This window comes from Danio rerio, chromosome 18 (assembly GCF_049306965.1).
Source record: "Danio rerio strain Tuebingen ecotype United States chromosome 18, GRCz12tu, whole genome shotgun sequence".
NCBI lineage: Eukaryota > Metazoa > Chordata > Actinopteri > Cypriniformes > Danionidae > Danio > Danio rerio.
Window position 1 is genome coordinate 34,777,644 of NC_133193.1, and position 72,089 is coordinate 34,849,732.

At 37.7% G+C, this 72,089-nt stretch overlaps 2 protein-coding genes across 4 annotated transcripts; both read right to left on the reverse strand.

Moving 5' to 3' along the window:
• Positions 1-7,538: 7,538 nt before the first annotated feature.
• olfcs2 (olfactory receptor C family, s2) lies at positions 7,539-41,446 on the reverse strand. 3 transcript variants are annotated; one of them, XM_073929493.1, is made up of 7 exons: positions 41,204-41,446; positions 39,193-39,278; positions 10,757-11,048; positions 9,386-10,204; positions 9,059-9,289; positions 8,570-8,673; positions 7,572-8,437 (listed from the first exon to the last, which is right to left on the reverse strand). In XM_073929493.1, the coding sequence occupies exons 2-6, from the start codon at positions 39,198-39,200 to the stop codon at positions 8,611-8,613; spliced, it is 1,413 nt and encodes a 470-aa protein (XP_073785594.1). In that variant the 5' UTR covers positions 39,201-39,278; positions 41,204-41,446; the 3' UTR covers positions 7,572-8,437; positions 8,570-8,610. The 3 variants fall into 3 exon arrangements, with proteins under 3 accessions (NP_001094425.1, XP_073785596.1, XP_073785594.1); NM_001100955.1 differs by lacking the exons at positions 39,193-39,278; positions 41,204-41,446 and adding an exon at positions 11,345-11,625 and having other exon boundaries at positions 7,539-8,437; positions 8,570-8,693; XM_073929495.1 differs by lacking the exons at positions 39,193-39,278; positions 41,204-41,446 and adding an exon at positions 11,345-11,619 and having other exon boundaries at positions 7,545-8,437.
• Positions 41,447-60,270: 18,824 nt separating this feature from the next.
• On the reverse strand, positions 60,271-64,941 carry olfcs1 (olfactory receptor C family, s1). Its single transcript, NM_001045045.1, has 6 exons — positions 64,769-64,941; positions 64,243-64,534; positions 63,344-64,162; positions 62,963-63,193; positions 61,313-61,436; positions 60,271-61,166 (listed from the first exon to the last, which is right to left on the reverse strand). The coding sequence occupies exons 1-6, from the start codon at positions 64,939-64,941 to the stop codon at positions 60,271-60,273; spliced, it is 2,535 nt and encodes an 844-aa protein (NP_001038510.1).
• Between the last annotated feature and the right edge of the window lie 7,148 nt (positions 64,942-72,089).

The following is a 72,089-nucleotide window of genomic DNA, read 5'->3' on the forward strand; positions in this document are numbered from 1 at the left end:
CTGCTGCTTGTACTTCACCATCCATAGTTTGATTAAAGTCACCTCCAAGTATAACATGTCCTTGCAAATTTGTTAGTATCCTCTTTACTGAGTAAAAGAATTCAGGCTCTTCCTTATTTGGCGCATATATATTACACAGCACTACTTAAACATCATTGAGTTTGGTTTCTAAACAAAGCACGCAACCTTCCTTGTCTTTATATTGATTCACTATTACAAAATTTATTCTCTTCCTTACTAAGATGGCAACTCCAATAATTTTACTAGATACTGAATTGTGAAAAACCTGTCCAACCCAATCTTGCTTCAGTTTCAAAGCTTCTTTTTCATCTCTAAAATGTGTTTGTTGCACAAAGGCAATGTCGGCTTTTCTCATCTTAAAATATGTTAGTATTTTTTTACTTTTAATAGGTGATCCACATCCATTTGCATTCCAAGTTACAATATTTATTGATTATCTATCCATCAAACATTTTGTGCTCCCATTAAATTTCTTTATTATGCTCCAAAAAATAGAAAAGAGGAACCATAGGAGACCTTCGACATGTAAAGTTGTACTGTATCACAAATACTTTCTAAAAAAAACAGTAATCTAATTTCGAACATTCTTTTTTTATTCATTATTGAATAATACCCTTTCAGAACCCAAATATAAGAAGACCAAAAACATTTCTGAACAGGGACAAAAACAAAAAACAAAAAACAGTAGAAAAAAGAAAAAATAAGGTGGAAAAAACTTAAAGCACTGCCCAAAAGAGGCAGCGATCCCACCTCTGGGTCATACAGGTCCGTGATTTTTGCAGTCAGCATGCACTTGACAGACACCAAAGCATCATTCACAGATAGTCATTATAACGCTTCGACTTATAAATTCTCATGAGTTACCCATTTCTATTTATTTCTATTAATTTATCATTCTTAGGTCCGAGATTAAGGTGACTCTGTTCAATTTCAAACTCCGGTCCTGTAAACCTGAATCCCACTGATAGAATCTTTATTACGTACTCGTTCATTTTGCAACCTGCTTCTTTCCCTTCTTTGAGGCCGATTCATCTACTTTATTCCAAAGGTCGTTCACATGTTACACGTTCACTGACGGCTGGGGGTCGTTAGCTTCGGGGCTAGTTATTTTCAGGTGTGTTTGTACTCCTCAAAATAGTTGCTTGGAAGTTGCCATACTGTCGATTTAGGTTTTCTTCGAGTTTAAAATAAGTCAAAGTTTGGTTAAGTTTGCGAAGCATATATGTTAAATGTTAAAAATCCAATTATTGGTGGTTATCAGGAGACACTCTCTAGTATGCTGCCATTCCCTCGCTTACCATCACGTGACTCCCATAGTTTATCTTTTTAACAGTAAACTAATTTAATTTGACCACTTCATAATTAACCAAATAGTTTTATTTTTATTTTTATTTGCTTTCTTTAAAAACACAAGAAATATTGTATTCCAAATTATGTTGTTACTTTCTTTTCATTATATCCTGAGCAAACATTCCATTATATGTAATTTATTTTATCATTATTCAGTGAGTTTTCATTTGAAATACCATGACATAAATTTTTCACATATAAACCTTATAACATATGCCAGTTTTGCAGATATGTTTTTCTTCTCATTGTCACGCTATGGTCATACTTTTGATGTTCTTTCACCATTTTTACATTGTCAATAAATGCCTCTTCCAGTTTTCAGGGCTTGCTATCCCCTGCAAGTCATTTCCATGCATGGAGGTAAAGGCAGCTTCAGCATGGAACGCAAACAGCAGAGAGTTGCTGATGCCCCCACAAGATAGAACAAATCTCACAGATAACAGAGATTACTTGCCAGAGACAGACGTAAAATGGACAATAGAATCCAGACAAGGCAATCTTGACAAATCTCCCCATGTGATTATCTGACTATGTCTACACCTAACAGGAGCAGGTGTTCTGTGTACATGTCACTGACTCGGTCCCAGTCATTCCCCTCGCTGGCCAGCAGAGGCCGCCATCTCCGGACTTCTAGCATTACATCATCCACTTACACTGATTGTGCACACCTGAATCACATTCCAGATAACGACCCACGTACCCTTTATAAGCCGCACTCAAACACTCAGTCAGTGCGAAGTCTTGTTCAGCCCCGGCCAGCATTACTGAGCGTTATATCATGCCTGATCTCCTGTGTACTACTCCAGCCCGTTTCTGACTCTGCTTTGCCTTCTGCCTGCCCACTACCCAAGCTTGATACACGGACTCTGATACTCGCTGCCTGCCCTCGACCCAAGCCTGATACACGGACTCTGAATCATGCCGCCTGCCTTTGACCCATGCCTGGTAAATCACTCTGTGTCTGTCTGCCGCCAGCCTTAAGACCATTACTACTACTGTTGATGTGTGTTTGCACCTTTGTGCATATTGTGTGTTTGAGTAAGAGTGTGATTTAATAAATACTGCATAATGGATCCCTCCGTGTCAGTCTCCTCATTACAGAAGACTTCGCCCAACACGGATCCCGCAGCCATACAGGTTTTGTCTCACGAGATCACAACTCAAGCTCAGGTATTAACCACACATCAGCAACAGTTAACGCAGCTAACTCAGTTGACAGATGAACTGGTGAAATCACTGCAAAACCTGCAAGCTGCTCCCACAGCGCAACTCACCGCCAACTACTCTACTAGTCAACCCTTTGTGGCACAGACCCAGAATGTTTCCGGAGTTTGTTTGGCATTCCCTGACAAGTTTTCAGGTAACCCAGCTAAATGCAAAGGCTTTTTACTGCAGTGCAAACTGTTTATCGCCCAACAGCCCCATTTGTTTAAGGATGAGAATGGGAAAATTGCTTTTGTATGTTCACTGCTCACAGGAAAAGCTTTAGACTGGGCTACTGCAGTTTGGCCAGACAGCACCCTGATATTCCCCTCATTCAATGACTTTCTCAAACGATTTTGCACTGTGTTTGATCATCCTGAGGGTGGTCGTAATGCTGGTGAGGAGCTTTTGTGTGTGCAACAGGGAGATCGACGCGCAGCTGAATTTGCTCTGCATTTCCGCACACTGGCAGCGCAAACAGGCTGGGCTGATGATCCGCTCACTACACTCTACAGAAAAGCTCTGAGACCTGAACTACAAAAGGAGATGGCATGTCGAGATGAGGGGAAGACACTGGACCAGCTCATCGAACTTTCAATCAGGTTAGACACTTTGCTTCGCACCCGTAACCCTTTATGCTCTGTCACTTCCAGTCTTGTATCCCCTGAACCTCCCACGGAACCTATGCAACTGGGCAGAACCCGTTTGACCCCCGAATAACGTGAAGGGAGGCGGAGGAACCACCTATGCCTATATTGCGGACTTTCAGGTCACACGAAGATCCTGTGTCCCAACAAACTTCCACCTAAGGCTCTTCCTTTGAGTGCCACCACCGTATTCACGACTACTAATGACATTATGAGCGTGCCTGTCTGTCTAAAATATGAGGAAATTGAGATCTCGACTTTGGCCATGGTCGATTCAGGAGCCGCTGGCAACTTTATTGACTACACGTTTGCTAAACTCATTCCATTCCTCTAACCTCCTGTAATTCCTCTCTAGCCATCACTGCTATAGACGGGCGCCCCCTGGGGGAAGGACACAAAGTTCCGAACTATGCCAATATTTCTTCAAACAGGCTCTCTCCATGTAGAAAAAATTTCCCTCCTTGCGATTGACTCTCCTCGACACACCATTATCCTTGGACTCCCTTGGTTACAACTTCATGACCCTCAAGTTTCCTGGAGAACTGGTGAGATTATTAGATGGAGCGATAAATGCTTTACCCAGTGTCTACATTCTGTTTCCCCTGTCCAGATCAACACTATAACCAGTATTGAAGACTCCGAAATCTGTCAGATTCCCGAGGCTTATCATGATCTACTCGAAGCTTTTAACAAGCAAAAAGCCACTAAGCTTCCGCCTCATCGTGAGTATGATTGTGCCATTGAACTATTGCCAGGCACCACGCCCCCTCATGGTCAAATTTTCCCTCTCTCTCAGCCAGAAACCGAAGCCATGAACATGTATATCTCTGAGGAGCTGGAAAAGGGCTTCATAAGACCATCCACATCACCTGCTTCAGCCGGGTTTTTCTTCGTCAAGAAGAAGGACGGCAGTTTACGCCCCTGCATCGACTACAGAGGACTGAACGAAATCACAGTCAAGTATCGTTACCCTTTACCACTAGTTCCAGCAGCCCTTGAACAACTTCGCTCAGCCCAATACTTCACGAAGTTGGATCTCCGCAGTGCTTACAATCTCATCCGCATTCGACAGGGAGATGAGTGGAAAACCGGGTTCTCTACCATTAATGGCCACTACGAGTACCTCGTTATGCCCTTCGGCCTAGCTAGCAGTCCTTCCGTGTTCCAGGCTTTCATCAACAAGATATTTAGAGATATGCTCAACCAGTGGGTCATTGTGTACATTGACGACATCCTTATTTACTCCAACTCCTTACCGGAACACATCCAGCACGTCAGAGCGGTATTAAAACGCCTTATCCAAAATCAGTTATATGCCAAGATTTCTAAATGTGAGTTCCATCAGACCTGCATCACATTCCTGGGCTATATTATCAGTCCCGAGGGAGTCGCCATGGACCAACAGAAAGTCGACTCCGTCACACAATGGCCTCAACCTGAAACCATCCGGCAGCTACAACGTGTCCTGGGATTCGCCAACTTCTACAGACGGTTCATCATGAACTTCAGGGCAGTAGCTGCTCCCCTTACAGCCATTGTTAAAGCCAACAACGCCCGTCTAAAGTGGAACTCGCCAATTGTGCATATTGTGTGTTTGAGTAAGAGTGTGATTAATAAATACTGCATAATGGATCTCTCCGTGTCAGTCTCCTCGTTACAGTACATATCTTCTGAGCAACTTTGACAACGATCATCATCAGTCTGCAGTACTCTACCAAAAGAGACACATCTTTACTCTGCTCAGCTTTAATTTGAGGTCACATGTGTACCTCTTATAATTCCTGAGGTCCAATAAACCTGAGAGGGGACTGTAAGCTGAGAAAATATTATATACTATTTATTCTATGCTAATGAAGGACTACTGGCACATTCCAATCAAAGGAGTTCATAACTGCTCCAATACACATCTCTGCCATTTGCTTACAGTAACCAGGCTTTTCAACATACACAATTCATCTGCTAGTGATCTTTCATATATTTTACCATGTTTGATGTTATTTGACAGTTTATGACTTTAGCATTGTCGTGATGAAATAAACAGAGTTATTGATGCATTATTATATAAGCTAATTACAATTGTTGAGTCATGGGGCTCTATTTTGACGGTCCATGTGCAGAGCGCAAAAAGCAGGGCGCAAACGCTTTCAGGGCGTGTCAGGACGCGTTTTTGCTAATTTAAGGACGGGAAATCTGCCTTGCGCCGTGGCGCATGTTCTAAAAGGGTTGTTTATTTTCTTAATGAGTTATAGGTGTGTTTTGAGAATAAACCAATTAGAGTCTCATCTCTTATTCCCTTTAAGAGTCAGCTGCGTCGCGGCAAGATCGCATTCGCAATTTACAGGACATAAAGTAAGTCTAAGTGGAAAAAATAACATTTCACAAGCAAACAGTTAACAGTTTTTTAACAGAAAACTGTTAAACAGAGCATCTACTGCATGAGAATGAGAGATAATGGAACTACTCTCACATTCGCTCTTGGATAGGGAAACCTTTACGCAAAGACATCAATTAGTCTCTAAATAAATACTTTTGTTTGTTAAGCGCAAATATTCGTTTCAAATTCAGTTCTAATTTCCAGCAAATAAATAAATTAATAATAATAACAAAATGTGCTCAAAAACCCGAGTTATATCCTAAAACACATTCTGTGCCCCATATGGTCTAAAACCTGACAGGTGGGCAAATCTAAGCTTGTTTTTAATAAAACAAATATAAATATAGATATGATAAATAATAATGCTAATAATAATAACATTATACAAAAGCAAATTGTATGAATGAACTGAAAAAGCCTTCTGAAGAAGACATAAAAGCAGTGATTTTTTATATTTATTTAGGCTAGAAAATAATATGTTTTGCAATATTTTAATCCTTTATATTTATATCCTATATCTATTCTTATTATATCCTATATATTTACATTTTTTCATATGTAAAGATATTTGCCTATTGCTCTCTTGTGCGTATTAAGCAGTGCGTAAGCAAGGCGCAACTCTGCGCCGGAGTTTAGACCGGGTTGGTTTTGGTCTGATGAAAAATCTATTATAGTTTCTCAAAATAGCAATGCGCCAGCGGTCCGCCTCAAAACGCCTTCCTTTTTAGACCAGAACGCCTATGGGCGCACAAATGAGCACTAATGCATTTGCTATTTAAACAGCGTAGCGCAACGCCTCAAAACGACTCTTGCGCCAAGCTGAAATTACCAAAAGACTATTGCGTCTTGCGCCACACTGCGCCGGGTGTATGATAGGGCCCATGGTCTTTGCATTCATTATTAGCTGGTTTTGGGGGTCATTTTTTGTTCATGTGTGACAATGCTTTGCTCAGGGTATGAGAAGAAATAGTAAGTGTTGATCTTGGAGAATGGCTTTTACTTTGCGTCTCCCACACACCAGTGCATAGCCACATATGCTAACAAAGGCAGTTTCACTGTCTTTGTTGCTCAGCAGTGTATATGTAACAGTTCCTCTATACAGCAGGTTTGTTTTATTCTACTCTCTGTATATTTAAACATGTAACTTAATAAACAACTTTGCCACCTTTAAGGCGTTGAGATTCTTTCTCTTCATCGATAGTAACAACTCTGAGTCATATTAATTATAATGGAGTCAGATAAATAGTTGATTTAAACACACCATCCATCAACTGCTTTGTGTTTTCGATAATTGGTTCAGAATAGCAGCATAAGCATTTACAGTTGAAGTCAGAATTTTTAGCCCCCCTGAATTATTAACCTATTTTTTCCCAATTTCTGTTTATCGGAGAAAAGATTTTTTTCAACACATTTATAAATCTAATAGTTTTAATAACTCATTTCTAATAACTAATTTATTTTATCTTTGCAGGATGACAGTAATTAATATTTTAATAGATATTTTAAAACACTTCTATACAGATTAAAGTAACATTTAAAGGCTTAACTAGGTTAACTAGGCAGGTTAGGGTAGTTAGGCAAATTATTACACAATGATGGTTTGTTCTATAGACTATCAAAAAAAATTAGCTTAATGGGGCTAATAATTTTGACCTTAAAAATGCTTTCAAAAAATGTAACAGTTTTATTCTAGCTGAATTAAAACAAAGAAGACTTTCTCCAGAAGAAAAAAATTTATTAGACATACTGTGAAAATTTCCTTAACATAATTTGAGAAATTCTGACTTCAACTGTATGTGTGTGTGTGTGTGTGTGTGTGTGATGAATTCAATTAATAAATGTAATTGTAATTGTAAAACTTTATAATAATACCTCAAACAATAAATAGGAGGTTCATACAAATCAATGAATAATAAAATGTTCTACTCTTTTGTCTTTTCATTTTATTTGGCCATCATGTTCTTTTTTGTATTTTTCTCAGGTTTAAGCAGAATAATGTAACATTTTGGGGTGAATATACAGAGGAGCAGACCATAGCTGGAAGCTAAAATGGCAAAAATTTCCACAGCCACTGTGTACTTTCCTGGTGAACTGACATATGCTGGCACAAACACAATCCACACAGTACAGAAAATCAGCATGCTGAATGTAATAAATTTAGCTTCATTAAAACTGTCTGGAAGCTTTCTAGCAAAAAAAGCAAGTAGAAAGCAGACCACTGCCAACAAACCAATGTATCCCAACACTAATGCAAACCCTACAACGGATCCCACTGTGCACTGCAGGATCACCCGAGCACCAAACTCTCCTCCTGCTCTCTCTGTGGGCAGAGGGGGAGCCAGCAGCAGCCACAGCAAACATATGACAACCTGAACCATTGTGCAAACGAGTATGCCTGCCCTTTGCTGGATTGGTCCAAAGTACTGCATCAAGTTAGATCCAGGCAGAGTGGCTTGAAAAGCTACCAGCACCACCACAGTCTTACTGAGGATGCAGGCAATGCAGATAACAAAACTCACTCCAAACAAAGTGTGACGTAACATGCAATTCCATGTTGCAGGCCGACCAATAAAAACTAGAGCACAAAGGAAACAGAGAGTGAGCGACACCAACAACATGAAGCTCAGCTCTGAGTTGTTGGCTCGCACAAGAGGTGTGTCACGATGATGGAAAAACGTTGCCAGAACAGTTGTAGTCAGTGTAGCCCCAGTGACAGATAAGACTGTCAGTACAATCCCCATGGTATCTTGTAAGGACAGAAATTCCACAATCTTTGGGACACACTTTGTTCTTTCAACATTTGACCAGAACTTCTCTGGACATCTTATACACTTTGTAGAGTCTAAAGAATGTTGTGACATATAATCAGGGTTAGTTAAATCTTTTATTTTGTAAACAGAGATTGTGTAATATCTAACAGCTCAACCAAATAATTACAAATCAGTGCATTAATTGCATTAAATATATGAAATACCTGTCAAGTTACTGATTTCCCCTGCTGCACAAGGGAGGCAGTCAAAACAGCAGATGGCTTTTCCTTTTTGTACAGACTTTCTTGTGCCTGGAAGGCAGCTTACACTGCACACAGACACAGGAACCTGAATGGAATATGAAAAACCTCCTAAGACTGACAGCAATCTTCTAATGACAAAATATCTGTCAGCACTAAAAACTCTTAAAAAAAATTAACTTAAAAAATAATCAAATAAAATGGTTTCTTCGTGTTATTTCTTTACGAAAAAAAAACTATTCTTGTATACAAAATCACTTTCACACCCATGGCACACCTCTCCCATCTTATCAAGGGTAAGAAAGGTTAGCTATTGTACACATTCGAGTGCTCACTTAATTTTACTGTTCATTTAACGCACAAGCAAATATTCACAAATATGTCCATTCACATTAGAAAAGTTAGAAAATAGATTTAAAATTAAAAATTACAGCCAGATTACTAGGATCTTACTTGGTCAGACCAGCCCCCTCCCCAAACCACTTTCTTAATGTTTATGTTCAGCTCCTGGCCTGGTCCGTTGGCTGCATCGAACTGTCCCACCTGGACAAAATTCACTGCTCCACTTTCATCCACATGCCAGTTCATAATGTCATAAGAGGCAGATGGCTCACCATTATCTTCAAAATAAACCAGCTCACCCACTGGTGTTGTAAAGTTTACTGCATTTAGGTAGTGGAGAAGCTATGAAAGGAAATGTATTGTGTATTATCATATAGAATAATTATAAAATAGATTTTCAAAGATAACAATCACGAAATAAAAACTGACACACTATACCTGTCTAGGCTTTATTTGGTTCACATCAGGACATTGTCCATTTTCAAATGGGCCTCTTCCAGGCTGGCAAGCAATCATGTTGTGAATAGCATAAGCAATGGCATACACAGCCTTATACACATTGTAAGTGACTCTTAACTGTGAAACATCTGTGTAGATGCCGCCATGAATTTCCACATTCTCTGACCCTGTGCACTTTGGCCTTTTGAAAGAAGGCTGCCAATCCTGTGCTAACGAGCACCCAAAAATTTCTTCCCATACATCTTTTACAAATGGTTCATTTGACTGTTTTGCAGGGTTCAGCTGTGAAAGATAAGCACCAAGACCCTCAATATCAGCTCTGTGCAGGGCAAATCCAAGTGTACCAGCTAAGAGAGGAATGCTTGCTGGGTCAAGGAACTGAACAGAGGTGCTCCAGGCCTCTGTGGCTATCCACTGCCTATTGGTCACATTCTGCACCACCACTTCCTTGAATAAAACTTCTATATCAGGGGCAATGGCGAATGTCACCACAACATGAGCTGTGGAACTCTGTATTGTCTCTACAGTTCGTCTGATTCTTCTCTGTGAGTGGGATTTTGGAATGAATTCAAGGTAGTCCACACAAACCCCTACATGTTCCAGTTCTTTCAAAAGCAGCTGCACACCACTTTTACCATATTCATCATCCCCTGCGACCACCCCCACCCATGTCCAGTCTAGCAGGTGAAGCAGACGGGCCATGGCCTTGGCCTGGAAGGCATCACTGGGAACAGTGCGTAGGAAAGTATGAAATCTGTGATTGTCACCGAGACAAGCACAGGATGCAAAATAACTCACCTGGACAGACAAAATATAAACAATTGAGAGGAAAAAGGTGAGTGCAAATACTTTAAATCTAATAAATATAAACTAAGATTGAAACATTTTGTTTCACATCAAGAAATTCCATCAAACTTTGCAACAACATTACAATTTTTGCTGGTATTCATACAGCTGAACATATTCAGTATATAATAATAAATTTGAACTAAAAGATTTTTCAGTGTAGTCTGCTGAACTTAAGGAGTGCATAAAATAGTCTCAATATAACTCTACGATCTCTAGATTACCAGGAGACTTTTATAAAAGTAATTTAATATCTTACAGGCAGTCAGTGATGTATAATAAATTTAGTTTAAATAAGTTTATGAAGGTACAACATGATGAAAATACTATGTTAGAATCTGTATAATATTTTTGTATTCATCACCTTTAAAACAAAACATGCATATAGTAAATATAAGTTTACAACAAAAAAAAAAAAAAAAAAAAAATATATATATATATATATATATATATATATATATATATATATATATAATGTGGGAAAAATGTATTAATTCATAATACCATGGGGATATCAAATACTCCCAGTGTGTCAGCCACCCCTATTGAGGCTGAGGAACGAGCATCACCGACAATCACAGGTACCCTAGGTGCCACAATGCACTCTGTGTCTGACACTGTCTCCTCCTGCCCTGTCATTATTGCTAAAGCAGCACTCAATGTTGTGCTCTCAGCTAAGCATGTGTCAGCTACCAGGTACCCCAAAATAATGTTCGGAAGCAGAAAGGGGTCTCGATTAATCTCCTCCACTGTGAAAAGCATGGTTTTAAGCCAGCGGTATGAACGAAGGTCAACACTGAAATAGAGCATAAAATATAAGTTAAGCAAGAAAAAATAACATGAAACAGTAATGTTTGTTCTAATTTTATCATCTAAATATAGTAAAAGTTACAATAAAAGTTTGTAAGATAACCTAAAAAATATGCAGAAAATTAGTTTACTAAAAATCTAAATCAAGCTGTTTAATCAGTAAACTGTCGTTGTCTTTCCTTTTATATTGAACTGAAGCAAGTAAAACCCATTTTGGAACTTTGAATATATGAAAAGTTGCTGTACAACTGGCCGTTATAGACTAATTCACAATACACTCACCCCTGACAGCGAGATCTATTCTGTATTTGAGTAAAAGCATGGTTAGGTACTGGTGCCTCATTATAAACTGGAAACAGACCACCAATTATCACATCTCCTTCTTTATATAGACTCTCTGAAATAACTCTGCCTTGCAGACCACAAGACTGCTCTGTACTACAAAGCCTGATTATTTCACCAATTAATCCCACAATCCACAACTGCATAATCAATCTTTACACTAAGATAGATTTAGAGAAACTGAATACAAATGTGAAGGCTTAGACTTGTCCTGCAAAGAAAAAAAAATTGGACGATAACTCTCCTTTTGTACATCTTAATTTGCCTGTGGCAAAAAAAAAAAAAACACAAAACAGCAAACTAGTCAATATGGTGACTGGAGAAGCCCAGAAAAAACAACATCAGCAGGAATCACAACAAAACAAAAATGTCACTTGAGAAATTACAAGTCAGGGCAGGCCCAACATGTAGTGTGCTAATTCTAGTCACTTCTAGCCACACAATGTACAATATACTGTACAGTGTGAAACAGATTAGACAGCCAATTGTTTGTATTATTTACCAAATGTGTCCTGCAATAAAACAATAAAAACTTTTGAGTATAAAGAAGAGGACATGTAAGAAAAGGCCCAGGATAGATTCATCATGTAGTTTAAAAATTTAAAACGAACGGACACTCTAGTCTTTCTCTTTCTCAAGAACTTTACAAAAACAGATGCCATGCAATAGAACAATACTCTTTTTAGTCTGACTAGCAGATCTGCAAGGAAGCAAGTTGTTCAACTGTTTCATTTACCCAATATATATTCAACCAGAGCTCAGGTCACTGACACTATACACAGAATCAGCCCACCACCTGCAAGGGGGTGTAAGCCGTAAGGGGCCAGTGCCTTGTGGAACAAGTGGTGGTCGAAGGTTAGGACCACGACAACAAGATTGCTGAGCACAGAAATTGGCTCTTGGGACATGGAATGTCACTTCACTGGGAGGGAAGGAGCCCAAGCTTGTGACTAGAGATAGTTGGGCTCAACTTCACACACAGCTTGGGCATTGGAATAGGGATGTATCGATACAACGTTTTAACTTCCGATACGATACCCAAATTGCAACCTTCAGTACAAACCGATATTGATACAATAATTAGCACAAATCATGAATACTTTACTTTTACCAATTTCGTTGAGTGAAATGTATGAACGGCTAGATCAAACTGAGAACAAAAGTCAGCAACAGTAAGTATGGAAAAACCGACCAATTTATTAACTTTATCGGTTGCATAAATATGAACCTTTTACATAAGAATACATAAAAAAGAATTAAATAATAAATATTAAGTCCCTGAAAAATATCTTAATTACATAAACAGAAATTTATTTTTTAAAGTGCAAAATACTAAGTAAAGGTCCCTTCAGTTATTTATTTTTTACCATCAGCAAATGGTATAAACAGCTGCAAGCAGGAACAAACAAAAAGAATTTTTGATCCAGTTTCGAGCTGAAAAATATGTCACACTGGGCAGCAGAAATAGGGATTTATTGTTATAAGTTATTTTTAAGTAAATAAATATGCGCAGTATGGTTAGTTCAAACATTTACATAATCACATAATCTATTTAATCTGTGTTTGTATCATAAGAAGATTATGGCTGCGTCAATGCTCCCAAACAAAACATTATTATTTTATATTATATATTGCACATATTATCTTTAACATAAATATACTAGCAGTGGCTGGATGGAAACACACCCTTTCTCCACAGCACATTAAAAAATGTGACTTTTAAGAATAATTTTATTTATCAAAATTTACTTTATTTGCATAATATATTGCACAGATTCCAAATGGGAAAAGTATGACAATGTAAAGAAAGACAGAACTGCAAACTTATGTGCAAAGCTGAAACTGTTTATCAGAGCACTTTATCTTTCTGGGCTTTTTAAAGAAGAGTTAAATATAGGAATATCTAATTAAATTTTCCTTCTGCCCGAGAGTAATAACATACTTTCTTTTAAACTGTAATAATGGCCCTCAGAATGATTTCTTATTTAACAGACAATTAAAGCAACAAAAATGTTCAGCACTTAAAACCTTTTACATGACAGCTATAGAAAACAAAAGCAGAATCCGGGACATGTTAGGCGATTTAGATATCATGGCTGAATGCATTTTCTAAGTCCCAAATAGAGGACATGTCTGGGAAAAAGAGAATGCATTGTCACCCTAAAAAATGAGCTGGATCAGTCTATTCAGTAAAAGGCTTTTCTTTTCTGCGTGTCCTCGCGCTTCTCACAAATCTATTACCAAAGTCAGAACAGATGTCCAGCACCTCTCTGTGGGTCTGCAGCAGCAGAGCATCTGAGTCTGTGGAGTTTCTCACGCACACAGAACAGGGCCACTGAGGTAAAGTCTTATGTGTGGGAAGCGCTGTTGTGGATTTGGGTATCACACTGGATGAACCATGATATGCCATGACCGAATTGTGAACGTTTTAAGTGAGGCTCGCACAATGTAAGCTATGTCGCCATTTAGTGCCTTGCGTTGCTTAGCAGTGTATACAAAAAAATGTAAGGATTTATATTTTTTGCATTTGTTGATAGCGTCAGCGTGTGCTACCGTCACAATAGATTTATATCGTAATACACCATAAATTAGTGTGAAGAGCATGTTAAATCTTAAAGGGACTTTGCTAGAAAGCAGTGTTGTGAAGTATATGGGCTTTGCACGCTGGCTGTGGACGCTGCTGGATAGAATAGCTGTAACAGGTTTAGAGCGCATCAGACAGCTTGTATCAGAGATTTTTAACGCAGTCCGATATAGTTTTTTGGATTGATTTCAAACCTTTTTTCGACATCAATATCGTATCGAGACATCCCTACTCTGGAACTTAACTTTTTGAGAAGGACTGGGCAAAACACCAGTGCAGAGACTTCAACACCCATGAGGGTAATGACAGTTATACCAGAGGCATGATTAGGAGAAATGGTCTCCCTGATCTGAATCCGAGTGTTGTTCTGTTATTGGACATCTGTGGTAATCACAGTGGCGTGTGAGATACACCCTGTGCATCTCAGGATATTGTGGGGTTGTCTTGGCTGGCACATCTCTACAATATTGCATAGAGGTCAGGGGCAGTACCTATGGACTGGGCAACTGGGTTCCTATTTTTAAGACGGGGGTCCGAAGGGTGTGTTCCAACTATAGGGGGATCGCATTCCTCAGCCTCCCTGGGTAAGTCTATGCCAGAGTACTGGAGAGGAGGATCCGGCTGATAGTTGAATCTAGGATCCAGGTGGAACAATGTGGTTTTCGTCCAGGCCACGGTAACTCTTGAGTGCTCGAAGGTTTATGGGGATTATGCCCAATCAGTCCACATGTGTTTTGTGGACCTGGAGACCACCCTTGTGGCATCCTGTGAGAGGTGCTCTGGGAGTATGGGGTCAGAGGCACTCTGTTAAGGGCTGTCTGAAGGAGGTCTTAGTGAAGCTTTTATTGTCCTGAAATTATGGTTGTTTGTTCTGAGTTAAATACTGGAGGGAAAGCTGCAAAAGTGTCATTGGAATTTTGTATATAAGATATCTCTTTTGGCAAAGAATGGACTCAGTATGACAACTGGTCTGCAATGAACAAATAACTGTAAGTATAGTGTATCTGAAATAATCAAATATCCAAATGTATTAATTTTTGGATGAATGTGATCTGTTACTAATTAGAAACGGTCTAAATTTTATGATCACTTAAAATTGTGGACAGATTGCATTCTGAGCTAGAAAAAAAGCTAATTCTAATAAATAAGATAATTATTTTCACAAGTGCTAGATAACGCTTACATGCATTTAACCTTTCACCATTCATTGGAATCCGCTGTTGGGCCAATATAATGGAAACTTACAACGCTATGTATAATTTTGATTTGACTATCCATCTATGTCTTTGATTTATCGTTGAGTAATTGATGTAATTGATTTATTCTTTGATTCTGTAATTGGCATGATAAACTTTAACCTCAAAATAAAGTGTTAAGTTTTGATTCAATCTGATTATCCTGAAATCATTACAGATGTGACTACTGTATTTGCAAATTGGTGTGTTTAAACACAAACAATTTAACTGTTATTTTATCAGAGATTCAATTTATCTTTATTTCTATAGCGCTTTTGCTATGTAGATTGTGTAAAAGCAGCTTTACATAGAAGGTTATAGTAAATTGAAACAGTGTCTGTTCAGTTTTCAATGTTGAAGTTCAGTTTACTTCAGATCAGTTCAGTGTGGTTTATTATTCACTGCTGAGAGTTCAAACACTGAAAAGAAAATCCATTGATGCACAGCTTCACAATTTCTGAACCATGCAAGCCAGAGGAGACAGCAGCGAGGAAAAAACTTCACCAATTGGCAAAAGTGAAGGATTAAAAAATCTTGAGAGAAACCAGGCTCAGTTGGGCAAAACCAGGATCAATGTGAGGACTCGTCGATCACTAGAGTCTTACAGGGATAAGTCTCATGCTCTCCACTCCTCAATGACCACCACAGCAGCTGCTTAGGATACAGCCTGGTCCAGAATTATAAAGGTTCAAATAATAATGAGAATGAAAAAGGAAAATAAACACATCTACTTCTTACAAGAAACACATCTGTCAGAAGTAAAAAAAAAAAAAAAAAAAATGGCTATAAAAATATATTTTACAGTTCCTGTCCTAAAAGTTTTAAGAGGGACATTTTTATTCTAATCTCACGAGTAGTCAATTTTGAGTTGAAAAAAGAAATTAAAGATAAAGAAGGAAGATGTGTTATAATAATTGTAAAATGATCAATCAACAATACCATCATAACTGCTGAAAATTTATATGCTCCACCAAAAAGCAATAAAAAGTATGCCCCTATATTATTTGATATTGTAGCTAAAGAAATGGGGGGAATTTGTATATGTGGAGATCTTAATAAAACGCTCATAACCTGGATACTACAAGCATTAAAAAAGTAAGAAACATATAACAAAGATCATGTATGACATTTGAGCACATAAATGAGTCTAATTGATATCTGGAGAGAAATGTGCCCATTATAGAAGAATTATAGTCACTATTTGGCTACACACAGTAAATCCAAGAACAGATTATTTTCTTCTACAAGAAGAAAGGTATAGGTTACAGCATTGTCGAATTAGTGTAGCTGATGTATCAGCAGATCAGGGTGCTATCTATGTGAACATCTCCTTAAAGGTGGAAAAGAGGCAGTGGAGGCTAAACCAAGGCACTTGAGGCAATAATTTGAGGAAAATTAATAGCTATAACAAGCACTCTTAAAAAGAAAAAGAGGCTTATTATGGCAAACTTACTTCAGATTTAGAGCAAATGGAATGTAAATATATACTTAGTGCCAATAAAGAGGTGATGGAACAAATGGGGGAATTAAGGAAAAAAAAAATAGTTTATTTCAGCTAGAATATTTGTGAAGCAAAGTTATTATGCAGCAGGACCAAGGGCCAGGGGCGTAGATTTAGGGTGGATGGAAGGGACACGTCCCCACCAATATCTACCAACCATAGAAATGTCCCCACCAATAATTTTATTCACGCTGTCAACATTAACGTATGCAGCGGGAGAAAGGGTTTAAATTACATTCTCTCCTTGAGTCCTCCTGCCCCCAAAACGCATATGGACATTTTGATTGGCTGTGCCTTTCCCTTCTATCATGTGAGAGGCTGTGGCTGCCTTCAGATGCAAGCAACGCCAAGTGCAGAGGATTGTTTTTCCCCATGCTAGAATAAGGTGTGTTGGGTGAGGAGTGAGGATGTGCGACAGCAAAAAAAAAACAGTGGACATAAGGTGCTTTTTTTCAACTAAAATGTGTCACAAAAACGCAAGTTCACTACTGAATGAGCCCATCATGATAATAATAATGCTTGCGTTTTTCCCACTTTAATGCAAAGTCTATTATTATAGCAGACTGATATAGACTAGTCTTTGAATAATATGCCCTGAAAACTAACTGCAGAATAAACAGCTAAAGTATATGATCCGTGCCAGCTCTCCTAATCTCTCAGAGTAGCATGTGAAATTTCAGTTGAAACAATTTATCAGAAAAAATACAGCCTTTTTATAGGCATAATACTGATATATCATGTTTTATCTGCACTATGGCTAAAATAAACTGAAGTCTTTATTAAGCTCTCTTTATCAGTTATTAAACATTCTTTAATATTACACTATTAGACCTGTAGCCAGCTTATTGAAAGGGGTGGGGGTTTTTTTGCAGTTATTTGCCTTATTTTCTATTTAATTATGAAGTAAAAAATATTGCATTTTAGTGACGTTTTTAAGAACTAGATTTTGCTGGATTATCTTGTCGAATGGTGATCATAACCACACTTTATGATGTACCAAAAATATTAATTCATTCATTTTCTTGTCGGCTTAATCCCTATATTAATCCGGGTCGCCACAGCGGAATGAACCGCCAAATTATCCAGCAAGTTTCTACACAGCGGATGCCCTTCCAGCCGCAACCCATCTCTGGAAAACATCCACACACATTCATACACTACAGACAATTTAGTCTACCCAATTCACCTGTACCGCATGTCTTTGGACTGTGGGGGAAACCGGAGCACCCGGAGGAAACCCACACGAAGGCAGGGAGAACATGCAAACTCCACACAGAAACGCCAACTGACCCGAGGTTCGAACCAGGGACCTTCTTGCTGTGAGGTGACAGCACTACCTACTGCGCCACTGCCTCGCCTACCAAAAAATATTTCCAACCAATTTTGTCAAATTGCTTACCATATTATATTATTTTTATTAACAAATGTGCATTTAATTAACATTTTGAATAGAAAAAATATGAGAAGATACTTATTTTAAAATACAAATTTATTATCATCTATCATCAATGTTTTTTTTTTTTTTTAATTGCCTACTGGCAAATAACTAACACATTTATATTTTCTCAGTCAGAATTTGCCCATTTGAATGATAAGAAAAAATGTAAAATAATAATAATAATACAATTCTGTTTTTTCGAAACACCCAACCCCGCCTTGCTACAGGCCTAAAACTTTGTATGAAGAGAGGATTAATTGTTAATACATTTTAATAGCAGTTAAATAAATAATAGCAGCATATATATATATATATATATATATATATATATATATATATATATATATATATATATATATATATATATATATATATATATATATATATATATATATATATATATATATATATATATATATAACCAAACTTATTGCAAGCAGATAAGAAATCAGAAAATTAATAAATAAACTCCCAAAATACGTGATCCCAAAACAAACTAAATTAAATATATAACATAAAAGATATTGAAAATATATTTAAGAGATACTATGAAGAATTATATAACCAGACTTCTACTATGGACAGAAATAAAGTAAAAGAGCTCTTTGAGACATTAGATAAGCCCTCTATTGGTGATGTACAAAACAGAAGCCTAACTACAAAAATACCTGCAGATAAATTACAATATGCCATGAGTAAAATAAAATCAGGGAAAGCACCAGGTATTGATTAATTTCCTGCAGACTCCTGAGAACTTTCAGTTCGGAACTAGCGCCTGTATTAAGGGACACCTTTAGTTGTGCTATAAAAGAAGGGAAAATTCCTCCATTTTGCAAAGAGGCTATAATTAGTTATTTTGAAAGAATATTGCCAATATTACAGACCGATATAACTTCTTAATACTGATTTCAAAAGCATTAACACTTTATTTTGATTGTCCATTTAAGTATTAGTAGACTGTCTGGTTAATATCTGTTGATACTGCTTCTTCAACAGACATTTAACTGACTATAAGAAACTTATCAAGTACATGTCACCTTATACATATAATGTGCTTAATTATTGTTTTTTCATACTTTGTTACCCCTTTGATGCACAAGCCATAAAACAGATATAGAAAAAGTAAACCTAGACAGGTCACTTTAGACCCATTAAGAGGATCAAAGGGGTTAATTGTTTTTTTTTTCATTAATAAATTAAGTATCACATTATTTACAAACAAGTAATTTAAGAGTAGTTGCTTGTTTTTGAAGATTATTCAGAATGCATAAGTAAATGATTATTAAACTATTCAAATTAACACTTATCTCTCTTATTATTCAGGCATATATTAATAATTAACTTAATTAATTTTATCAGTGTTAATAAATGCTGCACCCAGTTTTGTGACCTAATTTAATGTGAGGACTATTTGTGCTTTATAAATCCTTTTTAAATGACAATTATAGACTCAGTTATATTATATACAGGAAAAATAGAAAATAAATGACTTCATTTGTTTATATTCACTTGAAGATACACAAATAAAACTATCAAATGAAAAATAAATTGCTAAGTAACATTGAAATGTATCTTCATATATTGTTAAATTATTATATTATTATAATATTATTATAAATATAATCTTAAATTATTATTGTTTTATTCAATTTTATGTTATATTTTGACACTCCTGTTATTCAGCAATGTTTATACTTTACCGTAATTTTACTTATTAGGTAAGATTGCAAATATGTGTTGTTTATTTAATACTGAGCCTTTATTTATCATTTATGGGGGGTTTATAAAGCATAAATAGTCCTCACTTTAGATTAGAAACTGAAGTTGAGCATTTATTAACATACAAATTAACTATAAGTGTATGCCTGAATAATCAGATATAATATGTTAATTTAAATAGTTTATTAATCATTTACTTTTGCATTCTAAATAATCTTTAAAAACCCAACTACTCTTAAATAAAAATAATTTGTAAATAATGCAATACTTAATTTAGTCATAATTAATTAGTACCAAAGTATGAAAGACAATCATTAAGCACATTTTAAATGTGCTTATAAGTCAAGAATACAGCATTTGGAGCTGCAGTTATAAACTGCTTACGTTTATTAATGTAGAGTCAATGCTTAACAAATTAATTGCTTATTAACCAATGCTTAATAAATTATAGTGTGTGGCCCCCACAGTCCAAAAACATGTGGTATATGTTAATAAGCTAAATTGGCCATAGTGTATTTGTGTGCATTTGAGAGTGGATGTTTTCCAGTGTTGGGCTGTGGCTGTAAGGGCATCCGCAGCTGTCAGCGTTTTGGGTAAATTTTTCACGTAATGATTTTTATTTACCACTAGATGTCGTCATTTCAACTTTTCCTTTTTTGATTACCTGTAATCACCGAGATCAGTTTCACATGTGCCTTGTTTAGTTGTGTGTAACTCATTTTCCTCCGTTCTTTGCTCGTTTATTGTTGGACCATGCCTGTCACCTACAGTGAGTTTTTCCATCTTGTTATTTGAGCTAAGTTCTCTTGTATCAATTATTCCTAGGAGTTTTTTGGATATTTTCTGTTCAGAAGTTTTCTTGCCTGTCTGAGTTGATTTTCTTTTTTACAAATGTGAAGTTCCCTGTTTTTGTTAACTGTTTTTTTTTTGTCTTCCATTGGCGATTGTTTTTTGTTGTTAATACCAGTGGCTTAGTGGTAATGTGACAACACTCACACGCCAGAGAACTGGGTTCTATTACAGAGTCAGACAGCTGCATAAAACATATGCTGCATAAGTTGGTGGTTTATTCTGTTGTGGTGAGCCCTGACTAATAGAGGGACTAAGCTGAAAAGAAAATGAATGAATATTGAAACTATTTAAAGAATTAAAATTATTGGATATAATAAACAAATTAAATATATAAACCAATATAAAATAAAAACAAGAGATTTTGAAAAAAAAAATCTAAAAACAATAAACAACTGAGGAGTTTTGAATTAATATTTATGAAGGATTTGGAAATGAAGATATTGATCAAATCATACAAACAGAGCCTTTTTAGTGGGGGGTGATTGAAACTATCAGAAACGACCTTTCTTTTTTTCATCAGTCCTGCACTGCAAACAGATTGGAAAAATGCAGGTAAAAAGTGTTCTATGGCCTAAAACAAGTATATGTTTTTATATGATGTGGTAAAATTTAAAAATGAAATTTTGGTAACACTTAATAACTACACACAGGGCCGGCCCGTGGCATAGGCTGTATAGGCAAATGCTAAGGGCTCTGTACATCCAGGAGGACGCCTAAAATGGGGAAGAAAAAAAGTGCAACTTTCTCTATTGTTAAAACTAGTTGGTATAATGCCACAAACTGTATGGTGCGCAGGGGATCAAAAAAGAAAAAGAGGAAGAAAAACGCAACAAAGACAGGTAATGTTACTATAAAGATTGACTGAAAATAATGATTATTTTGCTGTATCCAAGCGATAATTGATAAGGCCATTAACAATTAGCATGAAACATACCTGTCAACCCTCCCGTTTTTGCCGCTGTCACATTTAATTTTGTGTTTGTTTAATCTCTATGTGAAAAGTGAAAGTACCATCAATACCGAGCCGATCTCAAATGTGATAAAATTGCAAGAGCTAGTCAAGATAATTAGCTATGCTTTTGCTTTATTTTTGCTTGAAAGCAGTTAAAAGAATATAAAAACATCTGCATTCAGTTCCTTCCATTAAAGCTGTGTGTCGATCGTCACAACCTCTGAATTCAGTGTATCTGTATGCATGCTGATGCTTATAGATCTGTGCATTCTTACAGTGACACCTCTGTTATCAAACAAAACACTATGAGAGATTCATTTGCTGATCTTCATTAAATAACTATAATAACTTTCATCAATATGCAAATACAATAAAAAGTGAAATAGATTGTATACAGATGTTACTACTTCAATGTGTTCCTTGTGCCGCCATTCATACCGCGGCGACGGCGGTACTTGATGCGCCAGCAGCATTTGACCGCTGGGTGGCACTTTAACCACAGATATTCAGCTTTGCCTTTTCACAATGCTAAACAGACTGTTCTGTAGGCGTAGCTTACTGTATGTGATGTGATGTGTTCAATTAAAATATAATTTTAATTTAGTTTTTCTGGTAATAGACATGCTCTTACACTACTATGCTGCAGAAAAGATACATGGTGAGAAGTCAAAAAGCAAATATAAGAATTAAGTTATTAGCCTTCAGTGCCCGATTTAATTGCGTTGGGGTGAAAATAATGTTTTGATTTCTTTGACTATCATGGCAATGTTATAATCTCAAATCTTAAACGTGCGCATATGAAAAACAGCAAAATAATATAGATTATCCTGCCGGTAGAGCACATCACCTCACAGTTGTGAACTTGCGATCACCTCAACTTACATTTAAAATTTGTTTACCTGGTTTATTGTAAACTTTTTAAGTGCAAAGAGGATTCGTTTTGGAAAATATATTTGAAGAAATGAAAGACAACTAAAGTGAAAGCATAAACATTCAGTACAAATAAGTAGTCTTAAATAAATAAATAAATAAATAAATAAAGCAGTCTTTTAGTCTAAATATAGAGAGATGTAGTTTGCTATTTTGATAGGACTAAGACAAGATATTTTCATTTATGTTTTTAATTTACATTTTTATTTACATTTTCGTTGTTGATTATATTTTACTATCTCATTTTATGTTTCAATTATAGTACATAATAATAAACGAATAATGAAAATAAATAAATAATGAAAATAGGACATAAATTAAGTCTGGCAGGTTTATTTTTAATAATTTAGTTTCAGTTCCGTTTTTTTGTTTCAAAACGTCAATGTTCTGCTTTAAAGTATAACTGTTTTGTTTTGTTTTTTTACTTAATGGCTCAGTAAGTTTTGTATTTTAATTTCATATTCAGTCAACTTGCATATGCGTGTGAAATATAATGCCGCATAACCGCGGAAAAAGAAGAAAAGGCTGTCAGTTAAAGCTAATCAAAATTAGCTATATTAAAATACAGCATTTATGTTAATACAGGCAGAGTGTGAACAAACTCAAGGCTAAGATATGTTTTTTTAATGCATTTAAAAATAAATGCTATATAAATAAATGTTTTTTATTTTTTTACTTATTTTGTATGGTAAAGGACAATGCACATTATGTTATTGATGTAAACTTAGGCTAAAACTTACCATTGATAAACGTGACCCACCTCAAGCAGATCACTTAAAGTGTAATAAAAATAATGTTGCCGCAGGACATAAACGAAGTCCCGCAAGTTTATTTTTAATAATTTAGTTTCAGTACTATTAACTTTTTTTTTTCTCAAAACATCAATAGCACCTTCAATAATCTAAACATTAAAGATAGACCGCAATATGTGTTGAGTGGCTATATGTGGTGAAGAACGAAGGCAAAGCTAAGTGTGATTATTGTAATAAACTAATAAGTTATAAAGCAGAGAGTCCCGACCAACAGGACTGACTTAGCATATGCGGTTGGCTCATTCTTCACGAATATAGAATTAAAATAATGGCGCGTTAGGTTCATTGTGCATCCCGCAGGTGCAACCAACAAGAGTTGTGCATTTTAGTTTAACTTTTTTGAGCGTTATAAGCAGCTCGGTGTTAGTTTTTAATTAAATATATCGAGCCGAAAGTAAGCAGCGCATTCTCTAAGCCTCCTCCTTTATAACCAGCGGGACACGCTACTGAAGCAGGAGAGACACTCCGTCGTTCATAATCTTAGCTGATGTGTCGGAGTAGAAAGAATATATCAAAGAGGAATGTTCTTTTTACAGTGCCGATATGTTTAATCTTTTTTTCCCTGTCATTTCTCTTCAGCAAATTATATTTTTAAAGCTGCTTGATTCTTTTAAAACCGAAAGCAGAGCCCGTCAATTGGTGTTTTTTCATAAGATACTCCTTTATTAATGTTTTATTTTATGAGTGTCTTTAATGTGCTTTTTAATAGTTTTATTTTATTCAAAGCAGCGCCTAAAAGCGAATTTATCCTCAAATCGTGGCGTGAGAGCGATGTCATGTGCATATATTGCCTTTTTTTCTGATCTTTTTGCATAAAGGTTTTAATCAAAAGACAGGTAATTTAATTACTTTCGATGTGCTAAAATATTTGTTAAATAAATGTTATTAAAAAAAAGGCATATGCAATGTGCTCTGACGGGTAAAATCAGATTCTTTCTCTCTTTCAAGTTCAAAGCAAATTTGAATGCCAAAGGATTTTAGATGCATATACAAGACTATATGTAGTATATTAACATCAACAAATTAATAAAATAAGTAGCAAATGAGAAATAAATGACAGACAAGTTGATAAAAACAGACATTATCTCTAAAAGTTATTAGAATTGCAAGATTAAAACAGCTGAATATAGGCCTAAAATAAATCTAGAAAGCTTGCGCACTGATATTTATTCTTTTTTTTTTTTCGAATAACGAACAATTTCAACCGCGGGGAGATACCGACAGCTTGATTTGCAGTATTTTCTAACATGTTAGAAGAGGGCAGCGGACATGGCTGCCGGTGGGGAAGCGCTGTGCCCTCAGCAGCTGATTGAGACCGAGCTGCATATCAAGTGCACTAAATACTCCGAGACAGGCACGTGCACACATAGGGCTCAACCTGTGCAGTGCACATGCCCTTTTTAGTCTTGGATAGAAAGTGCCCTTCCAAAATGATCAAAAGTGCCCCCGCAACGCGGCACACCCTCGGTCCCGCCCTTCAGTAGGCGCGCAACAACACCGCTCTTGACAACACCACGTCAACACCGCTCTTCAGTCAGTGGCGTAGCGCAAAATGCGGAGGCCCCCCTGCAGGGATCACCGATAGGGCCCCCAGTTTTCAAGGGGGTCGGGGGGGTTTGGGGGCGGCAGAGCCAGAGATATACACATATACACATATATCTATGATCAGGAGTTTTCCTGGATGTTAGTATTTTTATTTTTATTTCAATTATGAAAATTATAATTTTACATCACTTTTCTACATTGATGGATCAGTGACCGCATGGGCATTCCTGACAAAAAGCTTGTGTTTGTGTGTACAGAAATGTACTATTCACCCTCCCTGTTAAATTTGATCTAATCATGTCCTGGAACACAGCTCCTCTCCTGCTTTCACTTCTCATACTGACGGAGGGAGCGATTTGTTTGTGAATGAATCTCCATTATCAACGACTCCTTCACTAGCCGACAATAATACAAGTTTCTGGCACAGCAGCATCTCGTTGTCATATTTCTTTTTCATTGTTTGCTGATTTTATTCAACAAAACTAGCATAAGCCGAGTATTTAGTGCGAATTGGAGCTACTTTGACTTATAGTGAATGCAGTAAGTGGCTGTATTAGTATCAATAACGCTACCTGTTTAGCACAAATTTCAGAACATACAAAAACGTAAAAAACTTAATCCTACCTATGGAATGTTCTGCCTTTGTGCTTTGTTTTCTTTGTTTGCTCGTTACTACACTCGTAGACAGCGCTACAGTCCCGCATCTTCACGTAATTGTCTAGTGCGACTGAATGACATTTGTCCTGGGAGCACTGTACCAATGTGGCGGCGCTATTGACGCATGCTCAGGGTCCCTATACAATATCTAGTGTATATATCTATGTCACAAATTAAGGTGCGGGGAAAGGAGGCGGAGTGGAGCGACAACGCGGGGAATCCTTCACAAACTGAGGAGCGATCACAAACCGAAAGCGGCGAGAGCGTCAAAGTAGCCAGAAGTCATTCATTTTTTAACGAGAACCGGCGGCGAGAAACAGCGGCGCGTCTTCATTGGCTATGACGCGGTTCGGCGGCAAGCAATCAGAATGAAGTAGTCCACCGCTTGAGAGGTGTTCGGAGAACACAGACCTGTGAACTTTGGTTCCGTCCACAGTTGTTCCCAAGAGTTTGATTATTGCGGTTCCTGGATTTTAAATTTTTGAATATCGCGACGACGTGGGGCCCCCTAATCACGCGGGGCCCCCCCGCGGTGCGTGCCCTGCGGGCCCGTCCGCTACGCCACTGTCTTCAGTACTCGCGCAACAACAACCCCCAACCCCCCCCCAACCCCCCCCACTCTTCAAAAAATTTCTCCTGCACATGCCCCGGGCCTGCTCCGAGATCAGGGAGAAATTCTACCCGATAATCCAACACATACAAAACAATTTGAGTCCCTGTCGAACAGAACCCATCTTACTGGGGGAGTGTGTGTGCTGCTGTGTGTTCAACTAACAATACCCGCTCCTGTCTCCAACACACAAGCTGGAACTCTTTATGTGGACCTACTTTTGATAATAGGGTACTATTATTACCTTTATACTATTTAATGTTATCAAAAATCTATTTTTATTTTTATTATTATATTTTTATTTTTTTATTCTATTTTTATTTTTATTAATCATTTTTTATTATGTTATTTTCATATTTGTTTGCACTACTGCCCTTTTTGTCTTGTTTGTGAGACGCGACGCTGCACTGCTTTGGCAAAACGAACGTACAGTTACTTGTCATGCCAATAAAGCACCTCACAAATGTGAAAATGTGAAAATAGCCTAGGCAACAAATAAATAGTAGTCTAATAATAACAAAAAATGCCCTTTTCATTTTCATACAATAGGCCTATGTGTGGGTTTTGACAATATGTGTTTAATTAAGCTATAAAGATTTGCCATTTCAGATGAAATGCATAGTAAAATATGAAATAAATGTCTCTTTTGCTGAATATTTAATTAATCTATATATTTTATATTTTAAAAATCAACTCCTTTTTGCCCAGAGAAAGAGGCGCGCGGCACTAGCGGACATGGGGTGCTTTCCCAAAAAAAGACGTACAGTAACTTGCGGCTGAACTATGCACAGTTTGGGGGAAAAAAGGATATAGTGATGCATGTTTCCCAAAACCCCTAGTTTCTCTGTCGCAGATCCATCATTTGAATCACGTTATAAGTAAAACGCACATAATGATAAAGCACACAATCATCATGAGGGCAATTAAATAAAGACAACCTAAACGTATTTTAATTGTTTATTTATGTAATGTGAGTTTTTATAACTTTGTTCTTTAAATTATTTCAATATAACTTAGGCTATTCTATCGTGATGACACCATAAAAGGCCTTCAATGCATTGATATAGGTAATAGGGATACAATGAAAAGCCGTTTTAACTATTGACCCTGTTTTTATTCATTGACGGCTTCCCAACGCCGCAATTCTGTTGCGGGAAAAAAACTGCTGCAAATAAGCAAATTTATGACAATACACATTTAATAGTTTCATGAAAGTAGTTGCTGGTGTGCTTCATCTGCGTGATTCTGATTTGACATTCTTCCGCTAAACTTGCTCTGTGTTGAGGTGTGAATGAGCTGTGCTCTTTGCTATTGAGGCTAAGACATCAAGGTGTAAATGAGCTATAGTTCTCTTTGCAACTTTCAGTTTTGAGGTGGGGGAAGTGGGAAGAGGCAATTCAAATGTACCATCTCTAAAAATAAAAAGGTCGCTTACGCGGAATTTGTGTTTAAAGATTATTACCTTATTTTTATTTTATTATTATTAATTTATTCATTCATTCTTCATTCATTTTCTTTTCGGTTTAGTCCCTTTATTAGTCTGTGATCGCCACAGCGGAATGAACCGTCAACTTATCCAGCATATGTTTTACGCAGTGGATGGCTTCGGGACGGAGTGAAAGGAAAGGCGGAATTTGCCCCGAGTCTGGGAAAGATGGCTTGCCGTAATTACACTAGTTTTCCTATCGCACACATGCGCCAAACACATAAACAAATAAATAAAAAAGGGAAAGAAAACATCTAGCCTTGAGGTCTTTTTGCTTATAATCGCCCTTATGTTTCCGTTTTAAATGTAAGGCTGTTGCATAAAATAATACAATTTTAATTTATAAGTTACTTTGCTCAATCCCCTTGATGTTTCAATAACGCATAATAATCTACACACCATATTAAAGACACAGCAGACATAAAGGTTGTGTGTGAGAGCCCGAGCAAAAAAGGATCAGAAATTGATCACGCACGCACAGGAAAAAAGGCAATTATGCAACACATGACATGCATCGCTCTCAATTGACGGGCTCTGCTTTCTGTTTTAACATAATCAAGCAGCTTAAAAAATAATTTGATGAAGAGAAATGACAGGAAAAAAAGTAATAAAAAAAATAAATAGATTAAACGTATCAGGACTGTTAAAAGAACATTCCTCTTTAATATATTCTTTCGACTCAGATACATCAGCTAAGATTATGAATGACGGAGTAGGCTATCTCTCCTGCTTGCCTCAGCAGCGTGTGTCCAGCTGGTTATGAACGAGGAGGCGGAGAGAATGCGCTGTTTAGTTTCGGTTTGATATAAAAACTAACACCGAACTGCTTATAACGCTCAAAAAGTTAAACTAAAATGCACAACCCTTGTTGGTTGCACCCGCAAGTTGTGTTATTTATATTTGTGGCTGTGAAGTTTATTCATATATATATATATATATATAGCCTATATATATATATATATAGCCTATATATATATATATATAGCCTATATATATATATATATATATATATATATATATATATATATATATATATATATATATATATATATATATATTGAGATACTGAGCCATTACAAGTAAAAAAAACAACAACAAAAAACTAAAATTTTACTTAAAAGAAGAACAGACGTTTTGAGAAAACAAACTGAACAGAACTGGAACTAAATTATTAAAACTAAACTTGCAGGACTTCGTTTATGTCCTGCGGCAACTTTATTATTATAACACTTTTTTTTTTTTGCCCCGAGTCTGGGAAAGATGGCTTGCCGTCATTACACCGATCACACACGAGTTACATGCGTCAAAAACATAAATAAATAAATAAATAAATAAATAAATAAATAAGGGAAAGAAAACATCTAACCTTATAGGCTGAGGTCTTTTTGCTTATAATCGCCCTTATGTTTCCGTTTTAAAGGCTGTTGCATAATACAATTTTAATTTATAAGTGACTTTGTTGCGTCCCCTTGATGTTTCAATAACGCATAATAATCTATACACCATATTAAAGACAACAGAAAGACATAAATCTTTACAAATTACCTGTCCCCTTTTGTAGACTCAAAACAAGTGTCAAATCTTGAAAAAATTGCCTGAGCCATATTAAAATATAATTTAAAGAATTATTATCGGATAAAACCGCATTAAATAAATAAACCAATATAAAACAAGCAAAAGCAAGCTATAACAGTTTAGGTATAGGTCTATGTAGCCTACATAAATGAAACCGTTAAAGTCAAATTAAACTTTCATTTTACAAGATTTTTTTTTTTTAAAGATTTTAGATATTTTCTAAAAACAATAAACACCAGAGAAAGTTTAAATAATTATATAGTGGTTACGATGATAATAATTAAATCGTTCAAACAGAGCATTTTTTGGGGAGAGTGAAAGCAGAATGCGACCTTTTGATGAATTAGCTCTAACCTTTGACAGTATTTTTTCTTTCCGCGGTTATGCGCGCATTATATTTCAAATGCATATGCAAGGTGACTGAAATTGAAATTAAAATACAAAACATACTGGGCCATTAAGTAAAAAAACAACAACAGTTATACTTTAAAGAGAACTTTAAAGAGAACATTGTTGTTTTGAAACAAAAAAAATAACTAAAAACTATTAAAAATAAACCTGCGAGATATGTCCTGCGGCAAAATTATTTTATGAAGCAGTATTCAACTTAAGCTCTTTAGACCATGCGCCTGACCGTTTCTTAGTGTTTCACCACATGTCCTTAAATACATAAGGCCTATTTTTATTATTTTTCATTATTCGTTAATTATTATGTACAATAATTGTGACATAAAATTAAATAGTAAAATATAATCAACAACGAATATGTAAATAAAAAGGTAAATTAAAACATAAATGAAAAGGTCTTGTGTTAGTCCTACCAAAATAGCAAACACTGAAAATCTCTTTACATTTAGGCTAAAAGACTGCTTTAATTTTTTAATTTAGGCATACTTAGAATATTTGTACTGAATGTTTGTGCTTTCATATTAGTTGTCTTTAACTTCTTCAATTCTATTTTTCAAAAAGAATCCTCTTTGCACTTAAAAAGTTTAGAATAACAATAATTTGTGTTAACAAATTTTAAATGATTAATAAAGGAATTATAATGCTTTGACTTATTGTTTAATCTCATTTACAAGCACAATAGCATATTTAAGGCTGCTGTGTGGGCTATTTCTGTCGGTTCGCATCCCGTCCCTTTGCGCCCCCTGGCGGCTCATTCACAAACTGCGGTCATACACTAAAAACAAAGCGGCTCCTATTTCAAACGGCGGCGGTATATGACGCGGCGGTAATAGTCACTTTGAACTCTCACCTACTGTAGCTTTATTTAATTTCTGTTTAGGTTTTGTTTTTCCATCTTGTTTTTATTTTTTACTGTACTAAAGCATTAAAATACAATATTTTGCTGATGTATTTAAGAAATTGTACATACTAGTTTGAAAAACACTTCCACTGTATTTTTTCTTTGAACCCACAAAATGTAGTCCAACCACAAGGTTTTTATCTTTTTCACAGCCAAAAGACTGACTAAAACTAGACTACAATCTGTTAGTCTAAGTAGTAATATTAATAACAAAATTAACTATTATTAAAAATAATAATGATTAATACTTGGTTTGTAAGTTTTGTTTATTTAAATTTTGTTGAAAAGTTTAAAAAAGTATAAAATGTTATTGGTGGTGTTTTTATGTTTTTTATGTAAGATCTGCAACTTCTATTAATCTAAATTCTGTTTCTTCAATGACTATTTTATTTGATAGTTCTGAGTGTATTGTTTCTGTGTCTTTACATTCTATGTTTTTACTTTTAACCAGCTTTATATGTTCTAGAATCGATTATTTTATAAAAATATCGATATTTCCATTATTTGGAGCAAATATGTATTTTATTGGAAGTAGAAACACAGCGAAAAATAACCACATTTACCCTAGTTTCTCTGAATAATGCCAACTTAGTCGGACTACTTGTTCTCCCGCCTGCAAAGTCATGTGCATAATATGGCACTGAACAACTGCAGACTCAAAGCTCGCTTGCCATTCAGTCCGCTGGGCTGGCATATGCAAAGTTATGTGTGGAGCTCCTTCACTTCCATAAACTCAAACTTTGTGGTTTGTGACACGTGTAACAAAAACAGTGAGGTATTGTGGTAATACCACAAACCTAATCAAACATCTACATATAAATGAAAAAACAGAATATGACAACGTCATGACTAGGTGGTCAGATGAGGAAGAAAAGGAGAGGCACAGGTGCTGATAGGGTGAGACAGATATCGCTTTCAGAGTCCTTAGGGGCAGCAGGCAGGCACCATCCAGGTACAGAGGGAGATAATGCGGCAATGTGGCTGTATTAGGTGTCTTGGGTTTTTTTTTTGTGTCAATGATAAAACAACAAAAAAAGGTTCAAAACACTTTCGTGAGAACCGGATTAACATGTCACTAAATGTAGAAGTGTAAATGTTTTTTTCAGATTGTAGCGCTGCCACATAATTGAGGGATGCTTTCTGTTATATTCATTAAATGTGTGAATAGGCCTGGCAGTAAAGCATACTCGCGGTTCTTGAGGCTCCAAATATACAACTGAGTAATGGACTTTTATTTTAGATTCTTTATTTTGAAGGGATGAGGTGAGGTGAATGTATCGGTGTTCTATTTCCTGTTCTGTTGATCTTTTTTCTATATATACACATTCACATAACATACTCACCACAAGGGGGAGATAGAGGGCACCTGGACATTACTCACAGTGTCATCCGAAGAAGTCAGAGGAGCACATGGAGTAAGAGTTTGCCAAGGTCTACCTTTTTCTTGTTTTTGTGTGCGAAGGACAATCGTTTTTGTGGATTTTTTGCCCTTTTTGGACTTGTTAGTCTTTTAGTTCTGAAGTAAAGACTATCCTAAGAGGACACTTGCAACTTATGATGGTACAATTATCTGGACTCAAACCTTTCTGGTGAGAACAATCCATTTTGCATTTACTCTCATCCACGGACTTTGGACTTTGCACATATACATACATACATACACACACACCCTCACTCACCATTTTTGTATTATGTTATTGTATAAATGTTGTTTGTGTTTTTGTTTCATTGTTAAGACTTGTTCAGTGACATTTCTGGTTCTATTAAACTATCTCTCAATCCATGATAAAATTTGAATACAGAAACTAGAGAATTGAACCCTATCTTTTATTTTTTTTCTTGTGTATCCCGTTGATTTAAAGACGAGTGTTACATAGTGGTGGCCAGTACGGGGACAATTCAATATTTAGCACTAGTTCTCTGTTTCATTTATTATCATGGATACTGCATATACAACTGTGGATGAAGTTGAAATTACAGAAATTACAGAACCACAAATTAACCCTGTAATACACACTGTTGATTTAAGTGAAGGAAATGAAACTGATTATACAGGTGAACAATTTACAACTAGACGTAATCCAACTGAACAATTAACATCACTGCTTAGTTCATTATATATATCTGATCATGATCAAACTGCTGATGTTGTTTCTGATGAAGTGGGTAATCAAGGAATTCATGATGAAGTTTTTCAGTTAAAGGAGGATTTATTGGCCCTTTCTGATAAAGTTCAAAATATGGAACATGACTTTAACCAAGCTTTTGAGAGTACAGTGAATCGTGAAACAAACTTTAGACAAGCTTTAGATGATCGTTTGAACAGTATGCAAGAAAACTTTGAGGATTCATTGAAGAAATTAGAAAAAGCTGTCATTGATTGTTTTCTAAGGAGAGATGAAAAATGGGAAAGTAAAATTAAACAAATTTACTCCACTAGCACCCCTTTTCCTTCTAGAAGGCAAACTAGACAGACAAATGTTACCCATTCTGATCTTTTTTCTGCTGCACAGTCACCTATAACTCAACCATCTTTTAATGCTACTTACCATGTTTCTGCTCCTAGTTCCTCTGGTCACCAGACACAGTCTGACGCTAACGTTTTACCTGGTTCATCCTCCTTTTTCGCTCGACCTCCGGTACGTCTGGAGTTCCCCTCTTTTGGTGAAACCTGTGAGACAGCTGATGTATTCAACTTCATAGAGAAATGTGAAGACTATCTAGAGGTGAGACCATTGTCCAATATAGAGCTATTGGGTACACTTAGCACTGTCCTGCAAGGTCCAGCTTTAAGTTGGTGGAAGGCTGAAAAGGGAAAGGTGAAAGACTGGGAATCCTTTAAAAGAGCATTAATGGATGCATTCCTACCAGCTGACTATATGTCTGAAGTAGAAGAAAAACTTAGAAATATGGTACAGCAGCCCAATCAACGGCTCAGGGATTTTGCATACAATTATCGTGCTTTATGCCTGAAATGGAAACCAGATGCTTCAGAAGAAGAGCTGGTGAATAGGATTCTGAATAACATCAACCCCAGAGTTGCAGGATGCTTGAGGGGGACAGTTAATACTGTTAGTCAACTGGTGAAAGTGGGAGCACTGGTGGAAAAGGACTGCTTGGGGACAAAGGAGTACTGGAAGAAAGTGGAAAGTAGTAATGAAAGAGACAAGAACAAGAAATCCTCTGAAGCTGGTTCACGTAAACATCTGGCTGGTGTGACTTTAACCCAACATCATCCAACATCCTTCTTGTTGGGAGTAACCATCAAAGTGAATGAACAGGAGATAACAGCCATCCTGGATACAGGTAGTACCTTTACTTTAATTCAAGAGAGTGTGTGGAAGAGACTAAGATGTAAGAGAGTTGAAGCATCAAAGACTCTATCCTCTCAAAAATTCATCATGGCTGATGGAACCATTCACCACTCTAAGGATCATCAGTTGATGAGTGTTGAGTGGCATGGAGGAAAGTTCGAGATTGGAGCCTTCATTATGAAAGATTCTCATTTGGCTTTCCCTGTTATCATTGGACTTGACTTTCTGAAGCTCGCCAGAGTGGTGGTGGATTTAGAACATGGGAGATATGGTATGAGAAGAGGAAAAGACTGTGAGTACTTCCCCTTCATGTCTGTTTTACCTCCTTGTTCCCAGGAAATGCCTGTAAGTCCATCCTGCTCAGTGAGACATGCTGCACTCCACCTGTACTGTGCTGTTCCACCTGACTATCAACCAAAAGTTACTTATCCATCTGACACATCAAACATCTGTTTTCCAGATGAAGTAAGAGACTTGATCACTGCATGGCCAATTACCACCTCAGAAAAACTTGGGCATACATCGATTTATCAACACAAAATCACCCTCACAGACCACACTCCAGTAACATCAAGAGCTTATAGAGTATCTCCATTGAAGAAACGCATTATTGAAGAAGAAGTAGATCGGATGCTGGAGAACAACATCATTGAGCCTTCTTTCTCACCTTGGTCTTCTCCGGTGGTCCTAGTCCCTAAGGAAGATGGAACTTATCGTTTCTGTGTAGACTACAGACGTCTTAACAGAAAGACCATCTTTGATGCTTATCCCATGCCTCTAATTCAGGACATCTTGGAGTCATTGGAGGGAGCTACTTGGTTTACATCCTTGGATTTAAGATCTGGATATTGGCAAGTCGAGATGGCAGAGGAAAGCAAGGAGTTGACTGCTTTTATCACCACCAAAGGCCTATTCCATTTTAAATCGATGCCATATGGACTGAAAAACTCTGCTGCAACATTCCAACGACTAATGGAGAGAGTGTTGGGAGAGTTGAGGGGTAAGATATGCTTTGTCTACATCGATGATATCATCATTTATTCAAAAACCCCAGAAGAACATAAGAAACACTTACACCAAGTATTCGAGAGACTTACTCAGGCCAACCTAACCCTGAACATGAAGAAATGTCAGTTTTTCACCAGACAACTGAAATTCCTTGGACACCTGATCACTGAAAGAGGGATAGAAATGGACAAAGAAAAGATTCAAGCAGTGGTGGATTTTCCTACACCATCTGACCTGAAGTCCCTCCAGCGGTTTTTGGGGTTAGCAGGTTGGTATCACCGCTATATTCCTCATTTTGCTGATATCACTGCTCCCCTAAATCAGTTGAAGAAAAAAGGAGTGAAATGGGATTGGACTGAGGAATGTCAATCAAGTGTGAATGCTCTGAAGCAATCCCTACAACATGCACCTATACTTGCACAACCAGATACCACTAAGCCTTTCCAGATACACACAGATGCTAGTGATGTGGGACTAGGAGCTGTACTTACTCAAACTTGTGACAACCAAGAGAAAGTAATCGCCTATGCTTCAAGGACTCTGTCTCCAGCAGAGAAGAACTATAGTACATCAGAGAAAGAGTGTTTGGCGGTGGTCTGGGCAGTAGAAAAATGGAGACATTACTTGGAAGGAATGCCTTTTGATGTTTTCACAGATCATTCTGCATTGACTTGGGCATTTAATTGCCCAAAGACCTCTTCTCGTCTAACACGCTGGACCCTGAGGCTGCAGCAATTTGACTTTAGAGTGCATCACCGTAAAGGGTGCGTAAACTTAGTACCTGACGCCCTGTCAAGAGCTGGTGATTCATCAGTACCTAACCCTTGTCTTTCCATCACTTCAACAACTGCGTCAGAGTTACCCATCAGTCTGGATGAAATTCAAAAAGCTCAACAAGATGACAAAGCTCTCCTCCAGTTAACATCCACTCCATCACGCTGTGTTGCCAAAGATCAAGCCATTACCTTTGAAAAAATCCAAGGTATTTGGTACAGAAAAGTTGACCCCTAAAAGGTGAAGGGAATAAGTATCAGCTTGTGGTACCAGAAGAACTCACTCAGAACTTTCTTCACTACTTCCATGATAATCCACTAGCTGGTCACTTGGGTCAACTCAAAACTCTTCTGAAGATCTTGGAAGTGGCATGGTGGCCATCTGTAAGAAAAGAGGTCTGGAGTTATGTTAAGAGTTGTAAGCTCTGTCAGCAGTACAAGCCTAGTAATAGTAAACCCTCTGGACTTTTGCAGAGTAATTTAATTACTGAACCAGGACACACTCTAGGGACTGACCTGATGGGACCATTCCCTATGAGCAAGAAGCGGAATGCTTATATTCTTGTGATTGTGGACTACTTCACAAAGTGGACTGAATTATTTCCCTTGAGAGACAGTAAGACCCAAAAGATTGCAAAGATTCTCAAAGAGGAAATATTTACCCGATGGGGTGTCCCAAAGTATTTGGTCTCAGACAGAGGTCCACAATTTACTTCTTCCATCTTGTCCGATGTGTGTAAATCCTGGGGCTGCATACAAAAGCTAACTACTGCTTACCATCCACAAAGCAATCTTACTGAGAGGGTAAATAGGACTCTTAAAACCATGATCGCTTCCTATGTAGGCCAACAACACCAGAACTGGGACCAGTGGTTGCCCGAGTTAAGGTATGCCATCAACACCGCACAGCAGGAGACAACTGGTTGTACCCCAGCGGAGCTTATGGTAGGACGTCAGATCCATGGACCTCTGGAAAGACTCATACATTTGCCTCCATCACCTGAACAAGCATCATACACTGTACTGGATCGACAACACTACCTTCAACAGGAGGTCGTGCAAAGAATGAGGATGAACCAGGCTAAACAAACTAAGTACTACAACCTTAAAAGGAAAGATGTACAATTTAAGGTGGGTGACTTAGTTTGGCTTAAAACTCACCCTTTATCCAGTGCAGTCAGTAAATTCACCGCCAAATTAGCTCCGAAGTGGGAAGGACCTGGGGTGATTACTAAGAGAAAAGGGCCAATAAATTACTCTGTATCATGGGGTGATCCACCAAGAACTGATTGTTTTAATGTGGTTAATTTAAAACGCTTTTATGGTCGTTCTTCCTCCGAGATGCCGGCTGGGGGGGGGGGATCTATGTAGCGCTGCCACATAATTGAGGGATGCTTTCTGTTATATTCATTAAATGTGTGAATAGGCCTGGCAGTAAAGCATACTCGCGGTTCTTGAGGCTCCAAATATACAACTGAGTAATGGACTTTTATTTTAGATTCTTTATTTTGAAGGGATGAGGTGAGGTGAATGTATCGGTGTTCTATTTCCTGTTCTGTTGATCTTTTTTCTATATATACACATTCACATAACATACTCACCACAAGGGGGAGATAGAGGGCACCTGGACATTACTCACAGTGTCATCCGAAGAAGTCAGAGGAGCACATGGAGTAAGAGTTTGCCAAGGTCTACCTTTTTCTTGTTTTTGTGTGCGAAGGACAATCGTTTTTGTGGATTTTTTGCCCTTTTTGGACTTGTTAGTCTTTTAGTTCTGAAGTAAAGACTATCCTAAGAGGACACTTGCAACTTATGATGGTACAATTATCTGGACTCAAACCTTTCTGGTGAGAACAATCCATTTTGCATTTACTCTCATCCACGGACTTTGGACTTTGCACATATACATACATACATACACACACACCCTCACTCACCATTTTTGTATTATGTTATTGTATAAATGTTGTTTGTGTTTTTGTTTCATTGTTAAGACTTGTTCAGTGACATTTCTGGTTCTATTAAACTATCTCTCAATCCATGATAAAATTTGAATACAGAAACTAGAGAATTGAACCCTATCTTTTATTTTTTTTCTTGTGTATCCCGTTGATTTAAAGACGAGTGTTACAAGATGTTCAGGCAGGCGTTTTAAAATATACATGATCAGAAGCTGTCAATAAATATGTAAGTTGGCTTTTTTGTATAATAATTCTTCATCAATAAACAATAAACAAAAATAACCTGTGATATGGTTCGTATTCAGTATAAAGTGACACTTTTAAGTACACAATTTATTACTTTAATTACCCAAACAGTCATTTTTGGGCAGTATTGTAATCGGATCGGTATCGCCGATACTCGCCTTCATTTTACTTGGTATCGGATCGGATAGGAAATCAGTGGTATCACACATCACTACTTTCATTAGCAATTGTTTTAGCAATATAAACTATACTTGCAAAATGTACAATACAAATTATTTTTTGAAGGTCTTTTTGTGGGAAGATACTTTCCTTTTGTAAATTTAGCCCATGTTTGCTTTTACTTGTTTCACGTTTTTATCAAACAACTTTCAAATTTTTTAAGTTTTATTTGCATAATGGCTTTATTCATTTTGCTATTTAAGGTGGAATCATTTGCATGATGTCTACACCAGTGAAACTGCGGATTGTCTTTGGTGCCAACAATTCTGAAAAGCTGACCATACAATCAGGCATGCCAAAGTCTGTGGAGGATCTTTCAAATGAGATCAAACGTCAGTTTGAAATTGAGGGGGACATTAGACTCAAATACATGGACAGTGACTTTGATAATGACTTTGTTAACCTTAATCAAATTGCTAATATACAGGACAAGAGTACAGTTTAAGTTATCTCATTGTCAGATGCTTCGGATGTCAGTCAAGGCTGTGTGAACCTGAGTGGGGACAACACATCTGGCCTGAAGAATTTTAAATACCTACATTCCTATATGATGTGGAGATCCAGCTTCAAAATGCAAACCAGGCCTTCTTGTCCAGCAAAATGTTCCCTAAACTACCCCAGTCACAAGCTAAAATCTGACATCCTGGAAGGTCTGGCTGAGCAAATAATCAAGTTCAAAGCATGTCCTTCAAATTTAGAAATAGAATCTGTTGCTGAAGCTTTAATCAAAGCTCACCCATGTTTGAGGGAACAAGGATCTGTTACTGGCTACTATGGTTGGAAAGATAGCCTCAAGTACAAAATAGCCAACTATAGGACAAAACTTAGAAATTTGGGGTGCCCAGGAATGACCATTAATTCCCTCAAGCACAAGCCTGAAGATAAGTGCCTGCTAGCCTATAATGTAAAAAAAAACCCAGAAAGGCAGAAGTAAATTTTTGCCCCCCCATCCTGCTGGAGAGACCCAGGACAGCCTTGAAGGTGAAAGAGTGGCTTTGTTGACAGAGGTAAAAAAAAAAAAAGACACAACAATGCAGTTATCAGAGAGAAGATGGCCAAGACCTTTGCATATAGGAGACAGGAGGTAGTCAGAGACAAACCCATGATTGCAGAGTTCCAAGACAGATGGCCAGGACTCTTCACAGCACCTGAGGTATAAACTACTGCTTAAAATATTGGTAATCAATGCTATATAATGGATTAAATAACAGCGTGGAATTCAGTATAGAATACAGTTGGAGTAAACATAAGTATAAGCCTTGGATGGTATAGCATGATGTTTCTGGACATTTATTTAAAGGTGGAAGCAGAATTTGTGAGGATTACCACTGTTCCTCTCATCACAAAGTTTTTTTTCTTAACTTGACCACCACACCAATCAGCTCATCAGAATCATCAAGAAAACGGGTAGAGCAAAAGGGAATAAAATTAACCTCGCTTTTGCTCCGACTGCACAGGTATCATTTCTCTATTGTAGATCACGTTTAGAAAGAAGTAATTTTTGTCCAGTCTAAGTTGCCATTTGTCAGAAACCAATAGCATCTGCAAGTGCATCCTATATGAATATAATTTTTTGGTTGTATTATAAAAAGCTTCTCAGATTTAACAGCAACTTTGTAATTTACTTGTTTCTATAAATAAATATTCGTAGCATGCATGTGCCTTTTTAACTGATTGATAAATTTCACAAATTAAACATTTATAGAAGTATAATAGGCTTGTTCTATGTATGTTGACTACTACTTTTTTTTATTTAGAATGAAACTGTTAAAAAGAAGAGGGAGTGCCTTCTCAAGGCACTTTGTATCTACCTGAATGAAGAGCCGAGAAGTCTCTTCAAAAGAATATCAGGTAAGTATTACTTATTATTGCTGCAGTACCTGTATGCTACAGCTGTTAAAAATCAATTTAGCATTCTGTAATACGGCTGGTAGAAACGGGTAGTTTTGTCTAGACCAGGGGTCCCTAAACTCGGTCCTGAAGGGCCGATGTCCAGCAAATTTTAGCTCCAACTTGCTTAGACACTTGCACGGATGTTTTTAGAAAGCCTAGCAAGAGCTTGATTAGCTGGCTCAGGTGTGTCTGATTGGGTTGGAACTAAAACAAAGCAGGACCTGGCCCTCCAGGACCGAGTTTTTGCACCCTTATTCTAGACCAGGGGTGCCCAAACTCAGTCCTGGAAGGCCGGTGTCCTGCAAAGTGTAGTTCCAACCCCAATCAGACACACCTGGGCTAGCTAATCAAGCTCTTGCTAGGCCAGGGGTGTCCAAACTCAGTCCTGAAAGGCTGGTGACCTGCAAATTTTAGCTCCAACTTGCCTCAACACACCTGCAAGGATGTTTCTAAAAAGCCTAGTAAGACCTTGATTAGTGTAACAGAAATTAGCTCATTTTATGAATATTAATAATCAACAATAACGGATTATTCCTAATTATTAATATTCCGGCTTAAGCTTCAGTCAATTTGGTCAAACAAACATATGATTGTATATGATCCTGCCCGCGCGACCGAGCGGATTCTCAGATTATGAATATTAATTATCAACATTACCGAATTATTATTAATCATTAATATTCCGGATCAATTTATTGTTAATTTGACCAAACAAACACAAGCAGAGCCGCCGCTCTTCCGAGCGGACACGGTAATGATCTATTCATTTAGAAAAAGGGAATTTAATTGCTACTTCTTAAGAAGTAGATTAATCATTTATAAGTTTTAATCAACTTATAACAGCTAGGCAGGGGAATCTGTATTTCAGTGACATTTTCTCGTGAGGCAAACAATACAATTCATTTGATTATAATGGGATTTATTAACTAGTCAGACAGATAACGAACAATTGCACGGACATACATTAAACATAGAACAAAGGTAAACCACGTGGAGTGGTCGGGTCTATACAGGTCTAGAGAACATGTAACAACAAAGAGAAATAGTAAAGCGAGGAAATAGAGATTTCAGATAAAGATTGACAACTTTCAGTTCCACACACACCATTAAGGATCACCAAGATTATAAAAAACACCTTTTGGATAAAAGGGGCACAGCTTATTCACATAACTAAAAATACCTGGACTTTCATGTCTGGAGGTCTCTCTCTTTATGCGAGTCTCTTCCTGATGAAACTTCTTTGATGTCCTTCTTGATGGGTTGAGTTTGTAATACAGTTCGGACGAACACGATCGCAAACTTTAAACTGAGTTTACTTTGCCGGAAAATAAGAAAACGTGCCTGGGAAAGTCCATGCGGCGTAAAAGAGCCGCGTGGCCCTCCAAGGGGCCACTTTTGAAGGGTTCTTTGTTCGGACTTCTCTGCTCAGATGTTTGGGAGCAGTCTGGTTATACCTGCGGGTCACGTGACGACCCGTTCAACATTCTTGACCAATGATTTCAGGGCAAAGTTTGAACGCGAAACCTTCCTTTGTCTCGAGGCTGCTCGTATGCAAATTTGAGTGTCCGCCCAAAGCATGCGGAGAGGCGTTTAATGCAGGGAATTAAAGAAGGGAAGTAATGCGAGTTATGATCTTGCTCTATGCATCATGTGTTGTAAAATGTCAGCAGAAACCCATCGGTACCAAACATGGGGGGTTTAAAAGTACATCAACATAATTTTTCACATCCCTACATTATTTAAACTAAAAAGGGCCTAAAAGTACGAATTTGTATAAACTATGAGGAATCGTACACATTACACATGTTAAGTGTAATTAAACAAGAGATTTGGGTTCTAAATGTCTTTGTTTAAATAAAAAAAAAACATTGGAGAGGAATGTCTTTTTCTTCTGTGAGCAAAAGCTGACTAAGGATAGCTTTATCTCCTTTTATCTTATCTGCCATGTTCTTTTGAAGTCGGCAGAGAGTGGTTTAGGACAGTTCTGTGAAGTGTCCCAGACTCGTTACTTGTCAGCAGGAATTTTTTTAGGCCAGACTTTTCGTCACCGAGTGATCTAAATTGCGCTGGAAATTGAACCCAGACCGTTTTCATGGAATGTTGAACGGAATGTTTACCTCCAGCATATATGTTACAATATATATGTTACCAGTTATGTTACATTAGCTTGCCCAAGTGTGTCTGATTGAAGTTGGAACTAAACTTTGCAGGACACCAGCCCTCCAAGACTGAGTTTGGACATGCCTGTACTAGGCTTTCTAGATAATTCTGTGCAGGTGTGTTGAGGCAAGTTGAAGCTAAAATCTGCAGGACACTGGCACTCCAGGACAGAGTTTGTACACCCCTGGCCTAGACCTTTCTGATTATTTTAATTTAAAGGGATAGTTCACGCAAATTGAAAATTTCCTGTTAATTTACTTATCCCTACTGTTCATCCAAGTTGTGACCTTTTTTCTTCAGTATGTCATTAAAGAAGATTATAGCCTGTTTATTTGTGGTTCTTATCGATTCATATAATAGCAGTGAATGGTGATAGGATTTTGCAAAAGAAATGCATACGAATGAGTTCAAATCAATAGCTATGGTTCCTAATGGCACACTGATGTCTTTTGAAGATGTCTTTTTTACAATATTAGCTTTAATCTACAGCCTGGTCAAACACAGGGGTGTAAACTTGTCATCTTTCAACAAAATGCGCCATTTTGATAGATATTAGGGATTGCCTCATCAGCTCGTGCAAATAAAAGGACTACAATCAGACTAAATTCGCACATGAGTTAAGAACTTTTTGACCAGGCTGTGGTTTAAAGCTAAACTTTAAACCACAGAGTGATTATTTCTCTTTACTAAACCTCTGTTTTTAATCGGAATCCATGGCTATTTAAATTCATCTGTATGTATTTTAATAAAAAAAAATATCATTCACTCCTGTTATAGGTCCATAAATATTTGGACATCGACATTCATTCATTAATTTTCTTGACAGCTTAGTCCCTTTGTTAATTAAGTTATTAATTTAGTCCCTTAATCCCTTTATTATTATTAATCTGGGGTCGCCACAGCGGATTGAACCGCCAACTTATCCAGCAAGTTTTTACGCAGCGGATGCCCTTCCAGCTGCAACCCATCTCTGGGAAACATCCACACATACACACACACTACGGACAATTTAGCCTATCCAATTCACCTGTACCACATGTCTTTGGACTGTGGGGGAAACCGGAGCAGCCGGAGGAAACCCATGCGAACGCAGGGAGAACATGCAAACTCCACACAGAAACGCCAACTGAGCCGAGGATCGAACTAGTGACCTTTTTGCTGTGAGGCGAACGTGCTACCCACTGCGCCACTTTGTTGCCTGGACATCGACATTATTCTAAAATTTTTGGTTCTATACACCAACACAATGAATTAAAATTCAGTTTGTGCTTTAAAAACATACCGTCAGTTTACAGTTTACATCCAAATCAGGTGAACGCTGTAAGAAAATACAACAGTTTGCAAATGTGCCTCCCACTTGTAAAGGGACCAAAAGTAATTGGACAGAATAAAAATCGTAAATTAAACTTTTACTTTTTAATACTTAGTTGTAAGTCCTTTGCAGTCAATTACAGCCTGAAGTCTGGATCAACAGACTTAATACAGTTAATACTTAACAGTTAAGTACTTAACACTTTTACAATGTTGCATCAAAGTTGCAGAACAATGAATAAAAACACTTTAATATTTTATTTTGTGTAGACATTTCACAAATCACAACCAAACAAGCCAGAGGCGTCAGCTTTACATACCTGACATATTTAGCTTTCAAAAAGCTAAATATTCAATTAGTACAATCAGAAACTTTAACTATTTACCATAATGTCAAGCACATGATGTTTAACTGAATTTATTAGCTTTATTATTTCAAATTAATTATAAGCATATGCCTAAAATTATAGGCCTGAAAATAGATTTAGCATCACATAACATAAAAATAAAACAAAAATCTTATTACTACTCTGCAACAAACATAAGCAAACAGTTTTGGTACCGTTTGTATCAAATTGGTATATGTTGTCACTCGTAGATTCTCTGATGGTAAAGTGTATGTTTATATATCTCCAGAACGTAAAATGCATAACTTAATTTTAAAAATCTCTTTATGTTTTAATAGAACCAATTTAAGTAAGCCTAGGTTTTTAACCGAACTGGACTTTTCAAAATAACTTTTATCTAATAACCAATTATGGGTAATGGCTCCTAAACTTGATCTCTTTCTTGACCTCAAAGGCATTGTAATAAGTAATGGAATATGGGTTATTTCACAAATGTAATTGTATTTTCTTACAAGTATGTTTGACTTAAAATAAATAGCATGTCTGGTATCGTTAAATTTTTAATTGCTAAAATAAATATGTAAGTGTAGATGTAATCGTATTTCTTCTCAATCAATCTTTGAAAAAGAACACTATCATGAAAGATGCAAATTTCAGTTAAATATGTGACTGCTTTGAGCCCTAATAGGAAACCAAATAAACAACTATATTGAACAATTCAAACTGCAGAATAATGTTGAAGACTGTACATATTTGTGTAAAAACATTCAAATTTATTTTATTGTCCATTTTGGCAATGAGTATTGATGATGTCTTCAGCTGTGCATTATATTTTGTCAACCTAAAACTTCCATGAAATGTAAAATGCTATAATATTAGTTCTCTAAAATTTTTCATTGTGAATATATTTACGGTATGACTCTGTATTTTTATTTTTAAAATAGGTATCCCTACATCATCACGCTTATGTCTTAAATAAAAGACAAGATGTCAACTATCATGAATTTTATGACACCATAGCAGATGTTCATAGTACCGCCCCGTTAGAGAAGGCAGGCCTGTTTGAATGTGTAGATAAAGCACCCATTATTACTTCCAGCTACCAAGGAGTAATGCTTCTGGGTACAGTCACTGATCCTAAAGCTTTCTACAAGAACCAATTGATCAGGAGTAAAAAGAAGATTAAAGACATAAAGTACTATCTTTGAGGACCACAGCCCCTACTTTGGTCTTGTTTGCACTGAACTATTAGGGCTGAACTATCGCTGTTTAAGGACACAGGCCGCATCTTTAAGGTACTACTTTATATGATCTACACAGATTATGGGACAAACTTTGTATTGTGATTAAAAGAAAAAACTTTTTCTTAAATATTTTCAGATTTTTTTTCTGACAGCCACCATGCAAAGATGACTGATTGCTATTGTTCTCAACATGCTGACGGTAATGCGCATGAAAGGCCTGAGTACGAGTGCAACCCTGTTTTTGATTGTCGAATAAGGTCTATTGTGGTCAACATGTTTAAACAGCATTATAGGGACCATATGGTTTTTCTTCTGGAGAAGATCATTAATGATGTGTGTGATTCTAAATATGATTGTACAGGAGATGGCAAACGTGTGAAAAATCTCAAGAGAGAATTGGACGTTGTGAGAGGGGCCTTAAACTCATGGGCCGATATGATAAATCAATTGAAACACCTATGTTTTCGTAGCAATGGTGCTGTCTGTGCAACCAATACAAAAATTCTGGAGGTGCTGACTGAATTGAGTGATGAGATGGGGGTAACGCAGGTTCTATGTATGTCTACATATATAACAGATATTTGTGTGTCACTGGTTTCACAAAACAAAATAAATATTGCTGAGATTGTGGAAGTTATGACCAGCCACATACTAGAACATGACAGAATGCTTTTAGCAGCATTTCTTTGTTGTTTGGTAATATTCAGTAATGTCTTTATTGTTCTGGTGTACCCTGTTTTTTCTTCAATGTATGACTGTATATATGTATTTTTTTTTCTTATTTAATTTGTCTTTATTATGTTAATGCAATCCATGTTTGTTCATTATGTAATACTCTATGTCAGTGTTTATTTACTTGAAATAAAAGTTTATCAACTAGTGTCTATGCCTTTCCTGTAAAAAAGTAAAAAATTGAGCTAGCTGCAAAACATGATGGTGTGAAACAAATCATAGAAACATTGTCGAAACTGATTAAAGCCCTGTATTTATGCCAAATGTATAATTAAATATTTAGAAAATTAGAATGTTGCAAAGTGTGTCAAGGATTGGTTACTTGTCTAAAGCATAAAGGTATAAACTGTAGATAATTTATTAAAGTTGGTTAACGTTTAAAACAACCCAATAACACACAGTTCTCATGTATAACAGGTTTGTAGTCAGTTTAGAAAGACAACCTAAAAAATTTTCGCCCAATTTCATAATTTCTCTTTCATTTGAAAAAGAGAATGAACAAAAGGTATACATGATATTGTTGGTTGTCTCTGGTTTAAAACCAAAGAAATTACATCTCAAACTTTCATGACAGTTCAAAAGAAAACATTTCTAATTCACAGTACATTCGACACTGTTGCAAAAAGATATTAATGCAGATTTAGTGGCAAATATTCATATAGTTTTGTAGACAGATCGCACTATTGACAGATCACAGTATTATGTTTTTCTCTTCTTTTTCATTCTTTTATAACTTGTTTTAACACATTTGATCTGTTTTTATCATTTTTTATATTTTTTTATTATTTGTTTTTATTTTTCTTAAACATGTCTCTTTTATTCCTGTTTATATAAAGCAATTTAAATTGCCACTATGTATGAAATGTACTATATAAATAAACTTGCCTTGCCTTTGTAGAGTCATAGTTCTTGTGGAAAAAAAAATACTGTGAAGAATAAGAGAACTAAAGAAAATTGGCAGTAGAAATGGATATTGTGACTTTTACTGTATGCATTGTGACAGATGCTATGAGAGTTGTGTAAAATTAGACTTTTAACACATATGCAAAAAAAGTTTGTAAAGACATTTTGAGTTAAAAACTGCAGCACTGGTTACTTGAATTAGGTCAAATAATTTGGTATGATGACAGTGGTGGTAAAAACATAATTTAATGTTTCAAAAACATTCTGCATTAGAAGGTTGAAAAAATAAACTTATTCATCCATTAAAGTTTACTGCAAAGTATTCTTAAAATAAAAAAGTGTTTACTCTTTGTTATTATTGTGCTTTGCTGACAGTATCGAGTGTAGCATTCAACTACAATACAAATAATTGTGGCTAAGTGTTGTTATTAATGTTACTTTGGACACTTTAGAGGTTAAAAAATATTCTTAAATCATGAGTTGAGCCCCAGCCATCTGGATGAAACCCTAAATTCTAACCTTTACACCATATTGGTGTAACCAATGTACTTCAAAACATCACTTTTTTTTCCCTTAAATGAAACATCATTGTTCCTAAAAACTCCTGAAGAAAGGGAACAACGTTAAGAACTTTTGAAAACTGACAGTTTTAAAACATGTATGCTTTGTTACATACAAACTCTGACAGTTGTGCAAAATTACGAATTTTTAGCACATACATAAAACGTTTACATTTTGTGTTGAAAAACTGCTACAGAGTGCAAAATCAAAAGCTTGAATTAGATCGATGCTATTGGTTTGTAAAAAATAAAACTCCAGTCATGCAGTAAGTTTAATGAATAGTATTTTAAACATCACGTTTCCAAGTAAATGCACAGATAATGGGTTTATATTCAGAGTGAAAAACATTCAGTTAGATTTTAGTTTGAAAATTTAAAAATGTGTTTGCCAATAAAAAACATTGTTTAAAGAAGCATATACACTCCCAACAAATTGTGTGTAGTGACAATAATCTTGATTAAATCTATTGGTAGAAGAAAAGCATCATTTACCCTATAAAAAGTAATCAGTCTACTTTCAAGAACTACTTTTAAACTTGACTAATTTTGACAAATTTGTAGACTTACTAGATATGACACTGTTGTATGAACATATAAATGGTGGAATCAGTATTTAAACTAGAAAATTTTACTATAAAACATTAAGTAGATTTAACTAAGGACTGGAGCTGTACTGTTTTTAGATAAACTGAGAGCCTATTTTTCTTCTTAAAATAATTATAAGCGTTTTCCCATTATTCAGTATAATTAACATATTTCTCTTTATATGATCAAGTATTTGCAATGAATTAAAAAACAGTTTGAATCTAAAATTCAGTAACTAAGTTGCCTGGCTTCTATTGTGAGTAATACAATTACTACAATTTATACATTTTATTTATCTTTTGAAACAGAAATAACAATAATGTCTAAAGACTGATAAGTCCTTTTAGTAAACTTTTTATGTTGATTTTTAAACCTACACCAGTAATGACCAGTGCTCAAAACATTAATCTTTGGATTGACTGTATTACAATGTATGCCAGGAATTACAGGAGATGTATGTAAATAAATTGAAAACATGTTAGTCAAAATAAAAACATTCATTTGAAAATGTTTTTCATAATTAAAGTTTTCAATAATTACAAAGACAAGTTGAATTTACATCTGTGTTTTTCAACCAACAGTTTAGAACATTTTTTAGATAGCATTGTTTTAAAAGGTGTGACAGTTTGTTGTCAATACAGATTAAGATTTGTTATTTACTGGATTAATATTGTAAACATTTTCCCAGAGATGGGTTGCGGCTGGAAGGGCATCCGCTGCGTAAAAACTTGCTGAATAAGTTGGCGGTTCATTCCACTGTGGCGACCCAGGAATTAAAAAGGGACTAAGCCGACAAAAAATATTGTAAACATATTTTAATTTAATACTCCGACAAAGATACACACGCACACACACACATAAACACACATACATATGCATACAGTTGACTGCATGTGGATATATAGATATCAACACACTTTCTAATCACCTAACAACATATAGTATTTAGTGGGAGACACCCAACACATACAATCAGATACATATTCTACATCTGATATAAATCTATCTTTCACAAGCAGTTGATGGGATGTTACCCAATGTAGGAGCCATTTTTTGTGTTGTAGTGATTTATGTTGTCCACTAGGTGTCACTAACTGAAAACTATAACTGAGGTGCCTGTGTAAGCGAGGAAGAGCGTCAGGTATGGGAAAGCACACGGTTTTTGACCGTGCTACAGAGTAACGTGTTTGCTGGCCAGAAAACAGCAGTGTTTAGATATGTGCTGTGTATACATGGAGTGAATGTTATATTGACATGATAAAGAAGAAAGGAGAAGCAAAGATAGAGGCTTTGTTTAATTCACCTGCACAAATAAAGACATTCTGCTTAAAAACAACTTTAGCATGCACGCGTGAAATACGTGCTCACCCCCATTTCTGGCGATAACAGCAATGGAAGGCTGTTATACCCAAAGTTTTCCTTATCATCACACACTCAGACACAGACGGACACACAGAGGAAACACAAACAGGCTAAACATAAAGAAATGTTTAAGTTAATAGTTTATTAATTACAATTTGATATAATAAAATATAGTCAAAGATAATAAAATAATTATATAACATAATTTAATAATATAATATAATTAAATAGAATAATATAATGATATACAATAATTTAATATAATAGTAAATAATATAATATAAATAAATAAATATTATAATTTACTGCAATAATTAAAAATATAAAATAATGGTTCTAATAACAGATATAATTTATTTCTGTTTAATTAGAATTTAATTACCGGAAATAATAATTTAATTCGGCTGTTAAAAATCTAATTACCGGAAATATAATTTAATTAGTCTGATAAAAATCGAATTACCGGAATTATTATTTTATATTAAACCGATAAGAATCTAATTACCGGAACTATAAAGTTTATATAAAAGGGGCGGGGCTTAAACCGAAAGTTTACAATCCATCAAACTTTTTGACAGGTGGTGCATCATAACTCTCACTCTTTGGTTTGTCACTTTATGGTAAAGGTAAAAAAGCAAAACTAAAGATTTCATATCAAGCATTGCTGCATTCTGAATTGACTGTTTGCTGAGAAATATTAACTTTTGATCATTCACAGAATAAATATAACGCAGCTTGTTATTTATTCATGAATATACTGAGATCTTTTCTTAAGTATATATATTTTTCGACACTTTTACGATATTTTTGGAGGAAATATAGTAAATTTTTAGAACTAATGTATGGAAATCACAACTGTCAAAGATGATTACCTATTAAATGGCAAATACTTTTGTACCAGCATTAACACAAATGTAAGAAATTGATATTTGATTGTTCGTTTGTTTTTTGTAGATATTTGATGGATGTCAATAGTTTCTATGGTACAAGAACTCACATCGTCAGGTCTTTTTACCAGAAAATCCCTTCACTGTTGCGATAATTCAGCATGTTCACTCACATTCATACTCTCTCTCTCACACACACACACACTGCCTTGCTCTTTCCCTCCCACTCTCACACGTTCATACACTCTCTCACACACAGTTCTCTCTCTATCTCTCCGAAAACGAACCAAACACTTTAAGTGTAAATTATGTGTAGTTTTACTTTCTGAAAATAAAAATAAAAATATTTAGTATGATTGAATGTCATACAATGTTGCACTAATTCACTTAATTTTGATTTTATTGTAAAAACAAAACAAAACATCAAAACGTGTATATTACTGTGTTAAATGAAAATATTTTATGGCTTAAGGCCATGATTTAGTATTGAAAAATGTTTTATTTTGATTATGTTTTAATTAAATTGGTCTTACACCTCATATTTTCAGATTTTTATAGTATATTTATTAATTCTGGTACTTTTACTATAAACCAACATCTCAATCATTTGGTAGAGGCCGATATTTTAGAAATTATGGGATGTGTTGAGAAAAAAATTGCATTGATTGTGTTAACTAGCGACATTAGGAGTTAAAAGCCTCGGTGACTGTCTGTATGCTCATAATGTGCTGTTTTCACAGGTAATCCTTAATAGATACAGTGGAGAAAACTCGCACTTCAGGCTCGCTCGTGTCTGGATACACAAGACAAGTATCGCTTTAACAGCCAAATGGAGAGGAAAAGTTACCTCACAAACAGGCCAGTGGGTCAAATGTCCAAAAAGTCCGTCCTTTGCCATAGTATTGCGACATCGCGCATAGGAGATAAATCACGTAATAACCGGTTATGATCTATTACTAAACTGATATCGATCTTTTTGACACCCCTAGTAACGAGTAATAATGCAGCACGTAAAAAATCTATTGGAGTAAAAGTATTAAACTCATGGAAAATATGTACTTAAGTAAAAGTGGAAGTAGGAGAAAAAAAACAATACTCCAGTAAAGTACAGAAACGGCCTTTTAGTACTTAAGTACAGAAGTGAAGTAGTTCTACTTTGTTACTATACATCTCTGTTTAACACATACCAATAAATCTGTTTGGATGAGACCATGACAAGTTCACACTGCTGGCTTTCTGCATTGTCTGGTGAAGAGAGTCGATGTTGTTTACGAGTCGAGTGACTTGGTCCGGTTCTAGGAATCGGCTCCCTTAAGTGAATTGCAAGAGTCGGATCCCACCTGAAAACCACTGCCTTTTTGTATAATTACTAACACGATTGATTAGCATTTCACTATAACTCAGTTACAAGCATTTACACTACCTGATCTCCCAGGATTCAAATTTTCAATCCAAACACGGTTTAATCCAATCAATCTCACACTGAACAAAACCAATACAATAATCAAATATTGCTTTAAATGTACCATGAAATTAGGTTTTAACGGTTGTTCATGCAGGAATGTAGTTGTTTAAAAGTCAAATCTGCGGTTTATTTACAAAGATGGGGAGTATTTTTAAATGTCCTTTGACAATTACAGAAAGTCCACCTCCTGGTCAGGCCAGGTGAGCTCATCACTCATGTATCTGGCGAGGGCAGCCGGTCCAAGGCTAAACATACTGACATTGTGCCCCTGGCTGATTTGAAAATGCTTATTTTAATTATGTTGGATTTAATTAATATTTTATCTTTTTGAAATTATTCAAAAATAACAGCTAATTTTTTATAATAAAACTGATTAGATTTTATAACACACATTTTTAATTAATAATTTTTAAGGAAAAAAAAACTAAAATCAGGAAATAAATTTTAATAAATAAAGTGTACATATAAATATTAATGAAATCTACAATGCCACTGAATGACTTTTTACAGTGTAGCACAGAAGCAACACTTCTAAGAGTTACAAATGACCTCCTTCTGTCATCCGATCGTGGTTACATTTCTCTTAGTGTTATTGGACCTAAGTGCTGCATTTGATACAATCGATCATAATATTCTCCTTGATAGGTTTGAAAATTATGTTGGTATTTCAGGGACTGTATTGGCCTGGTTCAGGTCTTGTAATCAATTTGTATCAGTTAATGAAGAGGCATCATACAGATCAAAAGTACACTGTGGGGTACCACAAGGCTAAGTGTCACGGATTGGCCAGGCTCTTCCACCAATTGCACACAGTGCCCATCATCACCTGAGTTTTAATCATGCACAGCTGCACCCTATCACCGTGAGACAATATATAAGCACACACCTCACATCACTCTTTGTCCGGGCTCGTTCATACGAAGTGGACTCATAATGGATACTCTCCACGTATTCATTATAAACTATTTACCTTTCAGAAACGTACCTGTTCTCTGTTTTGGCTGTTCCAGTTTGTCCATTCAGCCCTGTATCCAGTTGGAGGTGTGTGCTTCATCGCTCTGGCTTCTGCTCAATTCATCTGTGGTGTGTGCATTCGGTCATCATCTCAAATCATCATCCATCCTTCATAGGATAAGGACATTTATTTCTTCTCAGTCTTCATTCACGTCACCCTGGTCATCTGTCTGTTGCTCCGCTGTGTATATAAACATTTATATATTCTACTCACCCTGTTTTTCCGTCTGCTTCCCTAACACTGAGTTCTTGATCCCTTACTTTTCACAATATATATGCTACCACTAAGCGGGATCATTAAACATGGAGTTAGCTTCCACTGTTATGCTGATGATACACAATTGTATTACTAAATTCAGAAGTGAGGCCTTGCTTATTGGACCCAAAAACCTAGAACACTGTCTAACCCTTGAATGGATTCTTAGTTCAGTCTTCATTTTCAGTCAAAATTGGGTGGGATTTTTGATAGCAACTTGTCGTTTGAAGACCAGGGGCCTCATGTATCAACGCTGCGTACGCACAAAAACTTTGCGCACGCCAGGTTTCATGCTCAGAATCGCTCACGTTTGGATTTACTAGCAATGAACTGAACGTGGGAATGTGCGCAGCTTCACGGCAGCCTTCTGGCAGGCGTACGCACATTTTTTGTGCGTGTCTGTTTTATTTCCATTGGCGACTCCTAGAGGCAGTTGTGTTAAATTCCTCTCTACGAAGTGTCTGAGCCTTGCAATGGCAGCTGTATGAGACGGGTTCAGCAGGTATATAAGGTTTCCATACCATACATTTGACCAGCTAAACATTAAAGCACAATTTGCAGCAGTCGCCTGTTTTCCCAATGTAATCTGAGCGATCTACCGCACGCACATTGCTATAAAGACACTATTTGAAGATGAATTTGCATGCGTGAATCAGAAACATTTCCATTCAATAAATGTGCAAATAAAATATGATGCTTATTGATATGAACTTATTGATGATTCCTACTTGTCTTTCTCGTGATAAATAGTTGGCAAAATCTGATATGTAGCGGGGGAAAAAACAAGAAAGAATTCATCAGACGCTGGATTCGAGCCGAGTTCATGCTCGAACGAAACTATTCATGATCACATGCGTCTTACAAGGTGCGCCACTGAGACTGCTAAAGGTACTGCAACACTTTACAGATATAAACCACACTATTTCTATCTTTAATGCACTCAGTGCGATGTTCAGACCCAACTGTGTTAACCGCATCAGCTAAACTCTCCCACTCTATTTTTTTCTTTTGTTGTTAATTCCGGAGAACAAACTTGCAAATAACACCGCTTTTCTCCGGTCTACCTCCGAAAGCAGCACCTCCAATTCACATTCTGTTCAAAGTTTCTCTTTTTGCTTGATTTTGCCATTGCTTTTTCGTTGGGTTTTCCCATTAGCATAGTCATTAGCATATTCATACGGGGGAGGAGGCAGGGAGGGGTTTTGTGCTCGTGCATGTTGCGCTCAGTTTCACGTTCATTCGGATGTACAAAAGAATATGCGTGAGATTCGGCGTACGCAGTGTTTCATACATCTGAATTTTTTTCTGCGTACGCACATTTACAGCTTTGTGCGTACGCAATGTTTTAGTAAGATTTCCACGCAAGTCTTCGTACATGAGGCCCCAGATCTCAAGCGTCTGTAAAACTGCATTTTTTCATCTCAAACATGTTGTCAAACTTTGACATATGCAATCAATATCTGGTGCATAAAAGTTTATTTATGCTTTTATGACCTCTCAGCTAGACTATTGTAATGTGTTACTAGGTGGTTTCCCAGCTGGCCTAATTAACAAACTTCAGCTAATTCAAAAAGCAACTGCTAGAGTGCTTTCTAGAACGAAGAAATATTATCATATTACTCCAGTTCATTCATCATTGCATTGGCTCCCTATTAAATATTGTATATTTTATTTTACTGACTACCTACAAAGCCCTGAACGGCTTATCTCCCCAATATTTGAGGGAGCTCCTGGTGTATTATTGCTCCTCTTGTCCATTATGCTCAATTAGTTCTGGACAATAGATTATTTCCAGAATATCAATATCAACCGTAGGCAGTAGATCTTTTTCTCATATATAGCACCCAAACTCTGGAACAGCCTTCCTAGCATAGTTCGGGAAGCAGACATACTGTCAGTTTAAAACTAGATTAAAGAAACATCTCTTTGCATTAGCATACACATAAAACACAAATGCTTTCGAAATCTAAAGCAGGGGTGTCAAACTCAATTCCTGGAGGGCCGAAGCCCTGCACAGTTTAGTTCTAACCCTGCTTCAACACACTTACCTGTAGGTTTAAAACAAGCCTGAAGGACTCAATTAGTTTGATCAGGTGTGTTTAATTAGGGTTGGAACTAAACTGTGCAGAGCTGCGGCCCTTTTGGAACTGAGTTTGACACCAGGGGCCTCATGTACGAAGACTTGCGTGGAAATCTTACTAAAACATTGCGTACGCACAAAGCTGTAAATGTGCGTATACGGAAAAAAATTCATAAGTATGTATGAAACCCTGCGTACGCGTAATCTCACGCTCATTCTTTTGTACATCCGAATGAACGTGAAACTGAGCGCAACATGCACGAGCACAAAACCCCTCCCTGCCTCCTCCCCCGTATGAATATGCTAATGACTATGCTAATGGGAAAACCCAACGAAAAAGCAATGGCAAAAGCAAGTAAAAAGGGAAACTTTGAACAGAATGTAAAATGGAGGTGCTGCTTTCGGAGGTAGACCGGAGAAAAGCGGTGTTATTTGCAAGTTTGTTCTCCGGAATTAACAACAAAAGAAAAAAATAGAGTGGGAGAGTTTAGCTGATGCGGTTAACACAGTTGGGTCTGAACATTGCACTGAGTGCATTAAAAAAAGAAATAGTGTGGTTTATACACACTTGTTGCAGTACCCTTAGCAGTCTCTGTGGCGCACCTCGTAAGGCGCATGTGATCAAGTATTAACACGTTCGAGCATAAACTCTGCTCGAATCCAGCGTCTGGTGAACTCTTTCTTCTTTTTTTCCCCGCTAAATATCAGATTTTGCCCACTATTTATCACGAGAAAGACAAGTAGGAATCATCAATAAGTTTGTGCATCATATTTTATTTGCACATTTATTGAATGGAAATGTTTCTGATTCACGCATGCAAATTCATCTTCAGATAGTGTCTTTATAGCAATGTGCGTACAGTTATTGCTCAAATTATATTGGGAAAACAGGCGACCGCTGCAAATTGTGCTTTAATGTTTAGCTGGTCAACTGTATGGTATGGAAACCTTACATACCTACTAGATGAACCCGTCTCATACAGCTGCTATGCAAGGCTCAGACACTTTGTAGAGAGTAATTTAACACAACTGCCTCTAGGAGTCACCAATGGAAATAAAAAAGACACGCACAAAAAATGTACGTACGCCAGCCAGAAAGCTGCCGTGAAGCTGCGCACATTCCCACATTCAGTTCATTGTTAGTAAATCCAAACGTGAGCGATTCTGAGCGTGAAACCTGGCATACGCAAAGTTTTTGTGCTTACGCAGCGTTGATACATGAGGCCCCTGGTGTGGTGGTGTTCTGTGGTGGTCATGGCGGAGTGGGAAGCATGAGATTCCTGTAAGACCTCAGTGATAGACGAGTCTTCGCATTGATCCTGAAGGACCAGCCTGTACACCAGCTGGTGACCTCTCCCACCTGCAGTGTCTCTACGATGGACATCCAGTGTTTCCACCCTCCGGTGCCTAGACAGCAGCTCTGCACAAGAAGCTCTGCACTGATCTTGGTTTTTCCCAAGGTTTTTTTTCCTTTCACTTTCACCAATTGTTGAAGTTTGTTCCTTGCCACTGACTTGCAAGGTTTGGGACTTGTGGAGCTGTGCATCGATGGATTTGCTAAAACACTTTGTTTTATCTGCAGCACCACTGACTGTAAAATGCTTCCACACAGAACCTGAAGATTACTCTGTCAACAGTCTATTGTCTAAATTACCGCGCTAACAGAGCTAACGTTGCGTAAACAGAGCACCCGGTTGCAGACGTCCGATCAAACTCCGCTTCAACTCCGCTACAAGTTTATAAACTGCCTTTGGAACCCAATTAAGGTACAAAAATCTATTTAACAAAAATAATGATGCAGTGAAGTATTTTTTTCGCTCAGCCGAGCCTTCTGTCTGTTGCTGTGGAGAAGCGCCCTCCGACTTCTGACTAAGCGTCTCTCTCTCTCTCTCTCTCTCTCTCTCTCTCACTCACGCGGGCATGCACTGTGGTCTCATGAGGAAACGCTGCTTTTTGATGTAGTGTTTTTCTTGCTCCCGAATACAAATAATTTTTCAAGTATTTGTTCGAATTAAGTATTTGTAAAAACACGCTATTCGTGCCTTTCCAAATACCGTATTCGGGTTCGGCTCCACCCTTAATATATATATATATATATATATATATATATATATATATATATATATATATATATATATATATATATATATATATATATATATATAAAGGATTAAAATATTACAAAACATATTATTTTCTAGCCTACATAAATATGAAAAACCACAGTTTTTTGCCTTCTTCATCTCGGGAGGCTTTTTCAGTTCATTCAAAACAATTTGCTTTTGTATAATGTTATTTTTATTAGCAGTATTATTTATTATATCCATATTTATATTTGTTTTATTAAAATCAAGCTTAGATTTGCCCCACCTGCAGGTTTTAGACCATATGGGGCACAGCATGTGTTTTAGGATATAACTCAGGTTTTTGAACAAACTTCGTTATTATTGTTCATTAGTTTGTTTGCTGTAAATTAGAACTGAATTTAGAAATAGTTTTGAAACAAATATTTGCGCTTAACAAACGAAATTAATTATTCATAGGCTAATTGATGTCTGTGCGTAAAGGTTTCCCTATCCAAGAGCGAAAGTGAAAGTAGATCGATTATCTCTCATTCTTGTGCGGTAGATGCTCTGTTTAACTGTTTTCTGTTAAAAAAAAAAAAACTTAACTGTTTGCTTGTGAAATGCTCAGTTTTTCCACTTCCACTTACTTTTTGCCCTGTAAATAGCAAATGCGCTTATGGCGTGACGCAGCTGGCTCTTAAAAAGAATGGGAGATGAGACTCTGATTGGTTTATTCTCAAAACACACCTATAACTCATTAAGAAAAAACTAAACCCTTTTAGACCATGCGCCACGGCGCAAAGCGGATTTTCTCGTCCTTAAATTAGCAAAAATGCATTCTGACACGCCCTGAAAGCGTTTGCGTCCTGCGCTTTGCACATGGACCATCAAAATAGAGCCCTAAAGGTGCAGTATGTAATATTGACACCCAGTGGTTGAAATAGATATTGCAATTCAATATCAAAACAATTGACTGTAACCACATGTGGCTTCATGTGACAAAAGGAATATTTTCTGTCTTGTCTTTGTTCAAACCATCATCACCTGAAATTTCTATTTTAGAAACTCTTTCTATTTCCCACGAATGACCAGCATAATTACTATGTTAGCGATCACCTCAGGTACTAATGTACCATTTTACATGACATTTATTGGCATATGAAAGCAGCAGCAGATCTCAGATCTTAAAAAAGTAAAAGGAACATTTGAAAATTTATGTTAACTGTGACACAGTGCTATCCAACAAATATAAGTCACTCAGCATTGTAGCATGAAATTAGCTCATTTTATGAATATTAATAATCAACAATAACGGTTTATTCTTAATTATTAATATTCCGGCTTAAGCTTCAGTCAGTTTGGTCAAACAAACATATGATTGTAAATGATCATGCTCGCGCGACCGAGCGGATTCCCAGATTATGAATATTAATTATCAACAATAACGAATTATTATTAATAATTAATATTCCGGATCAATTTATTGTCAATTTGACCAAACGAACACAAGCAGAGCCGCCGCTCTTCCGAGCGGACACTGTAATCTATTCATTTAGAAAAAGGGAATTTAATTGCTACTTCTTGTGAAGTAGATTAATCATTCAAAAGTTTTAAACAACTTATAATAGCTAGGCAGGGGAATCTGTATTTCAGTGACATTTTCTCGTGAGGCAAACAATACAATTCATTTGATTATAATGGAATTTATTGACTAGTCAGACGTAACGAACAAACAAACGCACAAACATACATTAAACACAAAACAAAGGTAAACCACGTGGAGATATCGGGTCTATAGAACGTGTAACAGCAAAGAGAAATAGTAAAGCTAGAAAATATAGATTTCAGATTAAAGAGTGACAAAACTTTCAGTTCCACACGCACCATTACGGACCACCAAGGTTATAAAAAACACCTTTTTGATAAGGGGCACAGCTTAATCGCATAACTAAAATCACCTGGTTTTTCATGTCTGGCGGTCTCTCTTATGCGTCTCTCTTCCGTCGTGATGAAACTACTCTTGATGTCCTTTGATGCGTGGAGTTTGTAATGCAGTTCGGACGAACACGATCGCAAACTTTAAACTGAATTTACTTTGCCGGAAAATAAAGAAAGCGTGGCGGGAAAAAGTCCATGCGGCTTAGAAAGCCACGTGTGGCCCGAGGGCCACCGTCAATGATGTTCCTTTTTGGGACGTTCTCTTTCTGCCCAGATGTTTGGGAGGGCAGAATGAGTTATACCTGCGGGTCACGTGACGACCCGTTCAGCATTCTGACCAATGATTTCAGGGGAAAGTTTGCGCGCGAACCTTCCTTTGTCTCTGGGCTGCGCGTATGCAAATTTGAGCGCTCGCCTAAAGCATGCGGACAGGCATTTAATACAGGGCTTTAAAGAATAAAACAATGCGAGTTATGGTCTCGATCTATGCATCATGTGTTATAAAATGTCGAGGGCATTCTATTGACACCAAACACTCTACAAGTACATCACATAGTTCCCATATCCTTACATCCTTGATGCTTTTAAAAAGGCCTGCAAGCGTGAATGTGTATAGTCTATATCAGGTATTGTACACATTACAAAAGTTAAATGAAATTAAACAAGAGATTTGGGTTATAAATGTCTTTGTTTAATTTTGAGGAATGTCTTGTCTGTGAGCAGAATGTTGGCTAAAGAGTTTTTTTTTCCTTTTCTTATCTTATCTGTCACGTTCTTTTGAAGTAGGCAGAGAGTGGTTCTGTAAAGTCTCCCAGACTTGTTAACATGTCACCAAGGGATTACCAAGCCAGACTTTTCGTCACCAAGTGATTTTATTGTCCTGGCGATTCACCCAGATTGTTTTCTGGAATGTTAAATGGAATGTTTATCTCCAGAATGCAGGTTACAATATGTTACAGCATGTACATTAAATAATGTTAAAGAGGTTTAATATGCATTAATTTGATTCTAAACATTACCAATTGTTTAAGTGTGGGGCACTATTATGTGCTTCTGAAGCCTGTAGCTTGTTTAAATGTTTCTGTCATTTTGCATCTGGTGCAGATAGTCAATATGCTTTTCACTGGAATCTTGTTGCATTTTATGTTTTTTTAAGAACATAGTGTTACAATGTAGAAAATGCTCAGCTAATGTTTACATTTCTAATATTTATATTATTTGAAAATGAGATATTGAGTAGATATTGGCCTGGTGACACCGATTCAATTAAATTATTTGTTGGGATTTTACTTAACTAAAAATGCTACCTTCTTACATGTTTCTTTTACTTGTAAGCCTTATCTAGCCATCATCGTCTTTTTTGTGTTTTTCTCAGGTTTAAGCAGAATGATATAACATTTTGGAGTAAATATACAAATTAACAGGCCATAACTGGAAGCCAAAATAGCAAAAATCTCTACAGCCACTGTGTACTTTCCTGGGGAGCTGATATATGCTGGCACAAATGCAGCCCACACAGCACAGAAAATAAACATGCTAAAAGTAATGAATTTAGCTTCGTTGAAATTGTCTGGAAGCTTTCTAGCAAAGAAAGCCAACAAGAAGCAGACAACTGCTAACATACCAATGTACCCCAGCACAAATACAAAGCCCACAACAGATCCCACAGTGCACTGCAGGATCAATCGAGCACCTAACTCCCCTGCACTCTCTGTGGGCTGAGGGGGATCCAGCAGTAGCCACAGCAAACATATGACAACCTGAACCAGCGTGCAAATGAAGATTGCTGCCCTCTGCTGGATGGGCCCAAAGTACTGCATCAAATGAGATCCAGGCCGAGTAGCTCGAAAAGCTACCAGCACCACCACAGTCTTACTGAGGATACAACCAATACAGGTAACAAAACTCACTCCAAATAAAGTGTGACGTAACATGCAGTTCCATGCTGCAGGCCGGCCAATAAAAACTAGAGCACACAAGAAACAAAGTGTGAGTGACATCAACAACAGGAAGCTCAGCTCTGAGTTGTAAGCTCGCACAAGTGGCGTGTCACGATGATGGAAAAAAGTTGCCAAAACAGTTGTAGTTAGTGTAGCCCCAGTGACAGATAAGACTGTCAGCACAATTCCCATGGTATCTTGTAAGGACAGAAATTCTACAACCTTTGGAATGCACTTAGTTTTTTCGGTGTTTGACCAGAACTTCTCAGGACATCTCATACACTCCGTAGAGTCTGAATGACACAGAAGAAGACATGATGCATGGTAAATGTGTTCCTAGTCAGAAGTGAATAGTAATTTTCATCTTGTAAACATTAATGTACAATGACAAATTTGTCACTAACTAGAAAATGTATGGTTTTATAAAGTTAACTAGTACCTGACATATTGCTGATTTCACCTGCTGCACAAGGGATACAGTCAAAACAGCAGATAGGTTTTCTTTTTTGTACAACCTTTCTAGTGCCTGGAAGACAGCTCACACTGCATACAGACACAGGGACCTGAATGATTGAGGAAGAAACTTCAAACTCCCAGCTACTTTTTTGAAAACTGTCAGCATATCAACTAAACAGTTAAAGTAAAACTAACTAGTAAAATAAGAGCAAAAAGAATTACAAAAAAAAACTAATTCAGATACAAAATCAAAGATTAATTTACAAGGCTCTCCATTCTTACAAAGATTTTTTAAATTGGTATTATATACTATATATGTTACTGTTAAAAATACTTTTGAATAGATTTACATTAAATCAATCAATAGGATATATATATATATATATATATATATATATATATATATATACACATCCTTTTAATAATATATATATATATATATATATATATATATATATATATATATATATATATATATATATATATATATATATATATATATATATATATATATATGGTTGTAAAAGGCTGTATTTCATAAATAAGAACATTTTGGCAAAAAAAGTAGCCTGCTAAACGTTTTCAAGAGTTATGAGTTATGAGTAAATGTGCTTTAAAAATTATTTATTATGTGAAAATATAAAATGTACCTTACATCAGTCTCATTTTCTTGTAAGGGTTTTTCTAAGTGTGTTTGACATTGGACTATAAATGGACTATAATTTAAATATGTCAGATTAATTTATTGTGAAAACTCATATTTATTTATACATATAATAAGCTTACAAAAACCAGGTTGATCCATCTACATGGGAGTGAAATCTGTGTGACGTAAAGGGCAAAAAGCTAGCTGTGATGTGTAAATGTTTATCATCCACTTTGAACCTTAATTAACTAAGATTTCAGCAATTGGTACCTCCAACCAAGCTTGTGCTGCACTGCTAGAATAAATGCTATCTGTAAGTATAATAAATAATGTATTTAAAAATATAACATTCTGTATTGTTTAGTTATTGTTACAGATCATTTAGTAATTTTAATCATCATAAAGCAGACACATTTCATCTCCTCATCAGTGGCATGGAGTTTCTTTATTATTGTATGTAATGTTTTTGCATGTATTTGGACACTTTCACACTGCACATTTATAAAGTTGTCAAGTCTGTCTAACGTGATTTTTTTTATGCACAATTTAATTGGCTGGGTATATTGGACTGATTATTCTACTTTGCCAATCAGTATAGGCAGAAAAAAATAAGCATACCTCGATTAAGTAGTAACTGCAAGATTAAGAAATATAGTACTGTTAAATGCGCTAAACTCTTTCGTTTGGGAGCAGATTCATACCACTGAAATTCTATTTTCTGCCTGCTGATTTGCTTTTGCCTCTTTACCAAAATTTTAATAAAAATCCATGATGGAACTTAACAGATACATTAACAATAACAACATAGAAATGATAGTGCCCTGTCAAAAAAACAAACTGTTCAAAAAAAAATTTTTTCTGTGCACAATTTTTTTTCTTTATGTTCTTAACAATGGCTTAGCCAGTTTTAACTGCATCTAAAAATCATAAAAAAGTTTTTTTTTTTTTTTATCAAAAAAGAATAATTTCTTTTAACTGAAGTCTTACCTGGTTACCCCAGCCCCCTCCCCAAATCACTTTTTCAATGTTTATGTTCAGCTCCTGGCCTGGTCCTTTGGCTGCATCATACTGTCCCACCTGGACAAAATTTACTTCTCCACTTTTATTGACATACCAATTCATTATGTCATAAGATGCAGACGGCTCACCATTATTTTCAAAATAGACCAGCTCTCCCACTGGTGTTGTGAAGTTTACTGCATTTAGGTAGTGGAGAAGCTATGAGGCATAAATTATTAAAATAATAATAATATAAATTATATTTATAAGATAGTATTTCTACCTCTAAAACCAGTAAATTTTGATAAAATTAAACTAAATTTGGTTTTAATAGTAATTAAACTTTTAAGAATTCTCTAATATCTGTACCTGCCTTGGCTTTACTTGAGTTGCATCTGGACACTGTCCATTTTCAAAAGGGCCCCTACCCGGCAGGCAGGCAATCATGTTGTGAAGAGCATAGGCAATGGCATACACAGCCTTATACACATTGTAAGTGACTCTCAGCTGTGAAACGTCTGTGTAGATGCGGCCATGTTTTTCCACACTCTCTGATCCTGTGCACTTTGGTCTTTTAAATGAAGGCTGCCTGTCATGTGCTAAAGAGCACCTAAAAATTTCTTCCCATACATCTTTTACAAATGGTTCATTTGATTGCTTCACAGGATTCAGTTGGGTGAGAAAAGCACCAAGCCCCTTAATTTCAGCTCTGCGCAAAGCAAAGCCAATGGTACCAGCTAGGAGAGGAATGCTTTCTGGGTCAGAGTACTGAACAGTAGTGCTCCATGCCTCTGTTGCTATCCACTGCCTATTGGTCACATTCTGCACCACCATTTCTTTGAAAATAACTTCAAGGTCTGGCCCGATGGCAAATGTCACCACCACACTAGCTGTGGAACTCTGGATCCTCTCCATAATCTGCTTGATCCGGCTCTGAGAATGGGATTTAGGAATGACTTCAACATAGTCCACACAGACCCCTGAACCTTCGAGCTCTTTTAAAAGCAGGTGTGAGCCACTTTTGCCATATTCATCATCCCCTGCAACCACCCCCACCCAGTTCCAGTCTAGTAGATGAAGCAGACGGGCCATGGCCTTGGCCTGGAAGGCATCACTAGGGACAGTGCGTAGAAAAGTGTGAAATCTGTGCTTGTCACTGAGACAAGCACATGATGCAAAATAACTCACCTGGAAAACAAAACACAGATTTAATTGTTTTGGAAAGGCAAGCATTTTTTCATTTAAATAAACATTACATTTCAACATACCATAGGAATATCAAACACTCCCAGTGTGTCTGCCACCACCACTGAGGCAGAGGAACGAGCATCACCAATAATGACAGGAACCATTGGGGCTCCATTGCATTCGGTGCTAAACACTGTTGTTTCTTGCCCTGTTACCAGAGCTAAAGCAGCACTCAGTGTTGTACTCTCAGCTAAACAAGTATCAGCTACTAGGTAACCCAGAGTAACATTTGGTAGCAGGACAGGGTCCCTATTAATCTCATCCACAGTGAAGATCATAGCTCTGAGCCAGCGATATGATCGAAGGTCAATACTAATAAAATAAAATAAATAAATAAATAAAGTAACATTTAATGAGTGATGTTGGATTCAAAAAGGAAGTGTGTAGACAACAATACAAATAAAAGCCCTTAATATACTGTATGCATGTCACTAAAAATTATTGTCAACACCATTTAACACAAAAAGTTGGTCTACTACTCTTTAGCTTTTTTAAAGCAATTTATAACACAAACCTCAAGGTTGTTTTAACACATACACTACTCACCCCTGGCAGTTGGAACCATGCTGTTGTTGAGTAAAAGCAGGATCAGGCACTGGGGATTGAACATGAACTGGAAACAGACCACCAATAATCACATCGCCGTCTTTATACAAGCTTTCCGAGACAAAACTTTTCTTTAGACTACAGGTTGGGTTTGCATTACAAACCCTGACCATGCCAACAATAAATCCCACCAACCATAACCCTATAATAAAACCCATCATTTTACCTAAACACACACCACATACAGTGAGCAATAAAGAGCAGGCTAGTAATTTATCCTGCAAAGAAGATGGGTCAGAGGATAACTCCCCTTTTGTAGATTTGAATTTGCCTAGAGCAAAAAAGCACCCAAGAGGAAAACAGCATATTTGTGAGGGAAGAGGGAGGTGGAGAAATAAGAAAAAAATTACTTTAGAAATTAACTTTAGTAAATAACAAAACTAAATGTTGCAAATTTTTTTAAGCAAAAAACGATGTTTAAAAAAGCATTACACATGTGTGCTTATTGAGTGCAAAAACAATTATTTTTGTCAGCCCCTAAAACACATTTTTAGATGTTTACAGAGGATGCTGTATTCAGCCGACGGGGAAAATTTAGGCAATTACAGCAAATGGATCAAGCATGTTACATGCAGTCTTGTGTAAGTTACTGTCAAACTGTGCAAATGTATACTATAAACTATAGAAGATATCTTGTTACTGATATTCAAAATCATTAAATAATTTTCCTTAAAAAATACTGTATGGAGCTGTATGGTGGCCCAGTGGTTAGCATTGTTGCCCAGCTGAGAATACGGGCAGAAAGGGCATGAGAATAAGGTGAAAGGGCATCCACTGCCAAAAAGATAAGCCAAAGTTATTGGCAGTTTATTTCGCTGTAGTGATCCCAATTAAATCAGGGACTAAGCTGAATGATAATGTGAAATTGAATACTGTCTCAGAATTGGAATGTTTTACATTACTCCTGTAATACTTTTGAGTTACCTACACCAAAATAACTAGATAAGAAGGTGGCATATAATAAAAACATGGATATACCATTGCATGAATGAATAATGAAGAGTTCGGAACATGGAAATTACTATACAGCAAGCCCCTCTGTGTGTGTGTGTGTGTGTGTGTGTGTGTGTGTGTGTGTGTGTGTGTGTGTGTATGTGTGTGTGCAAATGCAGAACAGAACCAGAACATGATTTTATTAATAATTATTGATTTGCACTTATTGCACTTATTTCTGTTAGATTTGGGTTTAGTGTTAGAATTACGCCATATACCCTAACCTGATGGAAGCCTTCAGTATGTATGTCTTCACTAAAATAGGAAAACAAAGTGTTTGTATGGAATGAAAGAGCAGGCACTAAGCTGTAGAGCATCAAAGCAGAGCTGACTAATATTCAAATGCAAATATAGACCTTCTGATTCTATGGATATATTCTGGGGTCTGCTAAACATCAGAACACTTGCAACTAATAAGACAGAGTGCATTGAGAACATTGTCTGTCTAAGTTTCATTTACGTTCTCAGAAATAAAGGTACAAGAGCTGTCACTGGGGTGGTACCTTTTCAAAAGCCTTTCAAAATCATTTGTACCTAAAGGGTCAATATTAATACCTCAAGGGTACATATTAGCAGGGCCGCTGCTGGCCAAAAGGGTCCCCTAAGAGAAATTTTACTGTGGTGCCCCCACAGAGGAACAAAATCACACAAACATTCAAACATGTATTTATTTATTTATATACACAAATATGCATATAAACCCTCAAATTATACTTGAACGTTCAAATGTTTACATTACAAAATAATAGCTTACATCAAAATAAACACTGTCATATCTTCTGCAGAAACATAATTTCAAACATTTACAAAGGGTAAGGAATAAAACCCTCTATGTACCTGTAGAGATAGACGGTCCTCAGTGCTGCATCCTGTACCTGTGCAGTTGCTGGTGTCTCTGGAGTGGTGCTGGTCAGGCCACCTCATCTTCTTTTGTGACGAACTTCAGCATTGACCTCCATGAACAATACAGAAGAAATTAGTCATTGAAAAGAAGAAAGCTCATGACATACCATTAAAACAATAGGCTTGTCCAGCAATCTTCATAATGTGTCTAAACTACAACTAACATGTGGATTTAATTTGCACTGTAATATGGTGACAAAAGCTGACCCTTCCTTTCAGTATAAATCAAAGACATTTGTGGTTTTTAAGAATGAATTGGTGTATTTTTAAACAAAAAACTTTGTTAACATTTAGAAAAAAAAATCATTAATGTATTCATGCAAAAAAAAAAATGGTTTCTGGCCCTTGATTTACAGTAATTTGACTCATTTTATATTATTGATCTTCCAGAAATCATAGAATATAAGTCGGTTTTGTTATTTCATACTGTAATGCACAAAAAAAGACTAAAGAGACTTTATTGTCATTGCAGTGATACAAGCAATAACAGCAATAAGAAATGTATAGAAATAGAAAAAGCAATAAATAATTATAACTGCTGTCTGCAAAGAATTGTGCAGTGCATGTGTATGTAGCCAGTGTGCAAACAGAATTGTAAAGTATTGCACAAGTTAATAACACTAATTGAGTTTGTGTAATTAGCAGCAAAATGGGGAAGAGGGGCTAACGCGAAAAGTCATAGAACATGTCCTGTCTAAAGCACAATGCATAGCAGTTGTGGAGAAGTTTAAACGTTAGCCTCACTAATTTACTTGAACAACCAAAAATAAGTTTTCCAGATTCATGGAAGTTACCTGAAAGTGGTACACACGATTCATCTTGTACTTTTTTTCCTCTTCTCGGCTCCAGACTGCTGTTGTTTTTTTCCGTGCATAGAGCTGCAACTTGCATCTATTATAATTATATGCAGCTAGAAGCCGCAAAGATAAGTGGACCAGGCCACGCTGCGGCTATGCGCATGCACGAAAAATTACGTCACATGTTTGTTTATGTGTCTGCCTTAAAATGATTTTTTAAATGTGTTTAACAACATATTATCAATAGATGATTTATTTACATGCAGTTTATGTTGATATTAGTAAATAAATATCAAATTTTTTTTTCAAGCAGCAGAGATGGTGCCCCCCTCCGGAGTTGAGGCCCTACACAGCCTGCGTACTCTGCGTATAGGGAGCGGCGGTGCTGCATATTAGTGTCAAAAATGTACAAATGTTTACGCTTTGAAATGTTTAGGTACTAATAGAAATGTATAGAAGAAATGTATAAGGTACTGGTAGATTGAGGTACTGGTACCAGTACAGCTTATTCCCTTTAAGTACAAATGTGTCCCTTAAGAAAAGGTTACACCCCAGTGACAGCTCTTGTACCTTTATTTTCTAAAAGTGTAAATGAAATAACAATGTTCCCCTTCGGTTGGGGAACTTCAGTGCCATAGAGTGGATTAATTGAATCCACGAATGGGAGGATTCGGATCAGAAGCTGCTTGTCTGGAGAGTATTGAACGGGCCAATGAATGAAATTAATTGGCAACGTAAGCTTGCGCAGGTGTGCGGCATCGGCAATTATCCCAGCATATAAGCACACCTGAAGCTAGCAAACGCCATCCTTTTAGCTTCAGATCCTTTCTGAGTGAGTCGATGAGGGTTCCTCTTGCTGTTCAGCACTTCAGAGCGAACGAGTGTGTCTCCCGGTCCAGAGTGGGTCTTCGCGGTGGCAGACGGTCGAGCTGGGTTTCTCCCTTGCCTGCGGTTCTTTGGATCCGGTCCTCCAGAGCGGTGCTTATTGTTGCAAACTTTCCTAAAAGAGCAACACAGTCGTGCAGCACGTCCTTTTCAGGATGGCGCTCCGACTGTGCGTTTCTGGATGCGGGGGTTTCCTGGCTCCGGATGATGGACACGATCACTGCATTGCATGTTTGGGGGTCCAGCATGTTAATGCGGTGCTCGCAGGCGGTTCATGTCGTCATTACGATGCCATGACCGTTGCACAGCTAAGATCGCGGCTAACTTTCGCAAGAGAGCGAGCCACCCCAGTTGCCTCCTGTTCTAAAAAAGCAGCGGGCGCTCGGGCAGATCTGAGGATTCCAGCGGGAGATAATCCGCCGCCCACGGGCTCGCGGACCTCTCGCTCCTCACGGCGCTCCATCCAAGCTTCGGGTAGTGGGAGTGATCCGTCTAACCAGATGGTAGCTCTCAAACTCGCTGACACCGGAGATCAGATGTCCTCCGCGGCATCGGAGGGTGGGCTTTCACTGTCCGACGAAGATCCGGACCCGCTCGCCCCCTCCGGGCAGGTGAGCGCTGTCTAATCGGATCCTGAAGCGGACATGAAAGCCGTGCTTTCCCGGGCTGCTTCGGCCGTGGGGTTGGAGATGGTTTATCCCCCAGCTCCGCGGCTGGGCCGACTAGATGGGTGCTGCGTAGAGGACGAGAAGGCGAAGCCTTCGAAGCCTCTCGTCCCCTTCTTCCCGGAAGTGCACAGTAGGCTCACGCAGTCTTGGAGGGCACCTTTCTCTGCCCGTGCTGCGTGTACCTCCGCCCTCACCGCCCTTGACGGCGGAGCTGCCAGGGGGTATGAGGCGATCCCGTCAGTGGAGCGCGCTATCGCGGTCAATCTTTGTCCACTCAGCACCTCTACGTGGCGGGGTTTGCCCCGCCTCCCGTCCAAAGCCTGTAGGTTGTCTGCCTCCCTCGGAGCCAGAGCTTATAAGGCTGCGGGCCAGGCTGCTTCTGCTTTGCACGCGATGGCCACCTACCAGCGCTACCAAGCGCAGGCGCTGGCCGAGCTGCACGAGGGCGGGTCCAACCCAAGCTTATTACATGAGCTGCGCACCGCGACCGACTATGCTCTTCGGACTACTAAGTCCGCCGCGTGTGCGCTGGGGAGGACGATGTCCACACTTGTGGTTCAGGAACGCCACCTCTGGCTAAACGGTACTCTTCAGTGCCACCAAAACATCAGTAAAAGAGCACTTTTCCCCTTCCCCGGATGTGACTGCACGAGTTCTGCCAGTCCGGGACGCGCTGCCTTCCGGCTCGCAGACTCTACGTGCTTCGCCAGTGGCTCACGAGCGCTGGGGGGACGGTCTCCCTTCCCTCAGCCCTCCAGCCCCCTCTTCGGAGTCAGGGTGCGGAGCCAGAGCGAATCGCTCTTCTCCAGCTCTTCCGCGGGACCCTTGTGCTTCCCGGATCAGCACACCCACTCCGCGCTGCCCCACCGCTGGTACGTCAGCGATTGTAGCGATGACTCCATTAGCGAGGGCTCTGCCTGCCTGGTTAGCGCGGGCCAGCCCCTCGCGGTGGCTCATACGCACAATCAGACTTGGTTACGCGATTCAGTTCGCGAAACAGCCCCCCAAGTTTACGGGCGTGTATTTCTCCAGGGTCAACCCCATGTCCGCCCCTGTCTTGCGAGAGGAGATTGCTGCCCTCCTGGCGAAGGGTGCAATCGAGCCGGTTCCTCCAGCCGAGATGGAGAGTGGGTTTTACAGCCCATACTTCATCGTACCCAAAAAGAGCGGTGGGTCACGGCCAATCCTAGATCTGCGCGTTTTGAACCGCTGTCTGCACAGGCTGCCGTTCAGAATGCTCACGCAGAGGCGCATTCTCCAATGCGTTCGTCCTCAGGATTGGTTTGCAGCCATAGACCTGAAGGACACGTATTTCCATGTCTCCATTCTTCCACGCCACCGCCAATTTCTGCGGTTTGCGTTCGAGAGTCGAGCGTGGCAGTACAAGGTCCTCCCCTTCGGGCTCTCTCTGTCTCCGTGGGTCTTCACCAAACTCGCGGAGGGTGCCCTAGCGCCCCTTCGGCTCGCGGGCATCTGCATACTCAATTATCTCGACGACTGGCTGATTTTAGCCCACTTGCGGGAGCAATTGATTGTGCACCAGGACAAGGTGCTTCGGCATCTCCGCCTACTGGGGCTTCAGGTCAACCGAGAAAAGAGCAAACTCGCCCCCGTGCAGAGGATTTCTTTTCTCGGGATGGAGCTGGACTCGATCACCATGGTAGCGCACCTCTCCAAGGAACACGCTCGCCTGTTGCTGAACTGTCTGAGGGAGCTCGACAGCAAACTAGTGGTCCCACTGAAGTTCTTTCAGAGGCTCCTGGGGCATATGGCATCCGCAGCCGCCGTCACGCCGCTCGGGTTGCTCCATATGAGACCACTTCAGCACTGGCTTCACGATCAGGTCCCCAGACGTGCATGGCACGCGGGCACACTCCACCCCGAGTCTGTTCAGCTGATATGGGCACGATTCGGGGAGGCCCAGATCGATCTGTTTGCTTCCCCCGAGAACGCTCATTGCCAGTTGTTTTTTTCCCTGACCAAGGGCTCTCTCGGCACGGATGCACTGGCCCACAGTTGGCCTCGGGGCATGCGCAAGTATGCGTTTCCCCCAGTGAGCCTGCTCGCGCAGATTCTGTGCAAGGTCAGGGAGGACGAGGAACAGGTTCTGCTAGTTGCGCCCCTTTGGCCCAACCGGACCTGGATATCAGAGCTCTCACTCCTCGCGACGGCCCTCCCCTGGCGGATCCCTTTGAGAGAGGACCTACTCTCTCAGGGACAGGGCACCATCTGGCACCCTCGCCCCGATCTTTGGAACCTCCACGTGTGGTCCTTAGACGCGAGGAAGACTTAGGTAACCTACCGACTGCGGTGGTTAATACCATCACTCAGGCTAGAGCCCCCTCCACGAGGCGCGCCTACGCCCTGAAGTGGAGTCTATTCACTGAATGTTGCGTCTCTCGCAGAGAAGACCCCCGAAATTGCCAGATTAGTGTTGTGCTCTCTTTCCTTCAAGAGAAGTTGGACAGCAGGCTGTCGCCCTCCACTCTCAAGGTTTACGTGGCCACCATCTTTGCTTATCATAGCGCGGTAGCTGGCGGCACCGTGGGAAAGCATAACCTCATCATCCAGTTCCTTAGGGGTGCTAGGCGAATTAATCCATCTCGCCCCCCTCTCATGCCCTCTTGGGATCTCGCCCTCGTTCTCACGAGTTTGCGATCCGATCCCTTTGAGCCACTCGAATCAGTATCTCTAAGATTTCTGTCCCTGAAGACAGCTCTGCTGGTTGCGTTGGCCTCCATCAAGAGGGTCGGGGACCTGGAGACATTTTCGGTCAGTGACTCGTGCCTGGAATTCTGAGACCCGGTTATATGCCCAAGGTTCCTACCACCCCCTTTAGAGATCAGGTAGTGAACCTGCAAGTGCTGCCCCCGGAAGAGGCAGACCCAGCCCTTTCTTTACTTTGTCCAGTTCGCGCTCTGCGCATTTATGTGGACCGTACTCAGAATTTTAGATCATCTGAGCAGCTCTTTGTCTGTTATGGCGGTCGGCAGCAGGGAAGTGCCGTATCGAAAC

Bases quoted from the DNA above. Each gene is read 5' to 3' on its own strand.
- olfcs2 (NM_001100955.1), bottom strand. From the start codon at position 11,550: ATGCAGTTGTGGATTGTGGGATTAATTGGTGAAATAATCAGGCTTTGT. The intron at 11,049-11,344 runs GTGAGTGTATTG...GCTCTATTTCAG, and splicing joins AATAGATCTCGCTGTCAGGG to TGTTGACCTTCGTTCATACC. The intron at 8,438-8,569 runs GTATTTCATATA...AACATTCTTTAG, and splicing joins GGAAATCAGTAACTTGACAG to ACTCTACAAAGTGTATAAGA.
- olfcs1 (NM_001045045.1), bottom strand. From the start codon at position 64,941: ATGGTCAGGGTTTGTAATGCAAACCCAACCTGTAGTCTAAAGAAAAGT. The intron at 63,194-63,343 runs GTACAGATATTA...TATGCCTCATAG, and splicing joins CTCAAGTAAAGCCAAGGCAG to CTTCTCCACTACCTAAATGC. The intron at 61,167-61,312 runs GTACTAGTTAAC...TGTGTCATTCAG, and splicing joins TGAAATCAGCAATATGTCAG to ACTCTACGGAGTGTATGAGA.